Here is a 71,775-nt window from a genome sequence, read left to right on the forward strand (position 1 = left end):
TAGTTCCACCAACAATAGTCACAACTCACAGCATTCAAAACAATTAACTACTTAGCATTTTAGATAGACTAGAGATCTATGTACCTGACAATAATACTGATCGCGCCAAGCGGCGTAACGAGTATTGCCGGAGCATAAATATAAGCCACAAAGTTTGCTACCTCCCCCACAATCACTGCACCAAAGTTGTTCCAGTGTCCAGATGTAATCAAACAGTCTCATCCTCAAACACACAACCAAGTAGGGAAAAAAGAGAAAATAGGAAGGTTCCTCCAAAACTTACTTGAAACCATGCCAGCCCACCAAAGTGGCTCTAGTAAATAAGTATAACCACCAACACCTGCAAATTTCAATAATAACAAATTCAAATTATAATGTAAACATAATGCTATCACCAGAAAATTAGCATTAGGTTCATATGGATCTGATCTAAAAATACAACCTTGACAATTAATAACAGATAAACACAATTGGGAAAAAACATAAAAAAAAAATCCGAATCCCCAAATTGATTTTAGAATTGAATAGGTAATACTAGGTGGAATCAGCATAGAATTGAAGACCTGCACGAGTGCCGGTGGCAGCAGCACGCTTGAGACCCTTCTTCTTGAGGATGAAGCTAGCACCAATGAATGCACTCGAACCCAACGCCAAAGCCAACCCCGTCGAGTTTTCTGAAACCCCCATAATCTCTGTGATCAATGTAATCTCAAGAAGAAGAAAACCCTTGAATTATGAATGATTTGTGTGAAAACTGCAATGAAGAAACGTAGTCTCTCTCTTTTTTGCTTTTCTTCAAAACTGAGACTCTGATGAGATGAGAGTTGAGAATTGACTTGTCAGAATTTTGCGCCGTAAAACCGCGGAACTGATCCTCTGCTTCGCCAGATCATGGTACACATGCGCCTCCGTTGGTTCGTTGATGCTGCTGTACCGCGTTTTAGGTGTTTACGTGTCACCATCCTATTGGTTTTCTTTTACTGTCTTATGTTGCAATTTTTTAGTTCATACTCAACGCGCAAAGCCCAACGGCCACAAGCAAAATTTCATAAACAAAAAATAAGTTTTAATTATCCTATCTTATAATTTTATTAAATTTTTATATTTTTTTAATTAAATTCTTATATCATATCAAATTTTATAATTAGATTTTTATTGTGATAATAAAGAATATTCTGTTAATTTATATAAAATATTTAATTAAATATTAGATATATTTATTTTATTTAATTAAATATTATGTTAATTCTAACGTTTTTGTCACTACATAGACTTAATTACAAAATCTGATATAGTATAAGAATTCAATAAAAAAAAACAAAGAAAATATAAGAAGTTAATTAAAAATTCAGTTAAATTATAGAGACTTATACAATAATTAAATCAAAAAATAATTATTATTTATCCAACTATACTACTGATGGAGATAAATATTCTTAATTAAAAAAATTTTAAAAATATGTATAAGAATTAATTTTTAATTAATTAACATTGGTTAATCTTTATTATAACATTATTTTTTAATCTTATTTTTTTAGAGAGTTTAGAGTTTAGTGTTAGAATTTAAAATTTAAGCTTTATAATTTAGAGTTAAAATAATTAGTTGATATTGATCGAAAAAAAAATAATTATCTATCTTAATTCAAAAAATAAATACTAGTCAATAAAATAGAAAAGTAGTAAAATATAAAAAATAAAACAAATATTGACCGATTATTAATTAAAAATAAATTTAATTCATAATCTTTTTTCGAGATTATATTTATACAATAGGTCAAAGAGTGTAACATTACTGATCAATTAGGCTTTGGTAGGGATGGCAAAACTTAGACGCAGGAATTTCTGCCGGGACGGTCTCGAATGGGGATTTGACGGTGGAAATTTTTTTTTATAGGGATGAGGATGGGGGACAATTTTCTCAAGGCAAGCGCGGAGATTCGAGTGGGGATCCCCGCCGTATCCCTGCTAATCCCCAAAATTTATAAATGTACTGAATTGTTCTTAATAGTTTATTTTCATATATGTGTTTTAGTCATTTTATATATATATATATATATATAAACCCAAAACTCCTAATCTGCATTTGTATAACCCTTCTTCAATTCAGAGATCCCTAACACTGTCCATACTCCATCCAATCTATCTGCAGTCACTCTCTCGCCACTCTCCCTTCTCACTGCATCGTCACAACTCACGGTGCCATCACCCTCACTGCATCATGCTCTCTATTTGCGGTGTTTCTTTCCATAAATATGTCGTCGTGTCCATTTTTCTCTTTGTTGTCGTGTCTCCTACTTCGTCTACTGCTCTGGCATGCCGTTGCATCCCCACTACATCATTTTAAAAGAAGTCATCATCTTGTCATTTAGACTTTTTGTATAAAATCTTGCTATTTTTGTATATAATGGATACTTGCACCTCTATTGTATGGAAATTAATAATTAGTTAGAGCTATCACATAGATGGAGAATGGGATCCCCGCAAGAATTGAGACCCTGTGGAAAATGGGGATAGAGAGCGATATTTTCCCACAGTAAGAAACAGGAATGGAGACGGGAAGCAAATCTGGAGGGCGAGGATGGAGAGCAGAGAAGCATTCCTCGCCCCCGCCCTGCCCCGTTGACATCCCTAATCTTCGGTCAGATTAAATTAATTTATTAATTATAATAAAAGTATACTAGCATTTTCTATACATTTTGCAAGAATTCCTCAAGTTCACCATTATATGATAGTAGTAACTATGAAAATGGTGATTATTATAATGATATAATATTAAAATCTGTGCCATTAATAGGGGCATTTGTAAGTTAGGGAAATTTTTAAAATGTACTAAACTTTCAGGAAACAACCCAACACCGTAAATGAAAGTATGCTGTGCTTTGCAAAAATAATCGTCACATGAAAATGATTCCGTAAAATTAATTAGGTACCCAGCTTCAACTAGTAATAAGTAACAAGTAGTACTAGTACATTTCCAACATTATTTTGCTTTTTAAAAAAAGAAATATGTTTGCCACAATCATTATGTCACGTTTTCATTTTATATATCGTGTTATACAATATGAAGATTAGTAATATTTATGAATATATAGTTGAACCATTGATGGTGTCAAATTAATGTGGCATGCACTCAGTACACATTATTTGCTCATACATATAAACAGTAGGGTTTGATCCTCATTCATTTTGCAGGTTTGTGTTCGTTATTGTCCAAACGTATATTTGAAGCTTAACCAGGATTACACTTTGCTTCTATTGCACGAACAAAGTACAAAATGTTGTTACGTATATCTATCTTCGTACTTAGATGAGTAGAATTTTATTTTAATGCACTTAAATATGTTAACCTTATTTTTATATAATTATTCAATTAAATTTATATAATTAGATAATTCTTTTATTAATAAATTTAAAAGTTAGTTACTTTTAATTATATAACAATATACGCTTTAATATATATAATCTTTTTTAGGTTGTCGGCAACTCGGCATAACAATTAAATACTAGTAAGTTTTGATTTTTTTTTATATGAAAATATTACTCGAGTTTGAGTTCCTTATTAAGAATTAAATTGTTATAGTAGTTTCAAATTAGAAGTTCCCTATTTAACATTGTTTATTTAATTTTCGTAATACAACAATCCCACTTAAGTGAATCGATCTGATAGCATTTAATTTGATGATTAAAACCCATAACAAAGCAATCAAGCAACACGTCATCAAAATAGGCTTGTGTTCACGAGCTTCTAAAATAAAAAATTTTTTTGAGTTATTTTTTTTCTTAAATTTTATAAAAAAATAAAAATAATATTATATTTAAATATCTCATATAATTTTTTTTATATATATCAATTATGTTTGGGGGTTTATTTGGGTGAGTTCTAAAAAAAATTTTTTTTTAAGTTATCTTTTTTTAAAATATCTTATAAAATAGTAAAAATAATTTTATGTTTGGATATTTTATACAAAAATATTTTTTTATTTATAAATTATGTTTGGGTATAACTATATAAAAGTATTTTTTTGTTTATTTATTACATAAAAAATCTCTTTTTTAAAAGAAAAAATATCTTTTAAAAAATATGTAAATTATAGCTTCTCAAAAAAGATTTTTTTTTATTTTTCTAATACTTTTATTTTTATTACTAGAAATTTACCAAACATGTTAAAAAATAAAAAAAATCTTTTTTTATTGAAAAAAAGATATTTTTATCAATTTAATGATTCTCAAATAAGCACTAAATATAACAATATAAAAGTATTTTTTGTTTATTTATTACATAAAAAATATTTTTTTTTAAGAAAAAAAGATGTAAATTGTAGCATCTCAAAAAAATATTTTTTTTAGTACTTTTACTTTTATTACTAGAAATTTATCAAATATGTTAAAAATAAAAAAGGTCTCTTTTTATTAAAAAAAAATATTTTTTTATCAAGATAATCACACTCAAATAAGTACATAGAATACTCAACTTAATTTCCACGAGAAATGATTTTATTTAAACGAGAGTGAGAGATTGCACGATGTATAAAAAGATAAATTAATTATAGTATATAGTATATTTTAATAATTGTTATATTATTTAGAGATTAATTATATAATATATAAATTAATATTAAATTTAAATTATTTTATATTTAAAATATTTACAGAATATTTATTTAATAATTTTTATATAATTATTTAACTAAAATACAATATAAATTAAAATATAGTTTATTATTTTAAAATTTAAATCCGTTTATATTTAAAAAAAGCATAGGCCTTTTTATATTAAAATTGTACAAAATTACATCTTTATTTGTTACTTTTATTTTTGTATTTGTTTTAGTTGTCATATTTTATCTTCTGATACGATATTTTTTGGGTTATAAATAATTAAAGAAAAAATTTTTAAAAATGAATGAGAATGAGAAACACCAAACATATAAAATCAGTTTTATAATCATGATATATTTGAATATACTTAATAAGAAGATGTATTAAATTTGAACTTACGTACTTGGATTTAGAAAAATAAATGAAAATAAACAATATAAATATAAAATTATGAATTAATTTTATAATCATGATATATTTAAATATATTTAGTAAAAAAATATGATAAATTTAAACTTACTTGAAGGAATTTTTGCTAATTGATATGAGAGATTAAAAAATAAAGAGTAGTAAGGATCTTATATAGCATGCATAAGTAAACTGAATAACGTAGTAGTAAGAGTATTAATATATTTGAGTTGTATATTTTTAGCTAAAAATACTTATTTTATAGAAATATAATAAAAAATAGTAATATTATGAGAGAAGTCATTTTTTTTAACTTTTCTATAAACTTTTAAATAATTTTTTAAAAAGTTGCAATTTAATTTTAAAAATTACACCAAATAATAATATTACTATTTTTTATAAGTCAAAAATTTAAAAAAACTACTTTTTTTGAATCTTCCTAAAAGGACCCTATATATAACTTCCTTTTTTATGATTTTAAATTGCTGAAAACTTAAAATAACTTTCTTTTTTGGTATTAAAATGGCCCTTTGCCCAAAAGAGAAAGCAAACTAGATAGGCATGTATTACATTTTTTTTTTTTGGTAACGAATGTATTACTTATATTTCTGTTTCCTTTTTGGGTTGATTATCCATAATCTTTGAAGTTGAATATAATCTGCCCGAAATATCTAAGCCCATTTCATAGGATCCTAGTCCATATAGTAGACTTTGCCACCCCGTCCAAAACAAATAAGAAAGACTTTGACCCAAAACAATGAGGTAGGTAGATAGAACACGAATGAACATTCGGTTAACAAAAGAAATAAAATCCAGGTCCAAAAAAAAAAAAAAAAACTAAAGAAATAAAATCAAATTAGTCCACGCGTTGTTGAAAAGTAATGTACACCGAAACAAGAACAAAGGGATATAAAATCATGTTTAGTATATAAAATATAGATATAGACATTATATTCCAAAATATTAAATTAGTATAATTTATATTATTTATATCAAGAAGGATAAAAATACTAACAAAAAATACAATCTACTTTTTTATTTTTTATTATTTATATTATATTTTTTATAATTATGTTTTTATTATTATATTTTTTTTCTTAAAATTTTTGTATTAAAAAAAAGATAATAAATTAGATTTTTGTAATTTGTATTTTTTATATTTAGTTTACTACTAAATAAAATATAAAAATATTAATTTTTGTTTTTCTATTTTTTATGTCTTATTTTTAATATTTTATCTTATTGTGTCTTTATAATTAAATATAGTCTAAAAGAGAGAGCATTTTTCAAATTTATCTTGAAAGATTTTTTCAATCAAATCAGTTCGTTAAAGATTACAAATTGATCACATTTATCCTTTAGTCGATTTATTAACAATTTTTGTCCATAATTCATAATGTGAAACGTTAATTGACAATATATATAATACGACGTGACATGTCTAATTAGACTCTTATCAGATATGTTTATGAAAATCTATTAATTCAACTTATTTCTCCAATTACATAAACCACATTCCCAACGTGATCTAACAACTAAATTAATAGATTTTCATAAACATATTTGGTTAACGTTCAATTAGATATATTAGGTGTCATGTATGCTATTAGTTAATATTTTATAATCGTTGACAAAAATTGTTAATGGAGTGGTTGAATTACAAATATGATTGATTTGTAATTTTTAAAAGACTAATTTAATTGATAAAATTTTTTAAAAATAAATTTAGATAACATTCCATCTTTTAAGACCTAATTTAATTATTAATCCTAAAATCTTCAGATATTTTGGTTAATTTCTCAATATAGTATGTAAATACTTCTAAAATATAATAACACAAGTTATGTATGGGATAAAATTGAAATTATAATTTTAAATTATTAATAATTAAAAAATATTAATTATAACAATTGCAAGTTTTTAAATAGAAGAAATAGTCTATAATATATAATTATTTGATTAACAATAAGGTTATATGATAAGTTTTGTCAAGGGTATTAATTCGAATATAGTTATTAATTTTTTTTATTAATTTATTTTGTTGAATAAGTCAGACAAGTATGTCCAATGTCAAATTAAATCATTGAATAATATTTAAATTGACAATCAAATGTGTAAATGTTGTTTTACTAAAAAAAAAACAGATCAAAATTTGCTCAAAACAAATAACTGGAAATAACATATCTATAATATATTGTTGAAATAATAGTTTAGTTTGTTGTCATTAAATACTACTGTAATGATATGAAATAACATTAAATTATTAAAACATTTTGATGTATATTTTTCTCAAATAAATAGTAAATAATTTAAAATCATTAAAAAATAACTCGATAGAGCTATTTGATGTATTTAAAATATGCACTTAAAACAATGATATGTTAATATTAGTATATAAAATTTTATGACTGACATAAATTAAAAATAATTTACTAAAAGAATAAATTAATACAGATTTTTATGATAAATTTAATAGTACTCGTAATTGGTATACATACATTTCAAAATCCAGTATATCTAAATGGTAATTACTATAATAGCCAATTATTGATAAAAATTGATGAGATTTAACTTTGTATCTAAATATAATGCAAAAAACACTGATACTGTCTCCTCTATCCATTGTGTTTATCACATTATTTTTGCGTGGTATTTCAATATCTTCCGATTCATAATCGATATCATCAATGACATCAATCACTATTTTTTAATAAGAAGATATTATTAATGAATTAACTAATTATTAATTTCTCATATTTTTACCAAAAAAAATAGAATTAGAAGTTAATTCCAACCTTATCAAGAATTAAAAAAAACATAGATATATACCTTCATAATCTCTAAGAGAATCAAAGTTAAAATTTTAATGATTTGAATTGATGATTGACCAATGTAATGTTTAAGAATTTTTATACAGTTCATTTCTACTCTTTGTTATAGACTTTATAACTTGTGAATTTTCAATAGGAGTCTTTCCAATAGTTATTTTAAGAGTAGAGTATCGTTTTTATCTTTAATATTTGGGATAAATTCTATTTATGTTTATAATTTTTAAATCGTCTTATTTGTATCTCTAATATTTATAAAGATAATTTAATATTATCATGTCGTCAATTACACATCATGAACTTTAATTTGAGTTTTAAAAATATTTTTTTAAAGTTAGAATACAAATATCTGTGATAAAACCGATGATCTGCTCGAAAAAATAGCTCATCAAAAGTTGAAATTAATCTCTATGACATTTACATAATTCACTTTTTTAGGGATATAATTGAACCTAATAAACACAAATAGTCGATACAATATTGAAATCGAACACATCTAAGTGAGACTTAATTGAGAATAATTAAAAAATACCATCTGATTTATTAGTATAATTGACGGCAGGATAACATGAATTACTTTTATAAATGTTAGGAATATAAATAAGACAACTTACACGTTAGAGATACAAATAAGACTTATTCCAAACATTAGGGAGAAGAACAATATTTTATTCTTATTTTAATATCAGTAATATTTTTTACAAAAATAAAAAATAACTATTCAAACGGATAAAGTTATATATATATATATATATATATATACTTCAAAAAAAGACCCAAATATAAGTTATTAATATTTATAAAATAAATTTAATATTACTTAAAATTTTTTAAAAAAAGAATCAACTAATATTATTATTCATTAAAATCGTAAATAGTTTTGCTCTAATTAAACTTAGATAGTACTTTTCAGTTTTCACAATCTTATAATTTTTACTTTTATTTTTTTTATATATTTTTTTATCATTCAGTAAAAAGAAATAGTTGAATAAAAATTATGTATAAATTCTCTAAATAAACAACTATGACAAACATATAAGGAAGAATTCATCATTGCTCATTATATATATTAATAATATACTAATAATACTAATAATTGAGAAATAACTGTGAACATATTTTTGAGATAAAATAATAATGCAAACAAATATTTTTCTCTTTTTTAAACGAATAATACGATCCTCCCCTTTTTTTACTGCTATGTTTAGAAATTACTATATATATACTTGTCTAATATTTTCTTCGTTACAATATCAAGTTCAAATAATTATAACATCATATATTTATTTACTAATATGGCAAGAATCACAATAAATAATCTTATAATATTGTTTAAATAAATTTAAATAATTATAATATCATATATTTATTTACTAATATAGCAAAAATTATAATAAGTAATCTTATAATATCGTTCAAATCATCCAAATAATTATATTATCGTTCAAATTGTTGTTCAAATCATTATAATCTTGTCAAATGGTACGCTTCTAAAATACTTTTACAAAAAACAAAATCGACATATTTTCACTTAAATGCACCATATTATTTATGTTTTATTAATATATATATGCTTAGGAACAAAAGATTTTGGCACAGTTTGTGAAATCACTCTTCACTCTTCACTGCTCATCACTCATCACCAACAACTCAATTTTTCAATCCTGGTAGTGGTATGGTTTAATCTTTTTAGGAGCTCTCTCCTTTATTTATTTATTTGAATTTATTTGTACATATGTTTTGCTTTTTTGAATTTATTTAATTCTCTTTATTATTTTATTCTCATTGGATTATTAGAGCCTCATAATTAAGAGAAGAGACTAGAGAGTAAGGGAAGGCAGCGAATTAAACATGCCTATGATGAAGAGAGACAAAAACTTGAGTCTTATTCTTCTGCTATGCATCATCCTTTTTGCAGGTTTGTTTTTCTTGTCTCCTACGCAAATTAAAGCTTTAATTACCATATGAATATGACTACGCCTGTCACCATCACCTGACATCACCGTTATCATAATTTTATTACGATTTAGTTATTCTATTAGTCTTTATAATTTTATTTAATTTTTAATTAAATTTATATATATATATATATATATATATATTTTAAAACTAATATAATAATTTTTTTAAAATATATAATAAAAAATTTAATTAAATTTTTAATTATAAATATTTTTAATTTATAAAAAAATTAAATTAAATTTTTTTAGTTAATTTTAATATTTTTTATATTAAAAAAGATTTAATTATAAAATTAAAAATAATATAAAAATTTAATTAAAAAAATAAAAAAAATTTAATTACAAATTTAATAAAATTATAAAGACTAACAAAATAATTAAATCTTTCGTTACGAGTAATTTTATTGAGCACCATATGATTTGCTTCTTTTGAAAAAAAATAAATTAAAACACATATCACTACCATCATAATAAGTTTGCTGATTAATATTTTTATTTTATTTTTTACTTTTATTCTTTTATCTCTCTCAAAAGGTACTTGTTTTAATTCTTCCCTTAACTCAATGTAATTATTTAAACCTGCTTATCGTGTTTTCTTTTTAGTTAGCTAGTCTTGTATACTTTTTTTTTTTAATTATTATGTATATGAATTGAAAAAATAATTTAAAATGTTAATATTAGAGCAACTTCAGTATATTTTATAAAATTATATATTTTATTTTGACATATATAGCTTCTCTTTTTTAAGGTTTAATTACTTGGTTAGTTTTTATAGTTTTATCAAATTTTTAATTTAAGTTTCTATATATTTTTTTTTTCAATTAGATCCCTACAAAATTAAATTTTTTTAGTATAAAAAATGTTAGAGCTAATTGAATATTTTTTTTAAATTAAAAAAATTTATAATTAAAAACCTAACTAGATTTTTTATTGCATGTATTTTGGGAGAAATATTTTGTTAATTTTAATATTTTTATATAAAAATGACCTAATTACAAAATTAAAAGTAGTATATAGACATAATTAAAAAAAATATAAAAACCTAACTAAAAATTTAGTAAAATTATAAGACTAATAGAATAATTACACTTTAAATAAACTTTTTTGAAAGGTAAGTAGAGAACTGAAATTAAGTAATTGTTTGTACATCTAGTAAATGTTTGGAATAATTGTAAAAGAATCTGATTTGAATTGATGTACAAATAATTTATTACGTATCCAATTTATTATTAGAATCAAATTTGATTTTATTTGATTTAAGTTAATCATTGTAAAGTTATTTCTTTCTACTACATCTCCGTCGCTTTTTGCTTCTTGGTTATTATAAAAAAAATAAATTAATTAAATACTTGCATTCTTTGATAAAAATAATAATAATTACATGCTCAAACATCAAATAAAGTTTCGTATAGTAGTTATTAGATGATTATTTCATTTAAAATGTTAGAATTTTTTTATGCCGTTTCATCAGTGATTTAATTTCTATCATAAACATTCAATTATATAAAAAAAATTTAAATCAAAATAGTGTCACTCAAACTCTTCAGCAAATCGAAAAGACTTTAGTTTATTAATATTACTACTACTAGTACTATTATTATTATTATTATTATTATCCTAGTTACAATAATGTTCAACTTTCAATTATTATTATTCTTTTAATAATTGTTTATTCTCTCAATTCAGCTGTACTTCCTAACGATCAAAGCTCTGCTATGCTGTGATGTATTTGATTTTCCTCTTAATTCTTATATGTTACTAATTAAAGAACATATATTAATGTTAAGTCAAAATACATAGCACCAAAGTACTAAACTACTTACTACTATACTGTATTTGAATATGACAACACTAGGTTTTGGAGCTGAAGCTTTATCCTATGATCACACTGTCAGCATTGAAGTAAGTCCTTCCCTCTAACAACCCTTTTTTTTTTTTGTTAAATTTTATATTTTCTAGGATAGGACCTTACTGTTAATGTCACTGTTACATTTACACATAACTTTAATTATGTGGGTCCTAATGTTTTCATCAATTTCCACCTCAGTGTTTGACACACCCTCATAAGCCACAGTACAATGGAGGAATCATCCAAAACCCAGAACTGAATAATGGATCACAAGGTTGGATTCAATTTGGTGAATCAGCAATACAACATAGAGAATCATTAGGGAACAAATACATTGTGGCACTTGAAAGAAAGCAAACTTATGATAGTGTCTCCCAGAAGGTTTTCTTGCAAAAGAACAAGCACTATGCTTTATCTGGTAAATTTAATAAATTTGTACTAAAATAAATTGTCTTGGTTTTATATTAATGAAATATCAAGAAATTAATTAACTTGATTTTGTTCTTGGTGAAGCTTGGATACAAGTGAATGAGGGAAATAATGTTGAAGTAACAGCAATGGTTAAAACAAGGAAAGGGATAAAATTTGCTGGTGCCACAATTGCTAAGTCTAATTGCTGGTCTATGATAAAGGGTGGTCTCACAACAGATACATCAGGAATTGCTAAACTCTATTTTGAAGTAATATTATTGTTCAAATTTCTAAAAACAGATATTAATTTTTTATTTTTATTTATTTTTTAATTTGATGAAGAAAATGCTGAACTGTGTATTGTAGAGCAAGAATACTGATGTGGAAATATGGGTGGACAGCGTTTCCTTACAACCCTTCACAGAAGAGGAATGGAAGTCTCATCAAGATTACAATATTGAAAAGGTAAACATTGTTTTGCTGATAGTTTTTGTTTTTGTTTATCTATATAATTTTATTATATAGAAGTTAATACCTAGTTAGTATGAAAGGAGTTTATGTCATATAATTATTTTTCTTTTGCAGTATCAACTATTTTAAATAGGTGACAATTATTAAAAAAATTCTCTTACCATTGGACTATGTCAACCATCTTGAATAGGTGATAATTATAAAAAAAAATTTCATGTATTATGCAGTTTTAAATCTTTACTATAAAAAAATATTTTCCTAATCAATACCCTTAATTAATTAAGTTTACTAGATATCATTATACATTTTAATTATAATAAAGTAACGGCTAATGCAATTAACACTTTATATTAAAATTGTAATAACAATAACAATAATAATAAAAATAATAACAATTATCAATTACAAATAATCAAATACATATACAACGATACTAATTATGATGGTTATTATCATAGTAAGAATTATATAAATTAATTTATAACTAATTATGAAATAAAAACTCATCTATTATTTTTTATTATCTAAAAAATAATATACAAAAATTCATAATATTAGTTTTTCGTGCATTACGCGAGTCTAAATCTAGTTCAGTTTAATGATAAAAGAAAATGAGTAACAAGTAAAAACAAGAAAGAAAAATATAGTTTAACACTCTGTGAACCATAATTGGTGCTACATTCCCCAAATTTGCCACAAAATATATGAGATTCTTGAAATTGTGTAACTTGGCAGGCAAGAAAGAGAAAGGTATCAATCCAAATATTGGATAAAGAAGGAAAACCTCTTAGAAATGCAAGTGTATCACTTCAACAAACAAGGGCACGCTTCCCATTTGGAAGCGCAATAGACAAATCCATTCTCAACAACCCTGCATACCAAAAATGGTTCCTCCAAAGGTTCACAGTCACAACATTCACCAATGAAATGAAATGGTACAGCACAGAATCCGTCCGGGGCCGGGAGGACTACTCGGCCGCGGACGCGATGCTAGGCTTTGCCAGGAGAAACCGCATTGCTGTTAGAGGCCACAACATATTTTGGGATGACCCCAAATTCCAACCTGGTTGGGTCCCTTCACTTTCACCACAAGAACTCAATATAGCAGTGCAGAAGAGGCTTCAATCTGTTGTTTCAAGATACAGAGGCCAAGTTATTCATTGGGATGTTGTTAATGAGAACATGCATTTTTCATTCTTTGAGAGTAAACTTGGACAAGATTTTTCAGCTAAGGTTTTCAGTGTGGCTCATGGGATTGATCCACGTGCTACATTGTTCTTGAATGAGTTTAACACAATTGAGGATAATAGAGATAATACAGCAAACCCTGCAAGGTATATTCAGAAGTTTAGACAGATTCAAAATTATCCTACTTTTAAGAGCAGGGGAGGAGTTGTTGGAATTGGCCTTGAAGCACATTTTCCTAATTTTCCTCCTAATCTGCCATACATGAGAGCTTCCATTGATCAACTTGTTGCCACTCGTTCACCAGTTTGGATCACAGAAATTGATGTTGCACCCCAAAATAGTCAGGTAAAGTTTACTACTCTAAACATCATAGCCCAAGTTATTTCAAGATTTCTATTTTGGTTTTAACCAACCTTAACGTAGCGTTTGTTTTGAGGTAGTGAGAGAGAGACTGAGAGATTGAGATTCAGTATCATGTTTGTTAGTTTAGATACTGGTACTAAAATTACTGTCTCTTTCTCTAAAATTTCAGTATTTCAGTACCTCCAAAAAGTAGGGACACAGGGGATTGAAATTTTTAGAGATGGAGACTGAAACTTTAATAACATTTTATACCTAAAATACTTTCATTTCAATTAATTAATTCCAATTTTACCCTTTGTGCAAATTAAATTAGAGTTTCATTCTTATTTCAATTCATGTCTCCCATTTTGCACCAAACAGAATACTGAGATTTATTTCAATCCCTGTCTCTTAGTCTCTGTCTCTCAGTTTCAGTATTTCTATCTCTGTCTCTCTACCAAACGCTAAGAATTTCTTAATAAATACATTTGAATTTGTGTGTAGGTGCAATCCTTTGAACAAGTTCTAAGAGAAGCACATTCTCACCCTGGTGTCCAAGGAATTATAATGTGGACAGCAAGATCACCACAAGGTTGCTACAGAATTTGTTTAACAGACAACAATTTCAACAACTTGCCTGGAGGTGTTGTTGTGGACAAGCTTCTTCATGAATGGGGCCTCAGACCATTCTCAGCAAACACTGATCACAATGGCTTCATTCATGTTTCTCTTTTCCATGGAGATTACAAGCTGGAAATCAATCACCCTCTCATCAACAACAACAATTACTCTTTCACTCACCACCTTCAAGTGAATCCAATACATCATCATCATCATAATAATGGGTCCCACTTAACTACACAGATTGTTAAGCTTTCTGTCTAGTTATTATTATCAATGATTATTCCTAAAGTGGTACTTTCTTAGTTTCTTTTTATGTAGAGTTTATCTCAGGTATATATTAAAAATAAATAAAATAATATGTATATTTATATACTAATAATATATAATAATAATAATGACTGATTTTTAATATGGATAACATTTTTTAAAGTATTTAACATATGAGTTTATGACACAGAATAGTCTCTTCTATTTATCTTTTGCCAAACAATAAATTGTAATTTTCTTAAATTTTAAACATTTTTTCATGTCTATTTATTCTTATGTTTATGTCCTATATTAAGCAAACATTAAGGCTAGAAACCTTATAAAGGAAATAAACCGAATAACATCAATTTTTCTACACTAATAAGGAAAATAAATATTAATGATTCCAATTATTGAGTGAATTGATTATGTGTAAACGTGTAATGTGTTAATTTACTGTATCTAAAATCAATAGCAACAATGCACAAATAAGAAATAACTAAATATAAAAGATTATTTACCTCTCAATAGATCTAAACATGAATCATGGACACTTTGAATGACTTTGATACTAAAGATTTTCGGCAGTCGCAAATCACATGGATCTGGTGACTATAATTTGTGAAAAAAAAAAGGAAAAAAAATATTTTTGATTCCGAAAATAAGATAAGACAAAATATTAACACAAAAATTAGTGTTCTTGTATTTTATTTTATCATAAATTAAAATAAATTATAAAAGTATAATTTATTATCTTTTTATTTTTACCAAAGATAGAAAAACTCGAACTCGCCACTTCTTAGATGAGTACGAAGAGATTATGCCTAAGTCATTAGCTTATTTTTTTTTATTTAAAAAATTAAAAAATATATATAATAATAAAAAAATAAATTATATATTTCGTTAATATTTCTGTATATTATAATAAATATAAAATATACTAATTTAATATCATTACATGTAATATTTTTATTTATATCTTATTTATCAAAATATAATTTTATATTTTTATGTACGAGCTTTTGAAAGAACCAAAATATACGAGTGCATGGTCTCTTTTCTTCAATAGTGTAGTACCTACATTTTCGGCAACTGTCTCGAGTCAACGAAACACAACCACAAACCCATGACCCTTCTCACTTCACACCCACATTTTTTCTTTTATTCCAAAATTTTCTATACTCTAGCATCTCAATTTTCAACACCAAGTAAATTCATTTGTATTACTTTATTTATCCAAAAAAATAAAAGAAACAAAACGTGACAGCTGGCAATAGTCAATGATCACTACTTAGTTTGATTGAACACGAGTTCAACTTCTTTATTATTATTGTCACATACACTTCCCATTACTTTGCAACACGTGGCAGCTCATGGTTTTCTCTTCTTTCTTTTTTTTTTTTTTGTGAAAAACCATTTATTTATTGCTGTTTTGATTTGCCTTCAATTCGCTCACCAATTTCCTGAGATGAAAGAGAGGGGTCCTTTGTTGAGAGAAAGGAAGAAAGAAAGAAAGGGAAGCATGTTCTTTTCTGTCCTTTCTTTCTCTCTCTCATCAGACACTCTAATAATACATTCATAGAAGCATCATTTCATAAACCCTCCTTTTCCTTTCTCTCTCTCAAATTATTACCACAAACACCATCCTCACACTTCTCAAATCAAATTATAGTAGCTGGAAAACCTGCACTTGCACCATGTGTGTTTCAGTTTTACTGCCACAAACTACTGTTGCTTTTTGTTTTTTGACCCAATTCCAAAACAAGTTAAAAAGTTAAAAAGCTGAAGCCTTTTAGAGCCTACATCATTCATTCATTCCATTCAGTAGTAGCTAGTTAGTGTGTTTTGCAATGATTCTAATGAAGGAGAGTTTTATTATTGGATCCTCCCATAACTTCAGCAAAGTTATCAAATTGCCAAAATCCATGAGAATGAGCAACCCAAGAAAGTAAGTATTATTATTATTATTGCTACTACTACTACTACTACTACACTGTACTCCAATTAATATATGCATGGTGTTTGTGTGAATTGTGATTGTCTCTATTAATGTACAACATATATACTACTAATTCTATCAATAAATAAATGCACACTTGTTTTTGTTTTGCTTGCTTTGTTGGTTAACAATAAAAAAATAATGTTGTTGGTGTTGGTGTTGGTGCAGCGCAGATTGAGAAGAATATAGAAATCATAGAAAGTAGAAAAGAAGAGAAAAATGGTTAATTTGTGAGATGATTTTCACGTGAGAGTTCTGCCATAGTGTTCCATGTCCGTGAACAATAGTTTCCAGAAACCAAGAAGGCAACACTTCAACCACATTAAGTGTCTCCATTTTTATGGATCCTCAGAGAAAGAAGAGCTCTTTTACTTTCACTTTCACTTTCACCTCCACTTCCACATTCACAGTGTTGTTCTTCTTTGAAGCTGAAGATCTCAACTTTAGTGTAGTCAATAGCTTGGGTTGAAGTGTTGAACTCACATTTTGAAGCAACAATGGTAGATCTGACTGAAAGTCACACCAAACAGGAAACAAAGAAAAATCAAAGATCTCTTATTTGGTCAGTGAACACTGTGCATTATTTAAGAATTTGTCGATATTTATTATGAGGACCCGAATCTGGTGAAAAAGATCCAAACTTTGTGCTGTCCCATTTTTCATCCTCCATTTCCCTTTTCAAAAGACACAAAAAGAGAAAGATATGGGAAGAAAAAGAACAAGATCCTCTGTTTTCTACTCTGTTTTCTTCGTCTCTGTTCTCTGTTTTCTCTCTCAACTTGCAACCTCAGAGGACGATTCCCAAGCGCTTTTGGCACTGAAATCTTCCATAGACGCACTCAACAAGCTTCCATGGCGACCAGGCAGCGATGTCTGCACATGGCAAGGTGTCAAAGACTGCTTCAATGGAAGGGTAAGAAAGCTTGTTATAGAATACTCCAACCTCACCGGAACCTTAGAATCGAAGATCCTGAACCGTTTGGATCAGCTTCGAGTTCTAAGCTTCAAAGGGAACTCACTCTCTGGTCAAATTCCACAACTTTCAAGCTTGGTCAACCTCAAATCAATTTTCCTAAACGACAACAACTTCTCCGGAGAGTTTCCGGCCTCTGTTTCCGACCTCCACCGTGTAAAAGTCATAGTTTTGTCAGGGAACAGAATCTCCGGCGACATTCCGGCGTCGTTGCTGAATCTCCGGCGACTCTACATGCTCTACTTGGAGGACAACTTGTTCACCGGGAAAATCCCGGGGTTCAACCAAACAAGTCTCAGGTACTTAAACGTTTCGAATAACAAACTCTCCGGCGAGATCCCGGCGACTCCGGCATTGGTACGGTTCAATGCATCTTCGTTTTCCGGCAACACTAATCTCTGCGGCGATCAAGTCCACGTGCCATGCAAAAGTAACATCCTTTTGCCTCCTTCTATGAGCCCAAGTTCCTCCACGGTTCCAACAACAGCAAAGAAAAAAACATCATCGAACCGCACGAAACTAATCAAGATTATTGGAGGAACCGTTGGTGGTGTTGTTTTGTTGCTCATTGTTTTGGTTCTTGTCTTCTTCACCATTTGTAGAAACCGTAGGAAGAGGGTAGGTGCTGGAGCTAGAAGGAAAGGAAATGGGGTTGGAAGTGTGGAGGAAGTTGAAGATGTTGGCGGCGGAGGAGGCGGCGGCGGGGGCGGTGGCAGCAGTGGTAACAACGAAGGGAAACAAGGTGGTTTTGCATGGGAAGGTGAGGGTCTAGGGAAGTTGGTGTTCTTAGGAGCAGGGGATAATAGGGAAATGAGTTACACACTAGAGGATTTGCTTAAGGCTTCAGCTGAGACACTTGGGAGGGGCATTATGGGAAGTACATATAAGGCAGTTATGGAATCAGGGTTTATTGTAACTGTTAAGAGATTGAAGGATGCTAGGTACCCTAATTTGGATGAGTTTAAGGCACATATTGAAGTTCTTGGTAGGCTTAGGCACCCTAATTTGGTCCCACTTAGGGCTTATTTTCAGGCTAAGGAGGAAAGGCTTCTTGTTTATGATTATTTCCCTAATGGCAGCCTCTTCTCTCTCATTCATGGTATGTTCATGTTTTCTTCTCAATCACTATTATTTTATTTATTTATTAATGTTGGAATTGGCTTGACTTGTAGCTTTCTTGTTGCTTTGATTATTCTTCTTGGTCTTTCTATGTCTCTTACCAATTTATAATTCTTATAAATTAGTGGAGCCACAACATTGATATTGATATGATTTTAAGGTAAAGGTGTTGGTGTTTATCTATCAGATTGCAATTACCAAACACTATATTAGTATATTAGAAGTGATTGTATTGGTGTAGCCATAGGATTCCACATGGGTTGGTAATATTATTACTTGGGGCATCATGTTCCTAGACTAGTTAGCTTTGTTGTTGTTGTGGTTCCAATCTGGTTTACAAGAGTGGGTTGGAAATTGGAATATGTGGCCTTGCATGCGTGGGAAGGTGATTTATATAATGATAGAACAATTATAATTATAATGATATATAATGTAAGTATTTTTTAAGGATGAAAAGGAGGGTTTGAGAAGGACCTAAAAGTTTATTATCTTTTTTGGTGTATAATGGGGGGCCTCCTTTGATATCCAATGATATCTATGCACTAAAGCTTTCCCTCTCTCTTAGATTTAGTTAAATAGGGACACAAGGTGTTGCTTTCCCTCTCCAACTGTTTATTATAATTTCAGACTTTATAAAGATTTCTGCTTTCTATTTGACAACTCATTTATATGATTCTGGCCCCATGTTAGTGCTGTCCCATTCAACTATTGAAAAACTAAAGAGAATTTTCATTGAGTCTCTTTTTTTTTTTTTTTTGTAGGCTATATAGTGTTATTATTAGATTGGATGCCACCCTGATGAACATCTACTTCTACAGTTATCTAATCCCAACTTTCATTGGTGTCACAAATTAAACCATGTATATTGAGTCTTTTCTATTGTTCAAATATAGATGCATCTTATGATGGTTCATTGTTGTTGCTTTTTAAAGTAGTTGAAGATAAACTACTGAATTGGTACTTGAAAGTTGATATAACTGACCAAAATATCTCTGAAAGATGTAACAACAAATAAATTTCAGAAAATTTAAAAGGTGATTAAAAACAATATATATATATATATATATAAAGGATTTTAGAGATCGAGTTTTGATGTATTTTTTGCAAGCATATTAGAAAAATAACTTTTTCATTTGTAAATTTGGTATTCAAGTGATTTTTTCCCTTTTTCTGTAAATAATTGAACTTAAAAAAAAAAAAAAAAGAGGTTCAGAGATAGAATTCTGCTGATATTTTGCATGCACCTTCCAAATAGGTATCTAAATATTTTTCAAAAATTCAGATCCATTGTAGATGTTATATATCAAATGCAAAAATTGATTGCTATTTATAAAAAAGAAGTATTTTTTATTTTTTTGGTATGTTTCTAAACATTTTTTGGTTTATCTGTTCATATCTTTTGATATTATTTTCCATTAGTGATATAAACTCTTAGATACTGTTTTGGTAGTTTATCTAAGTTGTTACTACTGTTAATTAGTATTTTATTTTAAAAGACCATGATAAATTGGTAGCTAACTCCTCTGTGCTAATAATAATAATAATAATAAAGGCCTAGTTTACACATTGGTGTTGTTGAGCATGATAGTAAATTAATTAAGAACCTTAGTTCTGTCATTGTCCCTTCTAAAACATGTTATGTAGAAACCAGCCACGTGCCCTCTTATTGGAATTCTCTCCCAAAGTAAAAGATGAAAGGCAAGTGTTCCCATAACTGTTAAAAAGCTGTTATATTATCTCTTCTTGATAATGCAATACCAATTTTGTAATAGGAAATTAAAAAGGGTGTTTTAGTATTTGAGGGAAAAGCATATGTTCCTTGTATCACAATCTATTCCAATTACAACAACCCCCTTGTTCATTTCTTATAAAGGAAGAGAACTATAAATCAAGATATCATACTATGTACAATGGAAAAAATAAGGACTATTTAACCTTATAATTGTGATTACTTAGGATTAATTAAGGCAAGTTACACTTCTAATACTGCATTATTATTAGTAAACTTCATCTCTAGATTTCTGGTAATTACTTTGTTATTATCTTCCTCTGTTAATCTTCTGATGAATGTAACAATGCAGGATCAAAAACATCCGGTGGAGGAAAGCCTCTTCATTGGACATCCTGCCTCAAAATCGCCGAAGATCTCGCCACCGGCCTACTCTACATCCACCAAAACCCCGGCTTAACTCATGGAAACCTTAAATCTTCTAATGTCTTGCTGGGTTCGGACTTCGAATCCTGTCTTACTGACTATGGACTCACCATGTTCCTTAACCCTGACTCAATGGATGAACCAAGTGCCACCTCTTTATTCTACAGAGCACCCGAATGCAGAAGCTTCCAGAGGTCTCACACGCAACCGGCCGATGTATACAGCTTCGGAGTCCTTCTCCTGGAACTCTTAACAGGAAAAACACCCTTCCAAGACCTTGTCCAAGAACACGGCTCGGATATACCAAGATGGGTTAAATCGGTTCGTGAGGAAGAGACAGAGTCCGGGGATGATCCTTCCTCGGGCAATGAAGCGTCCGAAGAGAAGCTTCAAGCTCTCTTGAACATTGCAATGGCATGTGTTTCGCTTGTGCCGGAGAACCGGCCTACGATGAGGGAAGTTCTGAAGATGATAAGAGACACAAGAGGGGAAGCTCAGGTATCATCAAATAGTAGTGATCATTCACCAGGTAGATGGTCAGATACAGTTCAAAGCTTTCCAAGGGAAGAACACTTGAGCATATGATGTCAAATTTTTCCTTTTTTATTTTTAGGTAGGTGGTTAATAATAGTCTGATTTAAACCTATGCTTTTGATGCTGATTTTTCTCCTTGAATTATTGGTTATTGATTTTTCCAATGCATCATTCTAGGTGATAGAAAACTCATGCTGTAAACACCTTGATTCTTAATCTTCTTGTTCTTTGTGAGTATATGCACTTTTTAAGAGATTCATTCATTTTCTAGACTCAAAAGATTCATCACTGCCATTGCAAAAGATTCCAAGTATTTATAGTGTTTCCTTCTCTTATTACAGCATATTCATCCATTTAAACAAGTGTTGGGAGTTCGAATTTCGTTTTACGCATGTAGCAATCTATTGGTTAGACCCTTAAATGGAATTCAAATTTACAGCAGATTATTCCTCAGTCTGTCGTGTTAGAAGATACTATAGACAATAAAAAAATTATTATAATAATTACAATTTATTTTGAAAGATAATTACAAGAGAATCATATCTCTTATCTCATAGAACAATATATAAAAGACATGATAATCACTTTAAATCTCTCCAGGAACTAAAATTAAACGCCATTAATTAGTTAACTACATTAAAAAAATCAAATCAAATGGCTGATGAATTATTTCTTAAGAATCTATTGTTTCCTTTTTTTTTATATATATGTAAAGGGTCAAATAGTGTATTACAAGTTTTATATTTCTAAAAAAAATCTCATCTATAAATGAAACTGATGAAAAGGTATTAGTGTATTACAAGTTTTATATTTCTAAAAAAAATAGTATTCAGAGATTTTACAATAAGTATTGAAATATTTTTTATCTTTAGAACGAAGTTAACTTTTGAAATGAGTTTAGTCTATTCAATTTTAAAAATAGACAAAAAATTTCAGAGATTTTATAGAAAAACTAAGGACATGAATATCTATCATTAAGTTGACGTGTATATATGGCAGAAACTAATTCCTTTTTTTAATATGAAGACACAATAATGCACCATTCAACTTTCGTACCGACAATTTTTTTTTTTCATTTAGGACTCGGATTATTAAATATCAAACAATATTTTACTTTCTTTTTTTGGAAAATAAAAATATAAAAATCAATTGCTGGTTTTTGACTGATTATTTAATTTATCCTAGAAATTGATGCATCTATGAAGAACATCATTTTTTTTAATGAAAATATGGTAGACGTGATGAAAAGATTGATGATGAGTAGTATCAAATTCTGTTTGTCATGTATTGTATGTCTTTGCTAATTAATTAATTGGAATTCATAAAGGACGAAGCTATATTTTTTGTATAACCAAAAATATATAAAAAGGTTTTTTAGATGGTTCACCAATTTCTAAAAGGAGAACAATTATGTACTAATAACAATTATTGATAAAAAATTGTTATGTGTGTCAGAATATTAATCCATCAATCACAGATCGGTATTAACAGCTTAATTATTTTAGAACAAATCGAGGTTATAAATAATTATTAATCTGAACCAACTAAAAAGATGTCTTTGCAATTGTATATATATGATGTATCTTCTAGATTAATAAACGAGGGAAAATTAATTAACGTCAAAAAGAAAATAATATTTGAATATATTTTTTTCTAACTATTTTAAGTGTTCGTATATCTTATATCTATTTAAATATTTGATCTTTTTTGGTTGAAATTCTTTATAATAATGAATGAACAACATGTATGAAAATCTAAAAGTGCATGTGTTCACAAAAAATATAGTTAAATAATTTAATTTATGTTTAAAAAGTTTTATTTTTGAGCGAACCAAAACAATCCAAATTAAAATATAATTAAGGAACTAGCCGAAAAATAATGAATTGTCACAATATTTTTCTCTGCCTGTTTTCTCACCATCATGACATTCTTTTTAATTATAGGATGAGTTTTTTTTTTAAATAATGTTAAGTAACTAATTTTTTTCAGCCAGTCAATTTTTTTAAAATTATTTTATTTATCTTAAATTTTAAATCCTAAATCATCAATTATAAATCCTTACTTCTAGATCATGCATTATAAATCCTATATAATTTTTTCTTTTTTTTTTCTTTCCAGTTCTTTCTGGTTAAATAAAATATTTATGATAATTTATTTTTTCCCCTTTTATTACTTTTTACAATATTTCGTATATGATTTGCTAACATACACGTATTTTATATTCTATATTCTATTTCATATATATTGGATAAGGATAGAGACACATGCAAATTGAAAACCAAGTTGTTCGTAGTTTTGTGACAAACGGAAAAATGCTTTGTTGTTGGTTAAGAATAAAAACTTCGAATATGTGTTGGCTTTTTTTGTGTCAAAGGGAGAAATAGCTGTGTTTTTCTTTCGTTATTATAAGAATAAAATTAAAAGCTGAAAATGAAATATAGAAAATGAGTTTACCTGAAAAAATCCGTAGAGCTTACCAATCTGGTTAATGCTTAGTGGGACACCATGGATTTCCATTCAAATAATATTACTACTAAAATTCATGCCCCTTCAAATTATCCCCACCGTCATGTATTCTATAATCTAAACATTCAACAAAAATAGACTTAAATAAATAACATAAAGTTTGGTAATGAATATAGAAAATAATAACCAAGGAAGCAAAATATTGTTTGTTTTTTTGGGTATGGTTAAATTGGATCAATTTCAATTGTAAGTTTATAATGAATTACACATAATCTTGAGATGATGATAAGTTGATAAGTGACAGTTTTCAACTAACCAAACGGTCAAAGTAAGTACATGTTTACATCTCACCACTCTTTATGAGATTCTCTGATCTGCATGAAGCCAAACCAAAGCCACCCGTTAGGTTCGAAACGAGGAATGAATAGATTCTACCACATATTAACTTTTCACTTAATTTAACCATCATAATAATAATAATAATAATAATAATAATAATAATAATAATAATAATAATAATACCAACGAGCTATAGTTTAAATGGCAACGCACGTAAGATAGTAGGTTAAATACGATTTTGACTCCTAAGGTATAGGCCGAAAATTTGTTTCGTCTCCAACATTTTTTTTTTACATACAAAGTCGTCCCTAAAGTTTAACTTGGTTTTTAAAATAATCCTTATCTTAGGAACCAAAATCGTATGGAGGTGACATTCTTTCTTTTTTCCTTTTTCTTTTCTTCTTAGAGCATCTCCAATGGGTGATCCCCATTCAACTTTTTCCTGACACGTTGAGGAACTTACCGTTGGAGAAGCAGAGAAACAAGTTCCCTCACAGAGTTCGAAGTAGATGAGTCCCTGCTCAGAAGGACTGAAAGACAATCAATGGTAACTTGCTACCTTTTAAATAAATAATTATAATTTTATTTAATTAATAATTTATATTAATTATTTATATCATAATTATTTTTGCACCATACCATCAATTTCTCCAAAGAAATGTCCAACTTCGAAATAGGCAGTAGCATAGACAATTGAAAGAGGACTTGATTGAACACATATGGCAATTTCACAATGCTTGTCGTCAACTATAGAATTTAATTATGTTCTTTTTTTGTATTAAGTAATTTTACAAATTAGTGTAATCCCGAATTATATATTGTGTATTATTGTTATATATAAATTTATTTAATATTAATATCTTTTAATAGTGAATTATTTTTAAATTTAAATATTTAAATTACATTATTAAAAAAATTAATTACATTAATTTCAAGTATTTTAATTAATTAATTAAGTGGGACCACAATAGGGACTAAACCTAATGGAGAAGAGAGATGCTTTGAGTTCCTATTTACTGTTTATGACGCAAAAACTGATGTAAAGTTATTTTTTATGACAGGTAAGTCATAAACAGGAACTGGGATGAGTTCTCTACTGGAGATGGTCTGATCTTAGGAATCGAAACACTCTCTTTTTCTTTTTTTTTTTAATTTTATAATTTTTTTGTTATGGATAATTTGGTCTACAATTTTAATATTTAAATAATAACGATTTTAAAACTTGGTTTTAAATTTTAGGAACGATTTTGTAGAAAAAAAAATTAAAAACAAAAAAAGTTTTCAATCTATACCTTAGAGACAAAAATCGTATTTAATTCTAGCATAAAATAATCTATTTCTTATATAAATAACCTACCCCATATAAAAAATAATAATAAATAAGGATTGTATGAAAACAAAACAGCTTTTTCGAAAACAAAAAGTTTGATATATTAAATATACTGAAAATATTAACTTTTTAAATATTTTTTCCCGTGTGATATTTTCAACAAATTAAATGCTTTTAAAATACTAGTATATAATTATAAATAAATAACTTTATACTAAAACATTTTTTTCCAAAATTTAATATTTTTTACATAATATGATATTAAAACTTTCATGATAAAAAATCTAAAATTTAATCTGTTGTTGGTCTAAAAAAATAGCATAAAATAAATAAAAAATAACATATATAAAATTTATACAAAAAATTATTACATAAAAAGTCATGTTAAAAATATAAATATTAATATAAATTTGTCCTACTATCAACTTAAGTGTTTGAAGAAATGATTTCATGAAAATTATTAAATTAAAAATTATATATTAATGAATTACTATTATAAAATTTGGTATGAATTATTTAAAATAATTGAACATAATTTGTTTAATAAAAATTTGAAGTGCAGGAAAACGAAGGGCCTGATTGAATTGAAAGAGAGAGTGGCAGAACGATGGATGTAGGTAAATGCCAAGATGAACATTGACAGCACTGTCATGGATTGTAGTGGGAGGATGGAGTGGGTGGATTGGTGCGATGCTGTCACCTTTATTATTTTATAAATACCCTTCCAAGACCTTAGGGGTCCCATTTCATTTTGGACCCAATTCATATTTTCAGATTCATATTGCCTCTTTTATTTTCAAGCTAGCCTTATTAATTTAACCAATCAACTATTTAATCATGCCATATCATACCCTAGCCTGCCATTATTATTTGCTAAATATTTTTAGACCATTTCTCTAAACTTTATAGCCAAACAGTGCTACTTACTCTTTTTAGTTATTGAAAGATATAAATAATGTTACTACTACTACTAATAATAATACTGAAAATTATTGGTTAGTTAATGAATGAATTATTTAATTAGAACTGATATCAGGATACTATAGCGGTGACTACTTGTCAAGATTTTAGAGATCTGATTCTTTTCCTAAAATGTGATACTTATGTAACTCAACTAACACTAATGTTCGGAATTTTCCTAAATAAGCATGCTCATGGGGATAGTAGTACTACTTAAAGGTAAGAGAAAGGATGGCCTAAAATTTTCAATTTTCAATTTTTTTATGTGTATTTTTTAAAATAAAATACCTTATTTAGATATATTTCTATTTAAAGAAAAGTATTTTTAGGGTCATTTTTTTTTGTATTAAAAAGATTCATTCTTTCTCCTAGCTTGGGTCAATTAGGAATGTCACATGTAACTTTGTTATAAGCGGACCTACCAATCATTCTTTCTCATTTTTTCTAAGATATTATTCGATAATTAATAATATTATCAAACTTATTTTTTTATCTAAACTAATAATATCTAAATAAATTAAAAGAACCAAAACATTATGTATGCCTAAATTTATTGGCTAAAATTAAATTCTTAAATAAAGTTCAGATTCACAATAAAATAATTATTGATCACACGAGTTAAAAGACACTATAAAAAAATAAATACCAACACATATAGTCTTATATTATTATATTTTATGCTCACCTATTATCTTAATTTTTGGTACCAACTTAGTGAATTTACACAATTAATGTAAAATTTCAAATCAAATACTATTAATTTAATGGTTTAATTTAATACTCTGTACCTATTACAAAGAGAAATAAAAGTGTTTGTATTTAATGACTATCTTTTTGTCTCTCTCACATTTTTTTTTTGATATAATAAAATTGATGTTTAAATAAATACAAATATTTTTAAAAAAGTATAATGATTCCCCCACCTAAAACTAATAAAAGTATTGGTTGTGACCCTCCTCCTCCCTCTTTGGGTTGCAGTTGCACTTGCACACATTCCATGCTTGAATTTCTTCCAAGTTGAATGAAGTGAAAGTGCACATGTTTTAACATGGGAAGTGCAAGTAAGACCTTATACAATGATCATTGCCACTTTGACCAACCTCCATATATAGCTTCACTTCCTCTTATGTCTACTTCTTCTTGCTACTGTCTTTTCCTTTCTTTTTCTTTTCCCTTAAAAAGATAATCAAAATTTCAATTTCAAATATTTGTTAAATTATTGATGAATTAACAAATTATTTATTAAAAAATAAATAGTTTTTACCATATGTGTTGTATAATTCTACTATTAATCCCACACTCAATAGGGAAAAAAAAAAGGGAAAAATTAACAAAAAAAAGCAGAGGTGGACTCCACAATGATTAGCATCAAATGCTTATTGGGATTCGCACTGTTGCTGAATTCCAAGATCCACAACCATCCATTATTATCTTTTTTATTTTTCCTGCAAAAATATAAAAACTTTTTTGCTTACTTTATTTTCTCTTCATCTGTTTCCTTATTGGTGGAGCTGTTAAGCCATTCTTTGTCTCTCTCTCTCTGAGAGAGAGATACAGAGAGAGAGAGAGTGTTGAGTGTGTCACAAAGCAGAGAAGAAAGAAAGAAAGAAAGAAAGAAGGGTACCCCGCAACCCCAGAAAGTATCAAATGGCAAATGGTGAGTGATTCAGTAAATAGCATTTTTGAAGTGAGAGAAAACCCCCAAAACCCACAAAAGCCACCCATCACCACCAACTAGCCCTCTCAGTCGGAAAGGTAACAGCTTTCTCTCTCTATCACTTTCTCTCTCTCTATCCACTTCCCCATGTTCTGTTTCGACACGTTCAATTTTTATTTTTTTCTTCCATCTGTTGCTTAGGGCTTTTATCATTCCACCTTTGCAGCACCTTTGTTGCTCCATAATTGACTCCTTTGAAGCTCAAGTTTTCATCTTTTTCGTTTTTTGTTGCAGGCCACTGATTTGGGTTTCTCTCTGTTGGAGGGACTTCAACTTCAGCCATCGCCTTTCTCTGTGGGTTGCTCTACCTTTCTCTTTTTTTTTACTCTTCTGAGTTTCTGGAGCTAAAAGTTTCGATTTTTGAGTGTTTTTAATCGTGGGATTTTAAAAATTTTCCTGGTGGATGAATCTGGTATGTGTTTGAAGTAAGGTAGTTTGATGAACAACCTTTTTGTTCTGCTGGGTGTTTGAGCTGTAATTTTCGCTGGATTTTCCTTTTTTCCCTTCCTTTTTTGTGAGGAATATAAATGATTCTGGTTTTGGATAGATACCCTGAACTTGTCAATTGGTTTAGACTTTGTTATTTGTATGAAAATGCTTTTAGCTACTATTTGTAGCTTATGGTGATTTAGGGGTAAATCGTTAGAGACGACTCTTAAAGGAAATAAAAGGGTTTATAAAGGGATGGCAGCAGAGTCAAACGCTGGGTTTCACAGTGAAAGTTTAGATTCTGCTTTGAACAGGCACGCAATATCATTTCAGCCTACTGCTATGAATAGCTTGTCTGAGATGGTTCCAATGGGAAATTATTTTGGGTTGAGTAGTAGTTCTGGTATGATATATTCTCCAAATTCATCCATCATTAGTAGCACCAGCAACCCTGTCATAAGTCAAGCTGGTAATTCATCTGGCTCCTCACTGCTTCTTGATTCGGTCCCCGGGCTGAAGCACGACGCAGGATTGGCTGTTGAGTGGTCTGTTGATGAGCAGTACAAATTGGAGGAGGGTCTTGCAAGGTAAGTTGTTTGATGTGAATAATTATTTTTAGCTTCCCGCCTCCCCTCAATATATGTCACATTGATGCGTAGTAACTTGCTGCTAGATCACTTCGGTTTGAAAATAGTTTTTGGTGGTGAGACTTCTAAGTTGTTATTAGGGATGAAATGATTGTATCAGCGACTTGTTTATCCATACTGTCATCCTACCATGATGCCTCTCAATTCTATTTGCTGACGTTCTTGTGTTGTTTTTCTTATTATAACCCTGCCTTCAATTTCCAAATATGGGTTGCGATTGGCATTTGAGTCATTATTTGTTGTCCTACATTCATTATTGTAAAGTATGCTTATGTCATTGTGCTAGTATTGTCTTGCTTGTTCTATAGTCTTATGTTTCCTAACCCTTGTTTTCTTGATTCTTCTGTTTTATCACTAGATATGCCGATGAGCCAAGTATAATGAGGTACATAAAAATTGCTGCCACATTGCCTGATAAAACTGTTCGCGATGTTGCTTTGAGGTGTAGATGGATGACAGTAAGCACCTTTTCTTTCAACAGATTCTCCAATATTTGTATTTTGAGCATTATTAGTGATGCCTATGCTGAACATGGGTATAGAAGAAAATTTGAAATTTGCAATGCATTATGCTTTCTTGAAAATGTTGTGATTATTTCATGCTATTCAAAATTTAGTTGTCTCATTTCCTGCCACCCAATTCCTCATTTACCGTAGTTTTTTTATAGCTGCAATGACTATGAAAATCTAGATATGCAAGAAATTTTTATGACAACGTAAGTTATCAGTGGTTTAAAGGCAGGGATTTAGATTTTGGTCGTAGTCATGGTGGCAGTTCCAGCAATTGGATAACAATTCTGGACAATATAGCTGATGGAACTTGCAGTTGGGTCAAATATGGTTGCTGTAGCGCGTTGTGGCCATAATTGCCATTGCCAACTGCGGTAGTAGAAAGTTACTTTTCATCTCATGTTGGTTAGATTATACGTTAGGCTTGTAGATGAAGTTTTATCCACAACAAATGAAAATTTTGCACCATGTGAACGTAATCCATTAATCATTATGCATGGGAGATGGGTGGTTATGCTGTGATTGCACTGTATTGTCCTATTATGGAAGCTTAAAATACTGACAAAAACCTTTTCACAGAGAAAGCGGAGGAAATCGGAAGACCACAATCTGGGAAAGAAGGTCCATAACAGAAAGGTAAGTGAATAGGAGGCGTATCCGATAGCCAATACTGCCATATTTTACTGAATGGTTCTATATTTTCACATCTAGTCTATTAGAATTGACTCAAACTTCTCCAAATTCACAAACATACACATATGATATTATTGTGGGGATATTAGTAAATTCCTCATTGATGTTATTGTTGTTTGTGACCAGACAGGTACATTATACGAAAATTAGTTCCTTTGAGTACTGTCAACTTGCTTAACTTGACTGTCTTGTCAATGATGATGATGGTGATAGCACTAGAAGTAATGATAATCAGAAAATTAGCTGTGTTGCATCCCATAAATAGGATTCCTGTTTTGATAATTGAATCAATGTCTTTAGGATCTAATGTTGATTGAAGAACCAATAGTCTAAAGTCATGCTTCTTCAGGATAAACCAATGGACTCAGCTTCGAAGACAAACATGGCTCTAAACCCTAGCATGGCCACATACATGTCACGCCAGACTGACCGAAGTCAACGAATAATATATGATGGTTAGTATATCTTCTATTTTTATCATTACTATCTTAGCAAAAGTTCTCATCATCTCTTAATTGTCTGCAACTCAATTATTTTAAAGTTTTATACTTACTACAAGTTGAAACTGAAAGTAGAAATACATTAATGTATGATACAAGTAGCCCATGCGGCGCTGGATCCCCTGAAATTTTGGGACTACAGTTTGATCCCCAAATTCCATTTCTGTCCCCATTATTTTAGTTGGTCCCCAAACAACAAAAAACGACAGAAAAAGGAAGGGGGAGAAAAGAAGGGGGGGGGGGGGTTCACATTGTTAATATTACTCATTCTTTATCGATTCAATATCTTCATGGTGTTCTAGGGTGTAATTCACTGTAGTTACTGTTCAGTAATCTTTTATATTCAAACGACTTTCTGGTAAGCCTTTAGTTTGTATCAGGTAAATGAAAGGCTAAGATATCCTTACTTCGTCCTTGTTTTTCGTCCAATGAGAAAGTATTCTTTTGGTTTGGTTATTCTTTATTTACTTATTTATTGTACTTGGTTATGTAATATCAGATTCTTGCCCTGACCCCAGCTTTTAATGTCACGGGGGATCATTGTCCTTATTAAATCAAGTGCTTTCTTCCTTGTGTACTATCAGGAATTTGTGGTCCTTTGAGGAAACTCATGGAGCAGAATGCTCAAGCATTTAATCAAATCACAAACAATTTGTCTAGTTACAAGGTGAATTGCTCAACCGAACCAGTCTATTGTTTTATTGCTGATTATAAATAGTTGCAGCTCTTTGCAAATATTTATAATCTTAAACTATGTTACTAACTAGTTCAGTGTCTAAAATATTATAAATTTGTGGCATTTCACCAACCTAGGTTTTTTTCATGGATAATTGATTGATATCATGTTTAGGAAAGATGAAAGTGTTAAGTAAAAGAAATCATCGCATTCACATATGGCTTCAAAAGTTGTTTTTCATGGAACACCTGAGCCATGAACTCTCTCTCTCTCTCTCTCTCTCTCTCTCTCTCTCTCTCTCTCTCTCTCTCTCTCTCTCTCATTGATTCTAATGTATAGCTGTTATTAGAGCTTAAGCTTATTAGAAATTACTATGGGAAAAGACTAAATACTTGTTATTTGTGTAATATGAATTAAGCATGAATTTATATGCAAGTGGTTTTATGCTTTTGGATTTATTTTCCTTTCATGTGACTTTTGTTTACATTATCTGCCAAGTGATTTTATGCTTTTGGATTTATTTTCCTTTCATGTGACTTTTGCTTACATTCTCATGTGATGTATATAATGTTGTTTTGAGTCCATGCTGCAATAATGATAGTGTTCTTTGATAAACAGTTGCAGGATAACATTGATCTCTTTTGCCACACAAGGCACAACATTTGTTCCATTCTTAATGAGTATGTGAATCCTCTGAATAGGACTTGATTAATACACTAATTCATTTTAGTTTTCATCTTCATCTTCATCTTCATCTTCATCTTCATCTTCATCTTCATCTTCATCTTCATTTTCATGTTGTACTTGTAATCGATGTATATAATCTTAGTGAGATCTCACTAATAAAGTTTGTGCAGCATGAGAGAGATGCCTGGGATTATGAGTCAAATGCCACCGCTGGACGTCACCATTAACGATGATCTTGTTAGTATTATTTTACCTGATAGAACTTAGGTAGGCTCTTCAATTTCTAGTATTTTATATATGTATAACCATGCTTCCTTTTGTTTACGTCTGTTTTGTTTTATATTTTCAAGCACATGATTAATTAAAATCAATTGTCCACAGAGAAAATAAATAGCAATAATTATGAAAGGAAGGAAATGAATAAAAAGAAGAAAAAGTATAGCAACCACTTTATGATATGATTTAGCTAAATTACCTAGTTTGTTATGTGAAGTTTTGAAGCATAGAATATAATAATGTATAAACAAATAAATTATAGAACTTGATTGGTTTATGTATTAGCAATTCAAGAGGACAAATTGCTGACTCCATCAAGATTGCCTCAGTGTAGAAGAGATTGGCATTTTTTACGCGGAAGCCTACGCTTCGAGCGTGGTGGTGCTGAATGCAATTGAGGAGCCAGGGCATCACTGAATCTGCACAATCTCAAGAGTCTCTAATCCATCATCATCTTTGATCTCACTGCTTTCTGGTTTATATTTTTTGTTTGAAGGGAAACCTGGAACTGCTGTTGTATAAATAAGAAACATTTCTCCTTGCAAAAAATTGAAAATAGGAAAGCATTTAATATAACAATGGCTTGAACTCAATGCAACCCTTATTGTTTTTCATAGTATTATTGGTATGTGTAGGAGGAATTATTGTAGATCTATGATTATATGCTAGTTTGCATTGCAATGGAAATATCATTATTTGCATTACTTGTTCATTATTTATTGTACATTAAAGAATCAAGTTGGTAACAGATTCCTTCTTGAGGGGGATGGATCTTCAAATAGTTTAATTGATGCTTGCAATATAATATTTCAGAACTTTACTCAAAAGGGTGCAGGCCTCTTCTATTTGTTTATATTTATATATTAAAATAATTAGGTTTATGCTTTAGACTGGTACTAGTAGTTAGGAAAAGATTAAAGTATCCTTTAATTCAGTTCCTTAAGTGGAGCATGCATTTTAATTAAGCATAGCATGCCACAAATATAATGGACTTTATATTCCTCTGATCAGTGCGTGCTCTGATACCAATTAAAGTACTAAAAGTAGTTTTGGAAAAAAATACTTTATTTAATTAGGTGCAGCCATATATTATATTTATATATACTGGTTTGCCATATCATTTATATGTACATAGCGAATCTAATAACTTAACTAGAATTTTATGCATCTTTAGACTAGTGTATTTTAAAATACTTTTGCACCTAAGTATACAAAATTATCAACATACACATTTGCGGAGTAAATCAGTTTTTCTATTTGGGTCTGAATTTGTTAAATAATTTGGAGGTTGACAAACTATTGGAACGTGTGAGGCATCACATCATGCGATTCTTTGTTCAATTCAACTTATTCTTGTAACCAACAACCGGCCCTGTTGAATAAATAATGATAATAATAATAATATTTTTTCAAAAAAAGCATCAATTAAGTGCCATTGGTGTTATAACTAAAGTGCCACTAATAAATAGTAGAAAAATTTATTACCATGAAAGAGTGATGCTTCTACTCTCTCAAGACCTAAGAGAGATTGATTCCAAATTCAAAATACTTATTGGCATGAATTATGAACAAGAGAAGTGGCAAAGGGAATTCAGGCCTTGAGAAATTCCAACTGTTGAAGATTTATAGGTACAAAAGGAGGTTTTGCTTTTTAAGCTTTTAAAGTAAAACATATAATATAAGATATATATCTTTAGGACTTCACTCATTTATAGGTGTTGACTCTTATCAAGTCTAATCTCACACAGGTTTCACAAATCATTATCCAATCTAGTATAAATAAAAAGTCTAGACCTCCTAATTAGCTAAGTTTATGCCTATAGCCCTATACTTCTAAGATGGATCAACTTTCAATCTTGGTAGAATTGTTATATTTATAACATATTAAAAAAAGACCAAAGTCATATTAGACTATATACTATGGATAGGAAATACTTTCTAAAAGAAAGAATTAAGTATTAATCTTTTTTTTTTTTATCATTGTTAGAATTTAATTTTTATGAACCATTACGTAGACAACTAATCTTATATTGTTACATCAATAAATGTAATCAATTTTTAAAACTCACTTTTTAATATTTTTTACAATGGTTGTGTATCAAAATTAAATGTTGAAAATATTAAGATACTATATACAAATATATTATAAATAAAATCAAATAGCTTCCTTTTTTCAACAAAGAATATATATTTATCTTGAAATTTTTTTGTCTATTATATAATAAATTGAAGAGTAAAGTATTATTTTGGTCTTTAATATTTGGGCCGAATTTTGATTTAGTCCCTAACGTTTCAAACGTCTTATTTTAGTCCAAAAAACTTTCAAACATCCTATTTCAATACTAAAAAAAGTTTTAAACGGGTCAATGTTTTCCATCATTAAATTTGACACAAACAATTTGCATATTGAAGAGCCAATAGCATTCAATTTCAGTATATAAGTAAAATTGATCCACCAATGATTACTAATATAAAAGTTTTTTCTTTGATTTTCAAACATTGATGATTAATTGTTAGAATTTGAAATTTTGTACAAAAAGAAGATTGGGGAGAAGAAGTGTTACATGAAAGTTTTGGTTATATTTTTCTGACATATAGAAGGAGATATGATTTAATGATAGGCTCACATTGAACTTGTTTAAAATTTTTTATGATAGAAATAGCACACTTAAAACGTTAAAAACCAAATTAAAATTTGACACAAATACTAAAGATGAAAATAATACTTTATCCTAAATTGAACATAATATCGAGACTCATATTTCTAAAAGCAATGACCTACTTGCATTATTATCAGATTCTCTTATTTACCTTCCTGATATCATTTGACTTGAATGGCAATATAATCAAAACAATATAAATAGAATTTTTATCAAGTCAACTTGAGTTAATTAAGTGATTAGTTTACTTATTCATTAAAACATGTATCAGAAAATTCAAATTTTATCTCATTTTGTACATATAATAATTAATTTGCTAGCGGTTATTACAGTGGTAAAAAATATTTACCAAAAGTTATTATGAAAGTGGTTGTTAAAACAGTAATGTCACCTTATTCTCACAATAGAATATCTCACCTGTATTTTCCTTAACTATATTTTCTATTTGTGCAAGTGTTTACCCTAATGAGAGTTTTCAAATTGAGAAAACTAATTGTATAGCTATAGAGATGATCATCATCAGAGACTAGACATATTGCATTGAGCAGTGATTTCGGCAAATAGATGCAAAGACAATAAAGAATGAAGACAGAGGTAAGACATAATGCCATTAAGATAGCAACAAATTTCGTTGGACATTGAAGAATACTACATACAATGTAAGACATTTAGGACAGATCAACCACCCAATGAGCATTTGCTATTTATCTTTATGCACTTTTGGTGGAATATCCTGTTTGGCAAGCAATCATGTTTTGTGTCTATTACTCTTAAAATTAAAATACAAGTCAAAAGTGTATACAAACCTAATATCCTATAAAACATTCAATATTCATTATAACTTAAGGGTCTATACTCTATAGTATACTCTATGTATAATGCTGACCATAAAGGTTTCTTTCCAACCGTGGGATCTATTTCTTTAATTTTATGTCTCTTAAGTCAAAATATTAAGTTAGGTTCGTTTGAATCCTCGTTCGTTCATATTTGCCAACTATATATATATTCTTTTCTTTTTGCTTATGACCTTTAGAATTTACACTTTTTTTTAGTATCATTCAACACTTGGCTGTCTCTCTGACAAATGTCAAGGCCTCCACAGTCCGGTTTGTCCTCAATGTTTGTCCATTTCATACCCTAGACAAATATTTAGATAGAGATTTAATCGTAATTGTATTTGCCTGAAGTTAATCGATGAGAATTATCATATAATAATTTAGATAAATATATTAAATTATTTATATTTTTAATTATTAATTTTACATAAAATAAATAAATGTGAGTTTCTATCAAATATTTAAGATGTTAAAAGTTTTTTTTAGTCTAAATTATATGTATTCTTTTATAAAAGATAATTTTGTTCAAAATGAACAAAATTACTAAAATATTATCTTTTTAAAATTATAACGTAATGACCAACGAATTATAATTTAAATGGCATAGTTTTTCCATCCTCACTTAGAGAGATTCGAGTTCAAGTTTTAAAAAATTATAACGTAACGACTCACTAAAGATTTGACGCAAGGTTTTTAGTTAAAATAAACTGTTTTTTTATTCTAAATTACGTACTGACTAATCATCTTAAAAATATTTTTAATCTCACGTTTTAATCTATGGTGGTTAAAGTCATATAGAAAACAAAAATATAAGTAATTATAAATATTTTAAAATATGAATTAAATATACTCAAATAACATGAATTCTTTTTTCTCCTTTTCTAGAGCACGTACTCTTGTCCCTACTCTCCAATCCACCTTATAAATGCATTTATCAACTTAGTCTCCAATAGGTTTTTCTTCCTTCTTCTACTACTACTACTCATCACACACACCCCAATACAAAAACAGCTAAGTTAGCTATAGCCAATAGGTGCAACAATGATGATAGATTCAAACCCTCCACTCTTGCACCATTATCAAGCACTTCTAAGGAAATCTGCCAAACTCCAACATGCTAATAATAACAATAACAATAATAGAACTATTGAAATCCACAATGATCCTATAGTGGATGAATGTGAGCTTCCACTGATAGACCTTAGTGGTCTTGAAAGTTGTAATGCCACAGAAAGAGTGGCTTGCACTGCAGCAATATGCAAGGCAGCATCAGAATGGGGATTCTTCCAAGTAGTAAACCATGGAATAAGCACTGAGCTACTGAGGAACATGAAGGAAGAGCAAATGAAGTTGTTTAAGGTACCCTTTGACAGGAAGGTCACTAGTGAGATTCTGAACAATCCTTACAGATGGGGAACACCAACAGCTACTCGCTCAAACCAGTTTTCTTGGTCAGAAGCCTTTCACATTCCTCTCACCAAGATTTCTGATGCAGCTTCCTGGGGTGAATTCACTTCTTTAAGGTATATATATCACTCTTATGTATATTGCTTTTGGTGACTTATAATCTTCCTTCTCAACATGGTTTTCTTAATACCTTCTCAAAGCTCCGATTCAAGAATAAAAGAATTGATGTTGGTTAGAGCCTTAGATATTTGACAATCCTGTATTTTAGTTGAAAATCTTTCTAGTTTTTCCATCCAAAAGGCTGAAAACTCTAAACTTTGATTAAGGAAAATAAGTGTCACATCACTTAAATCAACTTAGCACTGGTATGCACAAGCATTGCTAGTTTACTACACAGTCAAAAGAATGTAAATGGAAAATTTGAAGAATTATGAGAGTTTTTTTATCAGTCAAGCCATGCATATGGATAACTTGTTTCATAGGAAAGACACCAACCATGACCAAAATCACATGATGGAAGTGTAACTTTCTCTTCTAAATCCTTGCATTATGATGATAGTTATTTGAGGTTTAAGAACCAATTCAAAAATTTATTAAAATATGTAGAATGAGTGAATGGTAACTACTAGAATCAGTTATTCCATATCTTGACAGGTTGGCTTTCAAAAGTTTATTGTTGTACATGCACTGGTCCCTCTTGAGTAAAATAATAGTTTGGAACCAACCAGAATTCAGATAACAATTTAACAATGGGACAATAGAATTATTGCACATGCATCATGCATGATCTCACGTTTAGGAACTGCAACTTAATTTGTTTGTTTCTAACTTTTGGATGCAGGGAAGCAATCAATGAATTTGCACCAGCTATGTTAAAAGTTTCTAGATTATTAGCAAGCATTCTAGCAGAAAACTTGGGCTACCCAAATGATGCAATTGAAAAACTCTGTGATGCAAGCACATGCTTTCTGAGATTAAATCACTATCCATCATGCCCAAAATCCCAAGATGAAATTTTTGGATTAGTACCTCACACTGACAGTGATTTCCTTACAATCCTTTATCAAGATCAAGTTGGTGGCCTCCAACTCATGAAAGATTCCAAATGGGTTGCTGTAAAACCAAATCCAGATGCTCTAATTGTTAACATCGGTGACCTTTTTCAGGTAAAAACTTATATAGAGTTATTAGGTATTATTGAAACTATTCAAGTAACCATAGTTACTCTATTTTGTTACTACCAGTAGCTTCCTTTCACTTTCAATCAATCATTTTTAACATATATATCATTCTTAAATAGTATGACCAACTACCAATAAGAAAGTTATATAATAATACTAGAACTAAACACGACACATGCCAACTTTTTCTCTATTATATGCATAAGAGTCAAAGAATCTATAATTCATCCTTTGACAAGAATAAAATGGGCCACTTATTACTTATAATACATTAATACCTTTGTCTTTAAATAAACTATGTCTTTTTGAAGGCTAAGAATTAAAATTGAAAGAAACCTAAAGTGAACCGGCTTAATTACTCTCCAACATATTCAATAATAGAATGATTGCTGAACACAAATTGGGTAGTGATACAACCCCTAGTGCCAAAGATGGATGCATATTCAAATTTTCACATCAATTCTCTAATAATACTACCTTGGCTATAGAAAAAAGAAAAGAAAAGAAAAGAAAAGAATTATTATATGGTCAATTATATATTAATGGATTCATTCACTAACAATGGCTTTCATTTTGGAAATCCAAATACAGGCATGGAGCAATGACGTGTACAAAAGTGTGGAGCACAAGGTAGTGGCAAATGACAAAATGGATAGATATTCCATAGCATACTTCCTATGCCCTTCTTACAGTACAATAATAAATGGCTACAGGAAACCTTCTTTATACAGGAAATTCACATTTGGAGAATACAGACACCGAATTCAGGAAGATGTCAAGAACATAGGACACAAAATTGGACTATCAAGATTTCTGCTTTAACATACAATTATGACAACCAAGAAAGCACTAGAGAAAATGGGCAGTTCCAATATTTTTTATTCCTAAATAAGCTTTTCTGTCCAGGTATATAATATGTAATGAAAAAAAAAAAAAAAAAAAAAACAGAGTGAGCAGTGCTTACAATGCACCCAAGTAGAAGCACCAGAACAACATAGTTTTATCCTTTCCTATTCTATATTAACATCTCTTAAACAAATATGGATGTACTTTGTATCAAGTAAAGACGATTGAATGATTGTGCACCCAACATAAAGTTATCCAATGTGAGAGTGGTATTCAGATCTCTAAAGCTATATGAGAGACAAAACTCAAATAGAAATTGTAGAGACAGAGAAAGGTTTGGTTGTTTGTTCTACTCAAGGGCAGGTGTTGCAGGTAGCAGACAAAATGCATACAAAGGCACAGAAAATGAAAATTAGATAATCTGATTACATAGAGCTATAAAGAACATGATCATATTCATGCAAAATCATCAAAACAAAAGAGCCAATATCATATGTAAAGTCTGAGATAAGTCTTGTTCCAAAGCATGTATATGCAAATAGATTTTGCTTTTGCACTTAAGGCACTACAGAAAGCACTCTACCCCAACACATGGTCCTCCTTTCGCTGGCTATGACTCTAAATATAATTTAGATAAATGTCTAAAGTTAGCCAAACAGAACTAAACCCCACTTTATCAATGAGATAGACCGAACATACTATTGATGTAATTGTTCCAATCTCTTATTATTAAATTATATGTCAAAATATAGAAAAATTCACAAGAAGATTCCTCCATTGATAATTAACTAATCTGAACTAGGTAAGAACTGTATAATAATCAGCCAGAAACATGCATATTCCACAGTCATTGCAATTATTAAAGTTAATCATATAGGATCAATATAAACTATAAGTTCTCTATAGATGACAGAAAAACAAGAGCTCATATGTTTATTATGTGTTCCCTTATCTTCTACGGTTGAGCTGATGATAATGTACAATGTAATCTATACAATAGCTGCGTCTAACAACCTATTGCCTCATGATGTGTCAAAGAAAATGCTTTACTGTTGTGTCCCCTAGCGATGAGTGTTTAGCATTTCAAATACATTGTATCAGAATTTGAGGTATGAGGAGCTTTACACCCTAGCAAAAATGATTGACTTACAACCAATCTAGGATAAAACGTAACTTCTCGAATGATTTAACAGGTTTTAGTCAAGAAACATTGCAACCTTGTCTTTCAAAGTGCTTTTTTTCTTCGTCAAGGGGACCACTTCTTCTCCAACATGATCATCTTGACTTTGTCTAGTGCACTCATAGGTAAATTCTAAGTTATGTACAACAGATTGCTTTTCTTCCTCCTCGAGGGGTTTGAAACCAAAGTACATCTCCAGAAATTCTTTAGCAGGATTAGCTTGTTGAAAAGTGCTTGTAGTAATTAATTTACCAGGTCGAGTGGAACCACATAGAGTTTCCCTTGAAGAACTAGGTGTTTTTGTGTTCTTGCAACAGGAATCAAGAGCAGTGCCTGGTTCACTTTTAGTTGGAATTTGAGATTTTGATTCACCCTGTCTATTGGATTTTTCTTGCCTCTTCTTGTATTCATGTTCTTTGACATACTGCATGCACATGACAATAGTTTGAATGCTCTATTATGATGACAAAAATGGTGAACATGTTTCGATTTAGATTACTTGAGCAAACTTTCAAAACACACAAATTTTCTCCATCAATCTTAACAGAGAAGAAAATTACCTGTTCTGCTATGGTCATTAAATCATCCACCGTCAACTCCAGATCATTTTCATCATCAGATGCTTGACCTGGAATTACATCAGTACTATCACGTCTATGATCCTCTAAATTTCGGCATTTCTTTCTAGACGACTTACGAGCTTGATCCATTGGTCCATTGCCTTTATTCTTCTTCTTTTGAATGGTACTACCGCTGCTTCCATCACCTTGGCTTGATTTTCTTTTTCTCTTAGCTTCACCCTTTGCATTTAAGTTTGATTTCCTCCTTGAAGCTCCCCTGTTGTGATCTATCTCTGCATTTTCCTTTTCCTTTTGAGTTTTACGATTTCCACCATTCTCTGTAGCTACGTCCCCTTTGTCCACAGAACAAGTAGTTTCACCAACATTGTCAGAGTTACTCACATGATTGGTACCAACCTTCTTCACCATCCATGACGGTAACTGACGTTTAATTCCCTCAACAGAAGTATCCATTCCTATTATCAAAGAGAGAAAGCATTTTTAGGTTACAATCAAGCAGGAACAATAATTGAATCACCGACACAGAATACACCAACTTTCCAGCACACAGCAAGCATGGTGATTTTGTTTTTGAAGATTGTGAAAAACAAAAAATAAGCAAATTTACAGTGAAATTAAGATTTACCCGTGGAATTAGTAGCAAAATAATGTTAACAACTTCAATTTGGGGGAAATAGGGTTTCGCAGAACAGTGTTGTTTGACATTTAAAATAGGTTTCGGAAGGGGCGAAGAAACTCCAAATTAGTAAGAAGTAAAATTTGCACGGAGACAAGGAAAAAAGAGAACGTTGGCTTCACCATACCTTAGAATTTTAGGGTTCCGCTTCGATGCCCAAATGAAGCGTAAGCTGATTGGAACTGTTCAGAGTACAGGGAATTCGGAAGGAAGTGGCGTTACCTGACTAACTGTCAACCGTCAATTGATTCATTGGAAATTGCAATATTTTCATTTTATGTATTTTCAAAAATTATTTGATCATTTATGGCTAATTTTTTTTATATCGGTGTATGCCCAAATGGTATAATCTTTTGCTATACTCACATAATAAAAGTTACATATTTGAGTCTCACTCTTAGTTTAAGAAAAAAAATAAATAAACGAAAGAGTATTATTAGTCCCTCTGATTAATATCTTTTATTGTTATTTATATTAAAATTTGATTAATTGACAAAGTTCTTATTGATTAATTAAATTATTTGCCGATAATTTAATAAATGATAAATAGGTCTATGGTTTTATATCTAAAAAAAATTATTAATTAAATTTAAAAATATGAAAATGTCTCCCACTTTTTAAAATGTAAAAAATTTTAAAATTGCTCATTTCGAACCATTAATAAATAACTATAATATTTTAATTTTATCTTTAACTTAAAATCTAATAGTTTAAGTGTTAGCACCATCTTGCCTTTTTCTTTTTTTCCTTTTTCATTTTTTGCTAGTAAAGACTTGCGTAAATTATTTTAATGTGAATTTAATAATTAAAAATTATTAAATAATAATTTAATTAAATTTATTAAATTATTTACTAATTTTTAAATATTAATTTTATATAATAATAAATATTAATAACTGCATGTAAACTTTTAATTTTTTTATGACTATTTTTATCATCAATAAATAAATCTTATTGAGAGGTCATATTAGTTTTATATGAAGTAGATATTAAAAGACAACACAACATAACAACCAATAATTAAGAAAATCAATAATAAAACTTGACTATATTTTTTATTTTGAATAAATGACCATTTGTACCCATGAGAGATGAAAATGCTGATATTTGTACCCATGAAAGCTCGAAACTAATCTTGTACCCATGATAGATGCTGTCCGTGTGACAAAAATGTCCTGACTTGGATCTGAGCTTGGTTCGTGGGTTTCCGAACCTACGTGGCACTCCCAACCCCCTCCCCCCAATCTGAGCCAGCCATTCACCATCATCATCTTCATCTTCTTCACCATCACCATCACCATCACCATAACCTCCATAACCTCCATCACCATCACCTCAGCACCGCCAGCCACCTCCCTTCACCACAACCTCCTGCGACAACCCACACCGCCGCTCCCCTTTCTCTTCTTCTTCCCCTCTTCTCACTTCCGCTGAGCCCAGAAACCACAGCGTCAGCTCCTCCTCTCCACCAAAGCCCAGAGCGGCGGCGGCCACCTTCTCCATTCCTGGGTCTCCTCTCGTCTGCCACCAAACAGCCGCGACACCCAACCTTCTCCGCAGCATCCTTATGGCGTTCCAACCCGTCACCACTCCCCCGTCCGAACCCTAGCTCCGCTTCATCCAACGAAGACACAGATGAAGGCGAAGATGAACGTGACAAGCACGTACTGGTTCCCAAGAAGCCTCAACCGCAAATGGTTTCCAAACCCTCGTCTTCTTCATCTGAAGTCGAATCGGATTCGGAGCCCGAGCCCAAGCCTGAGCCTGAGTCTCAATTGGAAAACGCTAAACCCTCTTCAAAGTTGAAGTCTCAACCTTCGTCTGCTGTCAGCAAGCCAAATCCGGGTCAAAGCGCGCAGCCAAGAACAGTATCGACCACTCGAACCAACCAAAATGTGGGAAGAAGGCACGGGATGATGACGCCGCCAGCTCCGATGAAGAGGATCCAAATAAATCACGTGACAGTCCATATCCATCTTTCAGAAGGTTTTCAGTGAGAAAGATGAGAAGGCTGGGAAGAGTACCCCAAAGAAGGCACTAGTGCCTTTGGATTCAAATGAAGGTAAAAGGATGAGTGAATTGTGTGGGACTGGTTTAGCTTTGACTTCAATGTTGAGGTACGATGGGACTTTTGGTGAGCCTTACGGTGAAGGTTATATTAGAAAGGGAATAGAGTTGCTTGGAGTCTTAGAGAGGGAAGAGATCGAGGCTAGGTGGAGGAAGTTCGAAGATGCTGAAAAAAAAATGTATGCGGAGAGGGGAAGAAGAAGAGAAAGGGGCGCGGCGGTATGGGTTGTTGTCGGAGGTTGTGGTGAAGGGAGGTGGCTGTGGCGGTGCTGAGGTGATGGTGATGAAGGTTATGGAGGTTATGGTGATGGTGATGGTGAAGAAGATGAAGATGATGATGGTGAATGGTTGGCTCAGATTTGGGGGGCGGGTTGGGAGTGCCACGTAGGTTCGGAAACCCACGAACCAAGCTTAGATCCAAGTCAGGGCACTTTTGTCACACGGACAGCATCTATCATGGGTACAAGATTAGTTTCGAACTTTCATGGGTACAAATGTCAGCATTTTCATCTCTCATGGGTACAAATAGTCATTTATTCTTTTATTTTTGAAGTTTATCAATAAAATTTTAAATTTATTCTATTTTAATTTTGTCTTCGAAATCTTCAATTTGTATCCAATTTATTTTTAACAATTAATTTTTTAAAAATTTTATGATCAATTCAATAATAATTTCATAAAAATAATCTTTAACATAAACAAATCAAATACAATTACCATCTTGTCTTTTTCTTTTTTTTCTTTTTCATCTTTTGTTAGTAAAGACTTGCATAAATTATTTTTATGTGAATTTAATAATTAAAAATTATTAAATAATAATTAATTAAATTTATTTAATTATCTAATAATTTTTAAATATTAATTTTATATAATAATAAATATTAATAACTGCATGTGAATTTTTAATTTTTTTTATGGCCATTTTTATCATCAATAAATAAATTTTATTGAGAGGACATACTAATTCCATGTGAAGTAGATATTAAAAACAACACAACACAATAACCAACCATTAAGAAAATCAATGATAAAAAGTTGGATAAACTATATTTTTTATTTTTAAAATTTATTAAAAAATTTTAAAAAATTTTAAAATTTTATTTTATTTTAATTTTGTCTTAAAAATTTTTAATTTATGTCCAATTTACTTCTAACAATTAATTTTTTAAAAAATTTACAACCAATTCAATAATAATTTCATAAGAATAAGCTTTAACATAAACAAATCAGACATAGTTATCATGCATTATTATTAAATTGGTCTTAAATATTTTTGAAAATTTATGATTTAATTACTCTGTTAGTCTCTATAATTTTACTAAATTTTTAATTAGGTTCCTATACTTTTTTCTTTTCAATTGGTCCCTACAATACTTTTAATTTTGTAATTAGATCATTTTCATGTCAAAAATGTTAAAATTAACGGAATATTTCTCACAAAATACATGCGTTCAAAGATTTAATTAGGTTTTTAATTATGAATACCTTTAATTTGTAAAGAAATATTCAGTTAACTCTAATATTTTTTCACATTATAAAAAACTTAATTATAAAATTAAAAGCAACATACAGACCAATTGAAAGAAAAAAGTATAAAAATATAATTACAAATTTAGTAAAATTATAAAGACCAATAGAATAATTAAACTAAAATTACAAATAAATTTTTTTTTTGGATAAAATTAAAATAAAATAAAACTTAAAAATATTTTTAAAATTTTTAACAAATTAAAAAAAAAAAAGTAAAAAACAAAAACTTTACCCTAGAAAGGTTCTATATATACTCCATCAAATCAATTGTCTCTTTTAGTAACCTTAACTTGCAACCCATGCTTCATGTGTAGCACAATATATAGAAACAGTTGGAGTTGGACGCACAGAATATCCTTCCACCACTTGGAAGTGAAAGTTCCACAGCAAAGCAATGGCAATGATCTTCAACTGGATAAGGCTTATTTTTTAGCCCAACAAGATTTGGGGCCTGCATTAAAAGTTATGAACTTGTACGATGGTACGTGTATACTGTTTCCTTTATTCAAGATTTACTACTTTTCACTTTTCAGGCTTAAATTCCAAGCAGTCTTTTCCCCATATTTATTCCATTCTTTCCATTGAGTATATGGAGTAATACACCATAGTATTGACGGAACATGATCTCCATGCAAGTAAATTAGCTTGTTAAGGTCTTCCACCCCTAAAATGAGCAAATCTTCTTTGTCAATTTTAAAGTTCACTCTAATTCCTTCAAGGATCTTGGTTTCAACATTAGGGTGTGTTGAAACAAGCCAGAAAAACCAACATAGACTTGCACTGGATAATACATGATCATGCAATAATTGCTCGAAAATTTGTAGGGAAACAATGGATGATCTCAGGTCCAATTTGGAGCCATCTTTGCAATTTCCATAACCATTCGTGGAGGATAGCATTTTGTTGAAAGCTTTCTCAATAGCATTTAATTAAAATTGTTTTCGGGCCAAACTGACGTGGCTGTATTTTAAGTATTCATAAATTAAAATCCATTTTCATAACTCATATTACAATCAAAGAATTGTGAGTAAATTATACATTTAATACGATTAGTTGCTACAATGTGATACATTTAATTCAAGGGAACCAATACTTCTACAACATTGCAATCTTGACTTGTCTAGTGAACTCATGGGTAATTTCTAAGTAGAACCACGTAGAGTTTCCCATGAAGAAAACTAGGCGGTATTGTGTTCTTGCAAGAGGAATCAAGAATAGTACCTGGTTCACCGTTAGTTGGAAAATGCGATTTTGATTCATACTGTCCATCGGACTTTTCTTGCCTCTTCTTGTACTCACGATCTTTGACATGCTGCATGCATGCACATGACAATATTTTGAACAACAATGCTAGGAAACTAAGAGGTATCAACAAAAAATTAGCCAAATGTCTCTGGGTGAATCCAAAACCTCTATGTGGATGGTACTTATACTAGACATTAAGATGTTTCTTCTACTAAGTACCAGAATATTTTTTTTTTCATACTAAATGGATGTTCTTTTATATATTTTATAAATTTTTTTATATACTAAGAATTGGGATTGTTGGAAGCAAAGTTCCGTGATCCCCGCTCCTAATTCTCCAATGTATCGTTCATAATTTTAATTTGGGGTGGGAAGCAATTAATATCAAATATTATAAATTAAAAACAAATAAAATTAATTAAATATAATTATAAATTAATTAAATTATTTACTTTTTGGCTAATCACCTCTTGATTCCATGTACTTTTCTGAAATATTTAGGAGCTTGATCCATTGGCTCATTTCCCTTTTTACTTCTTCTTTTGAATAGTATTATCCGCTGCTTTCATCATCTTGCCTTGATTTTCTTTTCCTCTTAGCTTCAACCTTTGCATTTAAGTTTGATTTCCTCTTTGAAGTTCCCCTCTTGTGACCTATCTCTGCATTTTCCTTTTCCTTTTGCTTTTTACCATTTCCACCATTCTTTATAACTATGCCCCCTTTGTCCACACAGGAATTAGTTTCAACAACACTGAGAGTTACATTATTGGTACCAACCATCTTTAATATAGTGTTTTTTCTTTCTTTAAGTCATATATAGATATATACATTAATTGACTATTAGTAGTGAGAATAAACTTTAAAAATCATTCATCTGGAACCATTAATAAATAACTGTTATATTTTTATCTTATCGTTAACTTAAAATCTAATAGTTTAAGCGCACAGGGCTAACACCATCAATAAATAGAGAATTATGTTACCTATTCATCAAAAATCAATTATCAAATCACTCAGCGGTATAAAATATATAATTAAATATAAAATATATATTTAAAAATAAATTAATTAAATATCACATATATTTATATACGAATATATATTATTAATTTAATAACTAATTTTTAATGTACACCTAATATTTTAAATAAACAAGTCTTATTAAGTAGTCACACTAGTTGCATGTGAAGTAGCAACCACAAATAGAAAAACAACAAAACATGCGAAGTAGCCATCACAAACAAAAAAACAACACAACGTCAATGATGAAATGTCCCATACTCCATCAACTGCCTCTTTTAGTAACCTTGACTTGCAACCCATGCTTCATGTGTAGCACAATGGAAACACTTGGACACACGGAATTTCCTTCTACCACTTGGAAGTGAAAGTTCCACAGCAAAGCAATGGCAATGATCTTCAACTGGATAAAGCTTATATTTTTGCCCAAACAACTTCTTGGGCCTCCATTAAAAGCCATGAACTTGTATGATGGTACTTGTATATTGATTCCTTTTTCCGAAATCCACCTTTCTGGCTTAAATTCCAAGCAATCTTTTCCCCAAATGTGTTCCATCCTTCCCATTGAGTATATGGAGTAATACACCATAGTATTTGCATCAACACAATCTCCACTTGGAAGTATATCAGATTTGATGGCACATTTGTGCTCAAATGGCACCGGAGGGAAAAGCCTCAGAGCTTCACATATAGCTCCATGTAAGTAAATTAGCTTGTCAAGGTCTTCCACCCCTGAAATGAGCCAATTTTCTTCATTAGTTTTGAAGTTTGATCTGATTTCTGCAAGGATTTTGGTTTCAACATTAGGGTGAGTTGAAACAAGCCAGAAAAACCAACATAGACTTGCACTAATTGTGTCCCTTCCAGCAGCTAAGAGATTAACTGCAATGTCTCTTAGATACTTGTGATCTACCTGTTCCATTCCACTTTCCTCTACAAGAGCTTTAAGCATGTCAAAGTTTGATTCATCATCTTTGGTGTAGTTGAATCCACTTTTCTCTTCCCGACTGGATGATATACGATCATGGAAGAATTGCTCGACAATTCGAAGGATAGCAATGGAGTCCTTCTCATGTCCAATTTGGAGCCATCTCTGCAACTTCCAGAACCATCTTGGGACCAGATGTCTATAGAGAATTGTATCCTCCATTTTGTTGAAAGCTTTCTCAACAGCAACCTCAGGGAATCGAGTGAGCTTGTTAGGAAGGCAATTGGGATCAAATGCCAACACCATGGAGCAAATACTGTCAAAAGTGAACCTTTGAAAGATGTCTTGCAAGTCCACAATAGTTCTTGATTCTGAAATGTCATTCAGAAGTGGAAGTAGGTAACATTCTAATTTCTTATGAATGACCTTTTTAACAAAGTTCTCAAAGATGTTTTGCTTAAACAATGATTGTAACATGTACCTCTGGTACTTCCACTTGTCTGAATCAGCATTAAAGATTCCATCTCCAAGAATTTCAAAGATCTCATGAAACTCAGAACCTTTGCCGTAGTTGGCAAAGTTCTTACTTGTAATGTGGTGCACGTTCATAGGATCACTAGTGAAGTAAAAGTTGATGTTTGTGAACAAGGGTCCTCTAAACTTAAAAGTACCTCCATAGTATCTTAAAGCTGTGGTCGCATATTCATGAATATTGGAACTATTACATAACACGGCTGGTAGCATTCCAAATAAGGGCAAATTTGGGATAGGTAAGTTTCTATTGATCCTCCAAATGTGGATGGAAAAGAATGAGATGATGGCTGCAAATAAAGCAAAGTAATCTAGGAAGTACATCATGGTGGTTGAAGGAGCTTGATTCTAAGTTGTGTTGAGGTGCAAGAATGGGTGGTTTTTCTCATCAATTTATAGGCACAAAGTTTAGATAACTAGAAGTAAATGATTTAGTAAATAAGGTTTTAAAAATATGCAGTTTGATTAAATTAAGGTTGGATTTGGATTTAACATAAAATGTTTGTAATTTTAGAGTATAGAAGTAGATGACATTTTTTAAGTTAAAAAAATAGAATAATAAGTTTAATTTTAATTACTATCAATGTAAAAATTTTTATATGATTATTCAATTAGATTTATGCATGTATTTAGATGATTTTTTAAATAATAAATTTAAAAATTTGTTATCTTTATAAAATTATTTTTTACTGAACGGATATAAAAATTAAATTCATATTATATATATATATATATACTCACCTCTAAATAGGGATGTACATGTGCCGGGCCATACCGGATTTGGCTTAATTCAGACCCGACTCAAAATATAGACCGGGTCTAATTTTTGGACTCTAACCCGATACTAAACCCGGTGAAACCTACGCATCTTCGGATCGGGTGAAAACCGGGTCTTTAGCATGTAAAAATCACTTAATCTCTCACCTTTATTTCACAATTCACATAGTAAAATTCACTTAAAAAAATATAACAAGAACCAACCCTTCTCTAAAATTATAGCGTAACCATAATCAATACTAATATTGTCTAACACCAAATATTTAAATCAATACAAATAACACAATATTATGCATTTGTCTAAAGTCTTATGCATTTTAAACATAAAACATTAACTTATAATCTTATAAATGACTAATAACACAAAATATTAATATTTACAATATTTAAATTCTATATAAGAATAGCTATCATCTATTACTAATAACACAAAATATTAATTGTGTATGATGATCGGGCCACCGGGCCGAATTCGGATGACCCGAGCTATGGCCCGGACCCGACCCGAAATAATGACTGGGTCTATCTTTGAGACCCTTACCCGGTCTTAAACCCAATGAAATCACACTAAATTAGCCCCTAAAGCGTTCGGGGCCGGATCGGGTCTTCGGACCGGGTCGGGCCATATGCACCCTTGCCTCTAAAAGTACAATCACATAACTTTTATATATGAATTGCTAACTTTATATCATTATAAGAGAATTAATTTATAATTTTATAGTTAAATGAGGAGTGGTTTTATTATTTTTTTTTTGAAAAAGAAAAAATATAAAGCTTAGAATATTTTGATAAAAGTATAATTATTTTAAAAATATGAGAGTTATTAGAAACAATTAGATATAATTAATTTAAGACAATTGTTCTGAAAATGTTAAAACTTAGAATAGTTTAATAGATTAGCCACTCGTATAAGTTAAAAATGATCCACGCGTCACACTACCTCCTAAAAAAGATCTAGTCAGCTAGTGGAAGCTTTAAAGTAGATTCAAATAAGATGATCCCTCCGAATACAAAGTATAAAAAAAGAGTTAAAAATTTACTCCTTTTCCAAAACATGTCAATTCTTATCCTAATTAATCGCATTATCATACGAATACTTACTTTAATATTGAAGTATCTTTGCAGGTGGCTCTACCCGCCGACCCACCAACAATTGTAGCCGCACTCTTTCTTGTAAAGCTCGCGTACCTCACACCTCTAATTGCTCTCAACCCAACACCCGACCAACACCTACTCCTGAGGAGCAACCGAACACGTGGAATAACAATTAACAGCTGAAATGAATAGATGACTACGCGGTGCAACAAATTATCATACAGTATCTCTTTCTCAATTTATGTTTTGATATTTATTTCATTCATCACTTCCAATGCAAGGGGCGCTTGGTAGAGGAAGAGCAAGACAAGTTCTGCTTTCTGCCTTATTGGGAATTGAGAGGAGTTAAAGGAATCAGGAATTGAGAGAATATAAAACATGGTAACAACAAAGACCTTGAGAAAGATTACTAGATGAAGACAGTAAATATGTGAAAAGAGATTTGGATAATAGTATTTTGTTTTTAATCTGTAAAATATATATTATTAAATCAAATTTAGAATAACTACTTCACTTAAACTTTTAGATGTATATTAATTGGAAAGTTAAAATATGATTTAAACTTTTCAAAGACAAACTTCTTATAAATCTACCTATTAAGTGAACATATATAATCAGGAGAATAACATAACTCAATACAAATGACTAAAGTTCTAATACGACAAATGCTAATGCAATTTAGAAAAATAAGAAATGTAGTGTTTTCTGAAAACAATTAGCAGAAAGTGTAAAACACCTATGATTTATAAAGGAAAACAGGTTTGAGATTGAAAACAGATAGAGAAACGTAATCTGGAAATGTTTAGTATTGAAAGGAATGATTGATACAACTACAAGACAAGCTATTTATAGAAAGAGCTCTTAACAGAAAACAGAATTGCAACAAGAATTCTCTTATTGACTATTTCTGGAAACTAACTCAGGAACCAATCTTAAAACAACACAATCATCTTGATTTAATCTTGATATATTATCCTATATACTCTGTTACCTTATTTAGTAAAGAGCATCTATCTATCTATCTATCTAAAAACGGATTATACTATGTAGTTGTGTACACTAAAATCAACTATTAGTATAAAATACATATTAAAATATAAATACACATTAAAAATAAATTAAATTACACATATATTTATTCATAAATACATTAATAACTAATTTTTGTGTACAAATAATATTTTTGTACAAAAATTAATACTAATATTGTCACAAAATAAGAAGTTGACAACTTAACATTCTACCATTCTATAATTTTGTCACATAAGTATTATTATAGAGGTGTCTATTTTTTCTTTACATTACCATTTAAATTTCTTTTCTGTCTATAATATTTTTAAAAACGGTTAGAATTGCATTATTTTTTTCGGTAATTATAATCACTATTTCTCATTCATTACTATCATAACTCATTATTATTAACTACACATAATATATTCTATCATTCACTCGTTCTCAAATCATTGTCATAGAATTCATTCTCTTATTCTTATACTCACTTTTTTTACTCAGATTTACTATATAAATCAATATCTATTTCATATTTTTTAATCTTTTATAGATAATCTCATGTCTCTTCTTTTATCTTTTTTTTTATTCTTGCTAATATTTTACACATTATTTTCATAATTAATTTTTTTTCTTATTTTATTACACACACATACTCTCTTAAAAACTGAAAATTATTTTCAGTTATTAAAATATTATTGTAAGTAATTTAAAAATAGTACTCATAACATCTTTTAAGCTATTTTTAAATTTTATAAAATTATTTATAATAATTACAAAAAAATACTTACAATAAAAAATTTTAAAATTTTATAAAAATATTTAATTTAAAATTATTAGCAAAAGTTTAGTTGTATTCGTTACAAAATGAATAATTATAATGATATGAGTATTTTAATTAAAAATCAACACAAAGCTATTCAAATTTCATACAATATTATTCTTCTATCCATTTTTGATAGCTCATAAATATTTTGAAAAAGTCTCATAAATTTTTGAATAATATTATTTTTTTAATTTTTTAAATTATTAATTAAATAGAAGAGTATTGTATTTGAAATTTGAGTAAATATATTTTTAATAAATTTTTTTAATAAATTTATTTAAATTATACCACAAATCCTCCTTCTAAAATATACACAATTTTTTTCCAAAATATTTATGAGTTATAAAAAATGGACGATAGAGTATTATATGAAATTTGATATAAAAAAATTTTATATACCTAAAACCACACTAAATCGAACTTACTGTATTTGATTTATTTACTTTATGCCATTGCTTATAAATTAAATTTACACGATTCAATTTACTAGTATCGAACTACATTCGTTGGTAAATCGAGTTAAGTAATGTTGATTTACCCCAATTTCTACTAATTCTAATCTTGTCAATTAGATTTAGTAGCTAATTCGAATTCTATCCATTCTATTCATATAAAAATATGCATGAGGACATGCACATAACATTTTTTGATTTGAGACTTTCACGTAATTTTGAGATATGTTTGATTTATATATACGTTTTACCTTATAAAATACTATGAAAAAAATTATGTAACGAATAAAATTATTATTTATTAATGTTTTTAAATTTATATATTCATCTAAATTAAATTTGACGCAAAATGCAAGTCTGAAGCTAGTTTAAAGATAAACCCATTAACATCATCTATCTTTTTCTTATTTTTCCCCTGACTTTTTTCCTGACCATTTTTTTGGTATCATCAATAAATATGTCATGTTAATTAAGAGGTCATACTAGTTGCATGTAAAGTAGCAATCACAAATTAAAAACAACACAACAACCAACAATCAGAAAAATCAATGATACTGATCATGCTTCCATCAATTGGCTCTTTTAAGTAACCTTGCAAGTTGCAACCCATGTTTCGTGTGTGAACACTTTGACACACACAACGACCTTCCAAAGCAAAGCAATGGCAATTATCTTCATTTCAGTGAAGCTTATATTTTTTTTATATAAACTTATATGATGGTATATGCTCCCTTCTTCCCAAATCCACATTTCTGGTTAAAATTTCACGTAATCATGGTTAAAATTTATGATAATAAACAAAACTAAATTTGATATTCAGATATTGTTTATTATTTCATGCTGTTTATATACAACAAGAAATATCGGACTAAATAAATATATGAAATCAATACAAAATATACTTAAATACTATATTAATATATATGCATTAACATGAATAGTAACTGTATCAGATTTAATGGTACACTTGTGCTCCAATTGAACCGGAGGGAAAAGCCTCAATGTTTCACATATTGCTCCATGCATGTAAAGTTGTAATCTAGTGAGCCAATTTTTTCATTGGTTTTAAAGTTTAATTTGCTTTTATTTTTTCAAAGATCTTGATTTCAACACGAGGGTAAGCTGAAACAAGCCAAAAGAACCAACAAGACCTGCACTAATTGTGTGAACCTGCTGCCAAGAGATTTAATTGCACTGTATCTTAGCTTTACAGGAAAATTGTGTTTGATAGATGAAACATAGACAGAAACATTGTGTTCAAAGACACTAAATTAATATATTTTTATATCTATCATGATAAAAAAGACACAAAAATACTAACAAAGACACAACTTATTCTTTATTTTTTCTTTTATTATTTTTGTTAATTTTTTATAATTATATTTTTTCTCAAATTTTTTAGATAACAAAAATGAGAATAAATTTTATTTTTATAATTTATTCAAATTTATCAACAAATAAAATACAATAATACAAAATTTTATATCTTTATCTTTTATATCTTATTCTCAATATCTTATTTGGTCATATTCTCAAAAACAAACACAAACCTTCTAGATTTGTAATCTATTATTTGCTCTATTCCACTTTCCTCCTCCACAAGAGCTTTAAGCATGTCAAAGTTTGATCCAATTTGGAGTGCTTCTCCTGTCCAAATTTAGAGGCATTTTGCAACTTCCAAATGTCAAAGTGAGTTTGTTGGGATTTAGGAAGGCAATTGGGATCAAATGCCACATTACTCGAGCAAATAATGCTTTCAAAAGTGACCCTCTAGAAAATGTCTTGCAAGTCCACAATGAAATTAAAGTAGGAATCCTCTTAAATTACAGTTTAACGAGAATTGATTTAATTTGTTTATAATTTAATATTTATATTTTTGTATGTCTTTTATTTATCATATAATTTTCGTTGCTATGACTGGATTGCTATTAGATTTCTACTACCTTTTCTTCTCTTTAAATTCTCTCTTTTGTATTAATATTTAAACAAAAATATTATTTGTATTATACTAAAATCAACTATAATATATTTGTATATAAATATACATATATTATTTAATTTATTTTTAATATATATTTTATATTATAATATATATTTATATTAATAACTAATAATTTTAATAGAAACATAACATGGTTGTATCTATAAAGTAAAATATATTTTTTACATATTTAACCCACTAAATCCTAAAACAAAAGAATTTGAGTTTAGTTAAAGAATTTCATAAATTTATAATTCAAACCAATTCTTATTTTATATATAGAGGTAATGACCAAATCAGTACTCGAAAGATTCAAATGCTGACATTTTATTGGTACCTCACTATTGTTATTGACAAAATGGTCCTTAAAAGGTTTTAAAATTTGACAAGCATACCCACGAGTTCACCGGAGCACATTTCCAGCAAGCACAGTGCTGATGTGGCCACCGTATTTTGGTGACTTGGCAAACCACCCCCAAAGTTCCCTCTCCAACGCACACTCCCTCTCCTTCCCTCTCCCTCCCTGTCACAACCCCCATCCCCAACGCACACTTCTCCCTAATCGCAGTCCCCGCCGCATCACAAGCCCCTCCCCAAGGTACACTTTCCCTTCCTCCCTCAACACCACCATTCACAGCAACAACAACTTTAACATCAACAGCAATAACAACCTTCACCACTCTCTCTCTCTCCACCACTCCCGCTTCCCCAACGCACACTTCCCTCTCCCTCCCTCAACACCACTATTCACAGCAACAACAACCTCAACATCAACAGAGTTGCCCCAAATCATGAATTGTCCCAAGTTTTTAGGTTAAATTATCATTCAAAAAGATTAATCACAATAAAACTCAGAAACAAATTCATATACAATAATCAAAATAAAATAAAATAAAATAAAATAAAACTTAATACAGACACCACCAAAACAAGAATAGAAGAAGAACACCAGACATAGAGGGGGCAGGACACGATAGAGCCAAGATGGAACCCAGACAGAGGAGGCATGGCAACGACTGGGGACTAGCAGCAAGCAGATACAAGCAGTGAAGGCGACAGCGGTGGAGGTGTGCAGACAACGCAATGCTACGAAGGAGACACTGGCGGACGCAGAAGACCCGACGACGAGATGGCGACAGTGCGGTGTCGATGACACTGGCTCTGTAAGACTGAGAAGGTTGAGCTCTACTGTTGTTTTGGGGGAGAGTTGAGAGTGTGAGACACTGTATTAGGAAGGAGATTATAATTCAAAGAGACAAGGGAAGGGGATTAGGGTTTAGAAAGGGGGATTTTGGACTGAGGAGGGGGACGTGCGTTGGAGATGGAGAATTAGGGTTAGAGAGGAGGAGGGAAGAATTAGGGTTGGGGAGGGGGGAGAATGCATTCAAGAAGGGGAAGGGGGGAGTGCGTTGAGGAAGGGGAAGGAGAAGGAGAAGAATTAGGATTAGAGAGAGGGAGGGAAGGATTAGGGTTGGGGAGGGGGGAGAATGCATTCAGGAATGGGAAGGGAGGAGTGCGTTAGGGAGGAGGAAGGACAAGGAGAAGAATTAGGATTGGGGGTATTTGCCATGTCATCAAAATGTAATGGCCATGTCACACTGTGCTTGTCAGAAATGTGCTCTGGTGAACTCGTGAATACGCTTGTCAAATTTTAAAATCTTTTAAAAATCATTTTGTCAATAACAATAGTGAGGTATCAAAATGTCAGCGTTTGAATCTTTCGGGTACTGATTTGACCATTACCTCTTATATATCACAAACAAAAGTTTTCATTTCCAAATCAAATATATTCCAATCTAGTCCAAATAGACCGTTACGCGCGGGAAAAAGATCCAATGTAGGCCGAATCCCAGATAATTTATTATCCTGACACCGTTGGCTACTTGGCTTTCATAAATCTATGCTCGAAAGAAGTGTATGCAGCTGGTGGATTTAGAAGCAGCCAGTAAATTTTGTGATTTATAATTATTAATTAGTTATTATTTATATTTTAAATAGTATAAGATTTTATCTAATAATATAAGATTATTCATTTTTTTTATTGATTAAATACGGATTAAATTTTAATAAAAATATTGATTTCCTAAATTTTTTCGTGAGCATGGTCTCTCCAGCAATTTTTTTTAAATTTTTTTTATATATTGATGATACATGTAATTTTAAAATTAAATTATTAATTTAATGATTAATTAAAATATTTTTTATCTTATGACCTGTGTTCAAATATTATTTATTATATTTTGAATATTAATAGTATATTATAATTTTTTAAGTCAATTATTTTAATCAATAAATTTTTTTAATTTTATTATCGTATAAAAAATACTTTAATTTTTATAACAAATTTTAATTAAATAATAAAAAAGTATATACATAAAAATTAAATTATTTCAACATTTATTTATGTTTTTATGATATTAAAATAATAACATATTAAATAAATTGTATATTAGTATAAATATTTTACATATTTTATTCATTAATTTATTTTAAATGCATTTAATTTATGAATAATATCAAATATAAAATTATTATTTTTTAGTAGATTTTTTTATTTTAATATAACATTTATTAATAATTTTTTATTAAAAATAATAATAAAAAATAATATCACCAATTATATAATATAATATCTAATTATATAAATATTTAATTTTGACTCCCTCCTTAAAAGATTTCTAGATCAGCCTCTGAGTGTATACACTATACACTGATCCCTCCGAGCAATATAATAAATAGTATATGACAATCCAGCTTCTGATAATTAACAAAGGACAATTGAATTCATTTGCATGATTTTACCCTTAAAAGTGCAACCTATTTAATTATGTCTGACTGAAGCTGCAGGCAAGAAATGAACGAGTTAGCAGCTGCTATGTTAAAAGCCTATAGAGTATTATCTTATTAGCAAGTATTCTATGTAGCAAAAATTTTGCTTATTCATCCAAACTCTCAAAGGTTGCAACTGAAATACTGTGATGCAATCAATTGCTTTCTGAGATTTAAATCACTGTCCATCCTGACTCCAATCCAAAGAAGAAAATTTTGGATTAGTGCCACCTTCTACATTGATATGTTAGTTGGTAGGCTCAAACTCAGAGAAGTAAATTTTCACTCATATTTTGCACATTAAAATCAATACACGTCCTTCTATCATTAATTAGGTATATATTTAGACTCTAATGTAAAAAAAAAAAAAAAAAAAAAGTACATTGATACAAAAGTAATATTTCTCTCAAGTTACTACAAATTGATTTCTTTACTTATTTGTAATTACTACCGAAAACTGATTTGACCAGAATATTAAATTATTAGATCACTAATTCAATTGTTGAGTCATTAGTTAAATTAATTGACTAAGTTATAATTAAATATGTATATAAAATTTTATTTTATTTTTTTATAATAAATATTTTTAAATTTTATTTTTGTATTAAATTTATATTATTTTTAAATTTTAATAATTTATTAATTAGCTTATATTTATATTATATTTCAAGTATTTATTGAAAAATATTATATAATCATAAAAGGAGAAAATATATTGTGATTAAGGATATCTTTATTTTTTTTAATTTGTAAATATTTAATAAAATTTAATATTCATTTTAAGAGTTGTATATAATTATATTAAAAAATATAATTAATATGAGAAAGAATGAATGTAAAACTAAAACTAAAATTAAAATTGAATTAAATAAATATAAAAGAATTTAGTTGAGTATATATATATATTAAACGTGTAGACAAAAATCAACTATTAATATAAAATACACATTAACAAACTGGTTTATAAGATACAGCAGTTGTAAATTTGTAATCGATTTCAATTTTCAAAAGCTTCTTGAGACTTGAGTCCAAATCTGCAGAGGTAAAAGAGAGTTTTTGTTTTATTTGTTTATTTTTCAATTTCATTTGTTGCTAAATATTGAAAAGTTTTTGTTCCTCTAGAGTGAGGACAGTTTTTCCGGGTTGGGACTTTACCACCCAAACTGCCACTAATACATGTGAATATTGAATGCTTTATAGTCTTTCAAATTGGAGCAACAATCTTCAGGGTCCATCCTTCTAACTTATGTAAGCATCACCATCACTCGTGGTAACCTTAGATCTTGATATTATCAATAAAATACCATTGGGCCAAATCATAAATATTTTATACTGTTGTTTGCTTGTGTGTGGTAATCTTTTTTTTTTTTTTTGTGCAGAAAAATCAATTCTTTAATCAGAAACAGTGGTGAAGATCATGTTGGTCAGGACGCTTTATAAAAAGTCTTTATATTGGGGAAGATCATGTTCCTTCTCCACACCAACTTAATTGCAGAAACATTTCTTATATTGAATTGAACCGATCAGAGTATTGATATTTTGTCTCTCCGGTCCAATTCTAATAACTATGATATAGTGAACACAGTGATTAGCTTTATTTATTTTTGCATGTTTTTGTTAACTTTATATTATAGTGTACACTGTACATAATACATATATGATCACTGATTATTAAAAGACTATACTAGCTAGTTACATGTGAACTTGTGAAGTAGCAATTACAAACTTAAAAGACACAATAGCCAATCAAGAAAAACAACGATGAAATTCCCTATACTTCCATCAATTGCTTCTTTTGGTAACATGAACTTTCAAGCCATGCTTCATGTGAAGTATAACAGAAACACTTGGACACACAGAATGACCTTCCACCACTTGGAAGTGAAAGTTCCACAGCAAAGCAATGGCAACAATCTTCATTTGGATAAAGCTAAGATTTTTACCCAAACAACTTCTTGGGCCTGCATTGAAAGCTATAAACTTATATGATGGTATCTGTATATTGCTCCTTTTTTCCGAAATCCACTTTTCTGGCTTAAATTCCAAGCAATCTTTACCCCATATTTGTTCCATCCTTCCCATTGAATATAGAGAGTAATAGATCATAGTATTTGGACCAATACAATCTCCACTAGGAAGTATATCAGATTTGATGGCACATTTATGCTCAAATGGCACTGGAGGGAAAAGCCTCAAAGCTTCACATATAGCTCCATGCAAGTAAACTAGCTTGTTAAGGTTTTTCACCTCTGAAATGAGCCAGTTTTCTTCATTAGCATTGAAGTTTGCTCTGATTTCTTCAAGGATCTTGATTTCAACTTTAGGGTGAGTCGAAACAAGCCAGAAAAACCAACTGAGACCTGCACTGATTGTGTTCCTTCCTGCCGTCAAGAGATTAATTGCAGTGTCTCTTAGAAACTTGTAATCTATTTGTTCCATTCCACTTTCTTCCACAAGAGCTTTAAGCATGTTAATGTTTGGTTCATCTTCTTGAGTGCAATTGATGACTCTGCTATGCTGTTCATCAAAATTGGATGATATACATTCATGCAAGAACTTATCAATAATTTGTTGGGATACGATGGAGTGCTTCTCGGATCCGATTCGGAGCCATTTTTGCAGCTTCCACAAGGATCTTGGGACAAAGTGCCTATAGAGAATTGCATCCTCCATTTTGTTGAAAGCTTTTTCAAAAGCAACCTCTTGGAATTCAGTGAACTTGTTGGGAAGACAATTGGGATCAAATGCCAACATTATGGTGCAAATGTTGTCAAAAGTGAACCTCTGAAAGATGCTTCCAAGTCCACAATAGTTTTTGATTCCGAAACATCATTCAGAAGTGGAAGTAGGGAACCCTCCAACTTCTTATGAATGGATTTTGTAACAAAATTCTCAAGAATGTTTTGCTTGAACAATGATTGTAATATGTCCCTCTGGCGTTTCCAGATGTCGTAATCAGGATTGAGGATCCCATTTTCCTCCAAATATGGATGCAAACGAATGTGATAATGGCTACAAATAAAGCAAAGGACTCCAGTGAGAGCATCATGGTGGCCTTAAGAGCTTGTTTCTAAGATGTATCTGTGCATGAATGGTTGTTTTTCTCATAAATTTATAGGCACAGATGGAAAAGAAAATTAAAAAAAAAAAACTAGAATTGAAAAAGATGGAAAAGAAAATAAAAAAAAAAAACTAGAATTGAAAAAAATATCGATGTGTCGAACCTTTGAAGTGGGGAGAGAAAGACCACTTGAGCTAAGACTCATTGGTCAAGAAGAAGCAGCTTTATCAATTAGTAGGGGCTAACCTATGGGCTGAAGAGGCCAACCTCTTAACGTTTGGAGCCATTAGGGGCCGGGACCAACAAAAACCCATAGACAGGGTTGAAATTTGGTGAGGCTAGATAGTTGAGGTTGGAGGCCAGCTCTAATGGCTTGGGCTGAAATTTGCCCCTTTTTGCCAATGAAATTGTTTCTTTTCTTCAGAGCCTCGTGAATAATATTATACAAGCCAAACGTTTTTGTCAACTAAATTCAATTAAGTTGGTCTAATATTAGTAAAAGTTACTTTTATCATTTTCACTCACCTAAATCTTATAATTCAACTTGGTTAAAAAATATATATATATGTGTGTAACATTTCTCTAAAAAATGATAAGAGATGGCTGAATCATTTGTCCTGGCCGCCTCCTGAAAAAATTTGTTGCCGGGCCAAAAATAAGATGGATGTGTTTTAAATATTCAAAAACTAAAACTAGTTTTTATATGTGTTTTTAACTAAAATGTATTCACATTATAGCAACAAATGTATTTAAGGATCGGAGAAAAATGTGCTTAGAATTAATTTGATAAAACAGTAATGTCAGGGAAAAACTTAATTTAAGGTCATTTTATTTAAATGAATATTTATAATTTTATGTATACACTATTTAGACTTATATACTTATTATATATAATATTATCAATAGGAAAAGTCTACGGGCCAGCAGTTTTGTTAAATTTTGGCTAACATGTAATCAGCAGATAAAGGTGAGTCATTGGATAAAATCTCACACCAATCTCACACCATTAGATCATCATTGATGGCTACCAATCACAAAAGTTGCTGGCCCCTAGCATTGCTCTTATCAATAATTAATAACAATATTCTCTCTTTTATACATAACAATAATCAATAATAATATTCTTTCTCTTTTGTACTCTTCTCTCTCTTTTACATACGACACTACTTATATTAGTAATATATATATATATATATATATATATATATATATATACAAATTACTTTTATTATATCAAGATAATTATATTGGTGAACATTAATACTAGCATTTTATATTTATATTTCTCTATCTTATATTTATATCTTTCTTATTTATTTATTTCACAACACGTTATCAGCAGTTCAGCACGAGACTCTGATCAAATTTTAGGAAGACTCAGGTAACAAATTTTCATTATGTCAAAACTCTATCATCTTGAATTTAATGCTCTTGATATATCTGGAAACAACAATTTATCATGGATATTAGATGCTAAAATTCATCTTGATTCAATGGATCTTAGAGATACCATTAAAGCTGAAAATAATACATCACAAAAGGATAAAGCCAAAACCATGATTTTTCTTCGTCGTCATTTTGACGAATGATTAAAAAATGAATATCTCACAATAAAAAATCCTGCAGATTTGTGGAAAGACCTTGAAGAAAAGTATAATCATAAAAAAACGGTAATACTTCCTCAAACCCGATATGAATGGACGTCTACAGGATTTTAAATCCATAAATGAATATAATTCAGCAATGTTTCGAATCACCTTACAAATGAAATTATGTGGGGAAAAGATAACTGATAATAATATGTTAGAGAAAACTTTCTCGACCTTCCATGCCTCAAATATGCTCCTACAGCTGCAGTATCGAGAAAAAAGATTTAAAAAATATTTTGAGTTAATTTCTTACCTTCTTGTTGCTCAACGCAACAATGAGTTACTTTTAAAAAAATCATGAAGCGCGCCCAACTAGCGCCGCCCCATTTCCTGAAGTAAATGCAACAAATTATTATCCTAGAAGAGGTAAATGACAAGGTTTTGGCAACAAGAAAAATTACGAAAGGAAGAAGAATTATGTTCATAAGAAAATATCTCACCAGAAGTGGGATAAAGAAAGAAACAATAGGCAAAATAACTCAACAGAGGATAAGTGTTTCCGTTGTGGTGGAAATGGCCATTGGTCACGTACCTGTCGTACCTCAAGGCACCTAGTTGATCTTTATCAAGCATCTTTGAAAATGGATGACAAAGGAAAGGAGACGAATTTCGTTTCAAATGATGCTGAAAATTCCACCGCTCATTACGATGTATCTGATTTCTTTGAAGATTTTGAAAAAAATATTGGTCATTTGATCAATGATAAAATAGTTTAATATGTGGGATTATTAAGTATTCATGTAAATAAATAATGTAAAAAATTTATTGTTAAGTTTTATATATTTAAATTTCAAATATGATGTATATAAATAATAAAATATTAATGTTTATAAATTTTAAAATCATTAAATGTGTCAAATTTTAATGATAATAATAATAATAATAAAATTTTAGTATATGACACTATGTACAGTTTCTTAGAAAAATAATTTCATTCAAGAATTTAATTTAATTGTGCATGTACTACTACTCATTTTATTATTATTATTTGTCTTTGAAGAAAATGGCAAGAATATATAATGAAGATGTATGTCTTGCGGATAGTGCAAGTTCGCACACCATTCTCAAAAATAATATATACTTTACCCATCTTGTGCCAAAAGAAGAATATGTTAATACTATTATTGGCTCAGGCAATGTGATAGAAGGCTCTGGAAGAGCTATAATTTTGTTTCTTAGAGGAACAAAATTCATAATAAATAATGCACTATTGTCTACCAAGTCTCTAAGAAACTTATTGAGTTTTAAAGATATTCACCGAAATGGATATCACATTGAAATAATGAATGAAGAAAATCATGAGTACTTATGTATTACAACTCATGATTTAAATAAAAAAGGTGATATTAGAAAAATTACACTCACTCTCATCTGGGCTATATTATACCAAGATTAGTGCAATTGAATCACATGCCATTGTAAACCAGAAGTTTACTAGCCCAAATGAATTCATAACTTGGCACGACCGATTGGGTCATCTGGGAACAACCATGATGCAGAGAATTATTGAAAACTCCCATGACATTCACTAAAGAACCAGAAGATTCTTAAATCTAGTGAATTTTGTTGTGCTGCATGTTCTCAGGAAAATTAATTTTAAGGCCATCACCAGTAAAGATTGGATTTGAGTCCTCTGAATTCCTAAAAAGGATTCAAAGTGATATATGTGGACATATTCATCCACCATGTAGATCTTTTAAACATTTTATGGTCCTAATAGACGCATTTTCGAGATGGTCATATGTGTGCTTATTGTCCTCTCGCAACCTTGCGTTTGCGAGATTACTTACTCAAATTATTCGATTAAAAGCACAATTTCCGGAAAATCCAATCAAAGCAATTCGTCTTGATAATGCTGGTGAATTTACTTCCCAAGCCTTTGATGCTTATTGCATGGCTAATGGAATAAATGTTGAACCTCCAGTAGCTCATGTTCACACACAAAATGGGTTAGCGGAATCACTTTTTAAACGCCTCCAGTTGATTGTTAGATCCTTACTTATGAGAACAAATCTGTCAACCTCGATTTGGAAGCATGTTATTTTACATGCCGCAGCACTTATTCGGTGAGGCCAACGAGTTACCATCAGTTCTCTCCTATGCAATTAGCTTTTGGCCAGCAGCCAAATGTTTCCCATTTAAGAAAATATTCAGGTGTGCGATATATGCTCCCATTGCACTACCTTCTCGCACCAAAATGGGACCCCAAAGAAAATTGGGAATATATGTTGGATATGATTCTCCCTCTATAGTGAGGTATCTTGAGATACAAACTGGAGATGTATTTAAAGCCTGGTTTGTGGATTGTCATTTTCATGAATCAAAATTTTCAAGGGGAAAGAATAAGCTTCCTGAAAAGAAACTTAATTGGAATGAATCATCTTTAATGCATTTAGATCCTCGATCAGGGCAATGTGAACTAGAAGTTCAAAAGCTTATACATTTGCAAAGAATAGCAAATGAATTGCTTGATACATTTTCCGATACAAAGAGGATAATCAAATCTTATATACCAGCGGAAAATGCCCCAATTCGAATTGATGTCCCAGTCAGACAAATAGCCACTGAAACAAATTCACGCCAGAAGCGTGGCAGGCCTGTCGGTTCCAAAGATAAAAATTCTCGAAAAAGAAAAGAGGTAAATACTATTCATGTTGAAAAAGACATAGTAGAGACACTTGCAATTGTCCAAAATTCTAATGTAGTTTTAACGCCAAAAGACGTCCAGTTACCTGAAAATTATGAAAATGACGAGATCTCAATAAATTATGTCTTTACAGGAGAGAAATGAGATCGAAATGAGATAATTATCAATGAAATATTTGCATATAATGTGACATTAAATATCATGCATGAAAGTAAGGATCTTGAGCCAAGATCAGTCGAAGAATGTCGACAAAGAAATGATTGGCCAAAATGGAAAGAAGCCATGAAGGTTGAGTTAGACTCACTTGCAAAACGTGAAGTCTTTGGACCTGTAGTCCGTACCCCAGAAGATGTAAAACCTGTTGGGTATAGCGGGTATTTGTGAGAAAACGAAATGAGAAAAGTGAAGTTGTACGCTACAAAGCTCGACTTGTGGCACAAGGTTTTTCACAAAGGTCCGGTATAGATTATGAAGAAATATATTCCCCTGTAGTAGATGCAATAACATTGCGTTATTTGGTTAGTTTATCCGCATATCATAAACTACATATGCATTTAATGGATGTGGTAACGGCCTATTTATACGGATCATTAGATCGTGATATCTATATGAAAGTCCCTAAAGGACTAAAGATATCTAAACCATCCAATGAATATTCACATGGGTTATACTCAGTCAAATTGCAAAGATCTTTATATGGTCTAAAGCAATTTGGACGAATGTGGTATAATCGTCTTATTGAGTATCTGGCCAAAACGGATTTAAGAATGATGATATCTGCCCATGTGTTTTCATAAAAAATCTGCATCTGAATTCATTATAATTGCTGTGTAAGTTGATGATTTAAATATCATTGAAACTCTTGAAGAAATTCCAACAATTATAAAGACTTTAAAAGAAGAGTTTGAGATGAAAGATCTTGGAAAGACTAAATTTTGTCTTGGCCTGCGAGCATATAAAAAATGGGATTTTTAAGAGATTTTATATGGATAAATCACGTCCATTAAGTATCCCAGTACCCCAATGATCGTAAGGTATTTGGATGTGGAAAAGGATTAATTTCGTCCTAAAGAAGAAAATAAAGATATCCTTGGTCCTGAAGTACCATATCTTAGTGTCATTGGAGCGCTAATGTATCTTGCTAATAACACACGGCTCGATATATCATTTGATGTGAACTTATTAGCAAAGTATAGTTCCTCTCCAACCAGAAGACATTAGAGTGGGAATCAAACAAATCTTTCGATATTTTCATGGAACGGTTGATATGGGATTGTTTTATCCCTATGGATCCAAGTCACAATTAGTTGGCTATACAGATGCTGGATACTTGTCTGATCCACATAAAAGGAGATCTCAAACAGGATACCTATTCATATATGGTGGTACAGTTATATCATGGAGGTCCACAACAGACGATTGCGGTAACATCCTTTAATCGTCCTGAAATACTAGCGATACATGAGGCAAGTCGCGAGTGTTTTTGGCTCAGGAGTTTGATCTAATATATTCTGTCATCATGTTGACTGATTGATCATAAGATAACTCCAACTGTCCTGTTTGAAGATAAGGATGAACATATCAAATGCGATAGAACAAAGCATATTTCTCCCAAATTCTTCTTCACCCGTGATCTTCAAAATAAGGGACAATTGATGTACAACAGATCCGCTCAAGTGATAATCTGGCAGATTTATTTACAAAGTCACCCCCAAAATCCTCTTTTGAAAGATTGGTACATGAGATTGAGATGCGCCGATTTACAGATATTAAATGATGTCGACAAGAGGGGGAGACTGTACTCTTTTTTCCTTGATCAGATTTTTTTCCCATTGGGTTTTTCTTGATAAAGTTTTTAACGAGGCAATCCCCATCACAAAGGATATTGTACTCTTTTTCCTTCACTAAAATTTTTTTCCATTGGATTTTTCTTTAGTAAGATTTTAACAAGGCAATAATCGTAAATAGTCATCCAAGAAGAGTGTTGTGATAAACATGGTGATGTGGATGAACATTAATATGGGCGGCTCGATTTTCCTATGTTGAAAGAAGCAAGTTCTTATGGCAAAACAAAATTAATAAAATTTAAAAAGTAAAATCTTGTATGCATATAAAAGCATATACGGGACAAAAGGATTATACACAACAATAATCAATAACAATATTCTCTCTCTTTTATACTCTTCTCTCTCTTTTACATTCAATACTATTTATATTAGTAATATATATATATACAAATTATTTTTATTATATCAAGATATATTAGTGAACATTAATACAAAAATTTTATATTTATATTTCTCTATCTTATATTTATATCTTCCTTATCTATTTATTTCATAACAAAAAATGACTTTTAAAGATGCCAACATATTTCTATTTAGATTACTTAGCAAACTATCAAAAGACACAAATTTTCTCCATCAATCTTAACAGAGAAGAAAATTACCTGTTCTGCTATGGTCATTAAATCATCCACCGTCAACTCCAGATCATTTTCATCATCAGATGCTTGACCTGGAATTACATCAGTACTATCACGTCTATGATCCTCTAAATTTCGGCATTTCTTTCTAGACGACTTACGAGCTTGATCCATTGGACCATTGCCTTTATTCTTCTTCTTTTGAATGGTACTACCGCTGCTTCCATCACCTTGACTTGATTTTCTTTTTCTCTTAGCTTCATCCTTTGCATTTAAGTTTGATTTCCTCTTTGAAGCTCCCCTTTTGTGAACTATCTCTGCATTTTCCTTTTCCTTCCGAGCTTTACAGAACAAGTGGTTTCAATAAAATTGTCAGAGTTACTCACATGATTGGTACCAACCTTCTTCACCATCCATGACGATAACTGACGTTTAATTCCCTCAACAGAAGTATGCATTCCTATTATCAAAGAGAGAAAGCATTTTTAGGTTACAATCAAGCAGGAACAATAATTGAATCACCGACACAGAATACACCAAATTTCCAGCACACAGCAAGCATGGTGATTTTGTTTTTGAAGATTGTGAAAAACAAAAAATAAGCAAATTTACAGTGAAATTGAGATTTACCCGTGGAATTAGTAGCAAAATAATGTTAACAACTTCAACTTGGGCGAAATAGGGTTTCGCAGAACAGTGTTGTTTGACATTTAAAATAGGTTTCGGAAGGGGCGAAGAAACTCCAAATTAGTAAGAAGTAAAATTTGCAGGAGACAAGCAAAAACAGAGAACGTTGGCTTCACCATACCTTAGAATTTTAGGGTTCCGCTTCGATGCCCAAATGAAGCGTAAGTTGATTGGAACTGTTCAGAGTACAGGGAATTCGGAAGGAAGTAGCGTTACCTGACTAACTGTCAACTGTCAATTGATTCATTGGAAATTGCAAAATTTCAATTTTATGTATTTTCAAAAATTATTTGATTATTTATGCTACGTGTAAAATTAAAAGAGAATGCGAATTATAAGTCAAATGGTATAATATTTTGCTATACTCACATAAAAGTTGCATATTTAAGTCTCACTTTTAGTTTTAGAAAAAAAAAAAAAAAAAACGAAAGAGTATTATTAGTTCCTATGATTAATATCTTTTATTGTTTTGATTGTTATTCAAATTTATATTAAAATTTGATTAATTGACAAAGTTCTTATTGATTAATTAAATTATTTGCCGATAATTTAATAAATGATAAATAGATCTATGATTTTATATCAAAAAAAATTATTAATTAAATTTAAAAATATAAAAATATCTCTTATTTTTTAAAATGTAAAAAATTTTAAAATCATTCATCTCGAACCATTAATAAATAACTATAATATTTTAATTTTATCCTTAACTTAAAATCTAATATTTTAAGTGTTAACACTTAACACCATCTTGCCTTTTTCTTTTTTTCTTTTTTCATTTTTTGTTAGTAAAGACTTGTGTAAATTATTTTTATGTGAATTTAATAATTAAGAACTATTAAATAATAATTTAATTAAATTTATTAAATTATTAATTAATTTTTAAATATTAATTTTATATAATAATAAATATTAATAACTGCATGTAAATTTTTAATTTTTTTATAATTATTTTTATCATCAATAAATAAATCTTATTGAGAGGTCATATTAGTTTCATGTGAAGTAGATATTAAAAGACAACACAACACAATGATCAATAATTAAGAAAATCAATCATAAAAAGTTAGGTAAATTATATTTTTTTATTTTTGAAGTTTATCAATAAATTTTAAAATATTTTAAAATTTTATTCTATTTTAATTTTGTCTTAAAAATCTTCAATTTGTATTCAATTTACTTCTAACAATTAATTTTTTAAAAAGTTTATGACTAATTCAATAATAATTTTATAAGAATAATCTTTAACACAAACAAATCAAATATAATTACTATTTTGTCGTTTTCTTTTTTTCCTTTTTCATGTTTTGTTAGTAAAGACTTGCATAAATTATTTTTATATGAATTTAATAATTAAAAATTATTAAATAGTAATTTAATTTAATTTATTAAATGATCTAATAAATTTTAAATATTAATTTTATATAATAATAAATATTAATAACTGCATGTAAATTTTTTTTTATGACCATTTTTATCATCAATAAATAAATCTTATTGAGAGTACATACTAATTCCATGTCAAGTAGATATTAAAAGACAACACAACACAATAACCAACAATTAAGAAAATCAATGATAAAAAGTTGGGTAAACTATATTTTTTATTTTTGAAGTTTATTAAAAAATTTTAAAATATTTTAAAATTTTATTTTATTTTAATTTTGTCTTAAAAATCTTCAATTTATATCCAATTTACTTCTAACAAATAATTTTTTAAAAAATTTATGACCAATTCAATAATAATTTCATAAGAATAACCTTTAACACAAACAAATCAGACATAGTTATCATGCATTATTATTGAATTGGCCTTAAATTTTTTTGAAAAATTATGGTTTAATTACTTTGTTAGTCTCTATAGTTTTACTAAATTTTCAGTTAGGTTCCTATATTTTTTTTTTCAATTGGTCCCTACACTACTTTTAATTTTGTAATTAGGTCATTTTCATGTCAAAAATATTAAAATTAATAAAATATTTCTCACAAAATATATGCGTTCAAAAATTTAATTAGTTTTTTAATTATAAATACCTTTAATTTGTAAAAAAATATTTTATTAATTCTAATATTTTTTTCACACTATAAAAAATTTCATGTGTAGCACAATAGAAACAGTTGGACACACAGAATGTCCTTCCACCCACTTGGAAGTGAAAGTTCCACAACGAAGCAATGGTAATGATCTTCAGCTGGATAAGGCTTATTTTTTAGCCCAAACAAGATCAAGGGCCTGCATTAAAAGGTATGAACTTGTACTACGTGTATATTGTTTCCTTTATTCAAAATCCACTTTTCATGCTTAAATTCCGAGCAATCTTTTCCCCATATTTGTTCCATTCTTCCCATTGAGTATATGGAGTAATACACTATAGTATTTGCATTGACATGATCTCCACTAGGAAGTATATAAGATTTGATGGAACATTAAGTTCTATGCAAGTAGATTAGCTTGTTAAGGTCTTCCACCCCTAAAATGAGCAAATCTTCTTTGTCAATTTTAAAGTTCACTCTGATTTCTTCAAGGATCTTGGTTTTAACATTAGGGTAGTGTGTTGAAACAAACCAGGAAAACCAACATAGACTTGCACTGGATAATACATTATCATGAGAATTGCTCGAAAATTTGTAGAGAAACCATGAATGATCTCAAGTCCAATTTGCATTGGAGCCATTTTTACAATTTCCATAACCATATTTGGAGGATAGAATTC

At 29.8% G+C, this 71,775-nt stretch overlaps 8 protein-coding genes and 2 long non-coding RNA genes across 38 annotated transcripts in view; 5 read left to right on the forward strand and 5 right to left on the reverse strand.

Moving 5' to 3' along the window:
• LOC112737049 (probable magnesium transporter NIPA6) overlaps nt 1-952 on the reverse strand; it is a 3,006-nt gene extending 2,054 nt beyond the window's left edge. Inside the window, exons 1-3 of one of the 2 annotated variants that reach the window (XR_011869320.1) lie at nt 564-898; nt 284-340; nt 85-175 (exon numbers count right to left, since the gene is read on the reverse strand). Coding sequence is in view for 1 of the 2 variants with exons in the window: in XM_025786758.3 (XP_025642543.1) it covers nt 85-175; nt 284-340; nt 564-687 (272 nt within the window). In the remaining variant the exon portion in view is untranslated. Of the gene's footprint in view, nt 1-84; nt 176-283; nt 341-563 lie in introns of both variants that reach the window. The other variant, XM_025786758.3, reaches the window with a different exon arrangement.
• A 10,686-nt stretch (nt 953-11,638) lies between these two features.
• Nucleotides 11,639-14,942, forward strand: LOC112732557 (endo-1,4-beta-xylanase 5-like). The gene is made up of 6 exons (XM_029291175.2): nt 11,639-11,698; nt 11,844-12,063; nt 12,159-12,325; nt 12,423-12,521; nt 13,263-14,060; nt 14,562-14,942. The coding sequence occupies exons 1-6, from the start codon at nt 11,639-11,641 to the stop codon at nt 14,940-14,942; spliced, it is 1,725 nt and encodes a 574-aa protein (XP_029147008.1).
• A 1,313-nt stretch (nt 14,943-16,255) lies between these two features.
• On the forward strand, nt 16,256-21,970 carry LOC112737045 (inactive leucine-rich repeat receptor-like serine/threonine-protein kinase At1g60630). Of its 2 annotated transcripts, none has more exons than XM_025786751.3 (3): nt 16,256-16,875; nt 17,095-18,998; nt 21,100-21,970. In XM_025786751.3, exons 2-3 carry the CDS (start codon nt 17,630-17,632, stop codon nt 21,756-21,758), a joined length of 2,028 nt encoding a protein of 675 aa, XP_025642536.1. In that variant the 5' UTR covers nt 16,256-16,875; nt 17,095-17,629; the 3' UTR covers nt 21,759-21,970. The 2 variants fall into 2 exon arrangements, with proteins under 2 accessions (XP_025642536.1, XP_025642537.1); XM_025786752.3 differs by having other exon boundaries at nt 16,321-16,875; nt 17,100-18,998.
• Nucleotides 21,971-28,192: 6,222 nt separating this feature from the next.
• LOC112737053 (uncharacterized) lies at nt 28,193-33,640 on the forward strand. 18 transcript variants are annotated; one of them, XM_072211137.1, is made up of 10 exons: nt 28,204-28,557; nt 28,754-28,813; nt 29,263-29,535; nt 29,954-30,053; nt 30,684-30,740; nt 31,147-31,252; nt 31,882-31,964; nt 32,592-32,653; nt 32,831-32,927; nt 33,222-33,640. In XM_072211137.1, the coding sequence occupies exons 3-9, from the start codon at nt 29,291-29,293 to the stop codon at nt 32,925-32,927; spliced, it is 750 nt and encodes a 249-aa protein (XP_072067238.1). In that variant the 5' UTR covers nt 28,204-28,557; nt 28,754-28,813; nt 29,263-29,290; the 3' UTR covers nt 33,222-33,640. The 18 variants fall into 18 exon arrangements, with proteins under 18 accessions (XP_025642557.1, XP_025642558.1, XP_025642559.1 ...); XM_072211138.1 differs by having other exon boundaries at nt 33,266-33,640; XM_072211139.1 differs by having other exon boundaries at nt 33,271-33,640.
• A 3,665-nt stretch (nt 33,641-37,305) lies between these two features.
• On the forward strand, nt 37,306-40,144 carry LOC112737055 (gibberellin 2-beta-dioxygenase 6). The gene is made up of 3 exons (XM_025786786.2): nt 37,306-37,955; nt 38,681-39,005; nt 39,612-40,144. Exons 1-3 carry the CDS (start codon nt 37,474-37,476, stop codon nt 39,840-39,842), a joined length of 1,038 nt encoding a protein of 345 aa, XP_025642571.1. The 5' UTR covers nt 37,306-37,473; the 3' UTR covers nt 39,843-40,144.
• Nucleotides 40,145-40,745: 601 nt separating this feature from the next.
• On the reverse strand, nt 40,746-44,635 carry LOC112737056 (uncharacterized). Of its 8 annotated transcripts, none has more exons than XM_072211144.1 (4): nt 43,417-44,635; nt 42,431-42,525; nt 41,607-42,082; nt 40,746-41,470 (listed from the first exon to the last, which is right to left on the reverse strand). In XM_072211144.1, the coding sequence occupies exons 3-4, from the start codon at nt 42,078-42,080 to the stop codon at nt 41,063-41,065; spliced, it is 882 nt and encodes a 293-aa protein (XP_072067245.1). In that variant the 5' UTR covers nt 42,081-42,082; nt 42,431-42,525; nt 43,417-44,635; the 3' UTR covers nt 40,746-41,062. The 8 variants fall into 8 exon arrangements, with proteins under 8 accessions (XP_072067245.1, XP_072067246.1, XP_072067243.1 ...); XM_072211145.1 differs by having other exon boundaries at nt 42,431-42,529; nt 43,445-43,899; XM_072211142.1 differs by having other exon boundaries at nt 43,386-43,885.
• LOC140177835 (uncharacterized) lies at nt 44,554-46,425 on the forward strand. Its single transcript, XR_011869322.1, has 2 exons — nt 44,554-44,889; nt 46,215-46,425. It is a non-coding gene; the product is annotated as an uncharacterized lncRNA (long non-coding RNA).
• A 2,005-nt stretch (nt 46,426-48,430) lies between these two features.
• LOC112732560 (alkane hydroxylase MAH1-like) lies at nt 48,431-49,951 on the reverse strand. Its single transcript, XM_025781310.3, has one exon. The coding sequence runs from the start codon at nt 49,949-49,951 to the stop codon at nt 48,431-48,433; it is 1,521 nt and encodes a 506-aa protein (XP_025637095.3).
• A 10,238-nt stretch (nt 49,952-60,189) lies between these two features.
• On the reverse strand, nt 60,190-62,553 carry LOC112735737 (alkane hydroxylase MAH1-like). The gene has a single exon (XM_025785249.2). The coding sequence runs from the start codon at nt 61,344-61,346 to the stop codon at nt 60,375-60,377; it is 972 nt and encodes a 323-aa protein (XP_025641034.1). The 5' UTR covers nt 61,347-62,553; the 3' UTR covers nt 60,190-60,374.
• A 754-nt stretch (nt 62,554-63,307) lies between these two features.
• LOC140177836 (uncharacterized) lies at nt 63,308-69,314 on the reverse strand. 3 transcript variants are annotated; one of them, XR_011869325.1, is made up of 3 exons: nt 69,183-69,314; nt 68,399-68,834; nt 63,308-63,504 (listed from the first exon to the last, which is right to left on the reverse strand). It is a non-coding gene; the product is annotated as an uncharacterized lncRNA (long non-coding RNA). The 3 variants fall into 3 exon arrangements; XR_011869323.1 differs by having other exon boundaries at nt 63,308-63,963; XR_011869324.1 differs by lacking the exon at nt 63,308-63,504 and adding an exon at nt 63,743-63,956.
• Nucleotides 69,315-71,775: the final 2,461 nt, after the last annotated feature.

Source organism: Arachis hypogaea, chromosome 13, assembly GCF_003086295.3.
Source record: "Arachis hypogaea cultivar Tifrunner chromosome 13, arahy.Tifrunner.gnm2.J5K5, whole genome shotgun sequence".
Lineage (NCBI taxonomy): Eukaryota > Viridiplantae > Streptophyta > Magnoliopsida > Fabales > Fabaceae > Arachis > Arachis hypogaea.

Excerpts from the sequence above, each read along its gene's own strand:
- LOC112732557 (XM_029291175.2), top strand. The coding sequence starts at position 11,639 with ATGACAACACTAGGTTTTGGAGCTGAAGCTTTATCCTATGATCACACT. Across the intron at positions 12,064-12,158 it reads CAAGCACTATGCTTTATCTG|CTTGGATACAAGTGAATGAG; the intron begins GTAAATTTAATA and ends TTCTTGGTGAAG. Across the intron at positions 14,061-14,561 it reads TTGCACCCCAAAATAGTCAG|GTGCAATCCTTTGAACAAGT; the intron begins GTAAAGTTTACT and ends ATTTGTGTGTAG.
- LOC112737053 (XM_025786764.3), top strand. The coding sequence starts at position 29,204 with ATGGCAGCAGAGTCAAACGCTGGGTTTCACAGTGAAAGTTTAGATTCT. Across the intron at positions 29,536-29,953 it reads TTGGAGGAGGGTCTTGCAAG|ATATGCCGATGAGCCAAGTA; the intron begins GTAAGTTGTTTG and ends TTTTATCACTAG. Across the intron at positions 31,253-31,881 it reads TCAACGAATAATATATGATG|GAATTTGTGGTCCTTTGAGG; the intron begins GTTAGTATATCT and ends GTGTACTATCAG.
- LOC112737045 (XM_025786751.3), top strand. The coding sequence starts at position 17,630 with ATGGGAAGAAAAAGAACAAGATCCTCTGTTTTCTACTCTGTTTTCTTC. Across the intron at positions 18,999-21,099 it reads CCTCTTCTCTCTCATTCATG|GATCAAAAACATCCGGTGGA; the intron begins GTATGTTCATGT and ends GTAACAATGCAG.
- LOC112737055 (XM_025786786.2), top strand. The coding sequence starts at position 37,474 with ATGATGATAGATTCAAACCCTCCACTCTTGCACCATTATCAAGCACTT. Across the intron at positions 37,956-38,680 it reads GGTGAATTCACTTCTTTAAG|GGAAGCAATCAATGAATTTG; the intron begins GTATATATATCA and ends TTTTGGATGCAG. Across the intron at positions 39,006-39,611 it reads ACATCGGTGACCTTTTTCAG|GCATGGAGCAATGACGTGTA; the intron begins GTAAAAACTTAT and ends ATCCAAATACAG.
- LOC112737056 (XM_072211144.1), bottom strand. The coding sequence starts at position 42,080 with ATGGATACTTCTGTTGAGGGAATTAAACGTCAGTTACCGTCATGGATG. Across the intron at positions 41,471-41,606 it reads TAATGACCATAGCAGAACAG|TATGTCAAAGAACATGAATA; the intron begins GTAATTTTCTTC and ends ATGTGCATGCAG.
- LOC112732560 (XM_025781310.3), bottom strand. The coding sequence starts at position 49,951 with ATGATGTACTTCCTAGATTACTTTGCTTTATTTGCAGCCATCATCTCA.
- LOC112735737 (XM_025785249.2), bottom strand. The coding sequence starts at position 61,346 with ATGTTGGCATTTGATCCCAATTGTCTTCCCAACAAGTTCACTGAATTC.